Here is a 72,089-nt window from a genome sequence, read left to right as displayed (position 1 = left end):
CTCTCAACTCGTTTAACATGACTTAACTACCCATGCAAACCCTAGGCCCATTTTTGACCCCAATCGACTCAAACCTTAAAAATTTTCTTCCCAACTTGAACCACGACTCAACTAGACCCCAATCCTAAGACCCTCCTGGACCACAACAAACTAACAACCAACCTACACACTGTCCATGCGCAGTCCTAGCCCTTTTTCTCTCAAATTGTGCACCCTAGGTGGAGAACAAGCCAATAGCCAAGCCCTCCATGGTTCCCTCAACTCCATACCATGCCCCCTCTCCTTCCTTCCCTTAACCTATGACCTCATGGAAAAAAAACCCTAGCCATGGGTTCAGTCACTTCCCTCTCTGTCCAGACCCCTCCAGCATACATAAAACACTTCTAGGACCACTAGACATCGTCCCCTTATTCCTTAATGGCAGCCTTGTCTTTAGCAATCTACAACAAATCTCAAACTTTGATAAAAACATCAAAACATTGTAAAAATACATCAAACGCTTATAAAACTTTAACATAATCATTTTGCATGCATAATTACATAAAACATACATAATATGGATTGAATGGTGAAAAAGAAAGATTTTTAAAAAAAATATCCATTTGCGTTTAAAATGCTCAAATTTCAAATACTGGTGAGAGGAGTCAGAGTGCACGATCGAGGGACGACTTAGTTTCACTTTGTTGGTCTCCGGTTGGCCGGCTAGAAGGGGGGTTGAATAGCCCTGCACAAATTACAAAAGAAACCCTTCTCGGACAATTAACTTAAATAATGAACACTTACGAAAAATAATTAAATGAATAGAAAAGAAAGATACTCCAGAATTTTTACTTGGTTATAACCGGAGAGGTTGTTAATCCAAGGAAATAAATCACACTACTTTCTCCTTCAGGCAGAGAAACCTCTTTACAGCAATTTACGCACAAAAATGAAGAAGCTAAACAAAGTGGAAAGTGTATACAAGTGTTGCTCAGTAATTCTTGTTGTTGTTTAGCTTCTTGACCAAAATTATATTTACAGCCTTAGTCGGGGCGCCTGAAAGGGTTCCAGACGCCTGGAACGGAATAAAACTTTATCTCCTTTGTAACGGTCAACATCCATGTCGACCGTGGATAAAAAGAGGTTCCAGGCATCCGGAATCGCTCTGGACGCTCAGACTGGTGTCGGTCCAAGCGCCCAGACCCTTAAAGTCAACAAGGTTGACTTTTTTCGGTCTGGGCTCTCTGCTCCGATGCTGCTCTCCTCGATACTGTAACGACCCGCCTTCTACTAACTAGGCTGTGAGGCCGATCATTACATTAGGCTAACTAATTCATGTGCGGAAAGCTGATCTGATGAAAATTTTTCTGAACTAATGAATATGCTTCTGTTAATCGCTAAACTATCTGAACTTAATGTTTAAACTACCCCTTGAATTGTTGTGGCCATTCTAGAAGGGGTGTTCTAGGTCTTGGCTATCACCTGGAGCTGAACTAAAGTGTTTTCAGCTAGTACTAGGCCTCTGATCGATCCACGGATCGATCCAGCGTGCTACTGTGCACGGAGACTAATTTGGATCGATCGGTTGATCGATCTAGGTTGGGCAATCGATCTAGTGATCGATTCAGGACCCTACTGTACGCGGAAACTAGCGTCTGGATCGATCGACTGATCGATCCAGACTGGCCAATCGATCCAGTGATCGATTCAAGAGCTCTCTGTTCTCGGGAGCGATTTCCCGATCGATCGAACGATCGATTCCCAAACTCTCTGTTCGCGACAGAATACGACTGGATCAATCGACTGATCGATCCAGAAGTTTACTGTTCACGGAACCAGACTCCCCAATCGATCCGCTGATCGATTGAAGTTTCTGATTTCGCAGCAAAGCTCTGATTTCAGCACTGTTTCGTGCCTAAATCACATATATAAGTTCTAAAATGGCTGGGAAACATTCTAACAACAAATATTTAGTATTCTAAGCATAGCCTAATGCATAGTTCACTAGTTCATGGCATTTAAACATACTAAAATGCGAAAACTAAACATAACAAGGTTCTAATAGTTAGACTTGCTAAATCCCTAAGATCTTCATTCCAAACTCCTTTTCCACACACACATCTTCGTTGCATTGTCCTCCAGCCTCCGCTAATCCATCTTTCCTTTACCTTTATCTACAGTATAAGGAAAAGAGTATCTGTAAGCTTGAGAGCTCAGTAAGAAACCATCTACCTCACTAAAACATGCATACGATGCAATTTATGTTTTTAAAGCATGCTATTTGAAATATATGCTGAACAGGTAAAAGCATAGCATGGCATACAAACAAACTAGTCATGGCAACAAGTGTTAACATAAGCTATCATATGGTATCAATAGAAAACTGAACTGATACAAACAAACTGAACTGAGCTAATTCTAAGCTAATGCTAAAGCTATACTGAATTCACATAACTATTTGTGAAGTTTTGAAAACTATTTTCATAAATAGATTAAAATAATAATCATGTTGTTGTTTGGGCCCGGCAACTGTACTTGCTATGTGCGCATCCCTAACTAGACCCGGGTTTGCAAGTCCCGAATTTAGTAGGGTTTACTAGGTTATCTAAACCTAAGGACAACTGTGGGAGCCCAACCCAATGGACATCTAGTCCAGTACAGTGCCACTGCTAAAATAAAATACTGGTTATAGCTAAATTTTCTTATCTTGTTATTTCTAGGTTATCTGAACCTAGAGCTAGGTTATCTGAACCTAGAGGCGACTGTGGGAGCCCACCCATTGGACCGTAGTCCCATATAAGATGTAGTAAAACTGCATATACTAAATAAATACTTCTATCGCATTTAGCTAACTATTAAAATGCCTAAGTCGCATTTTAATGGTGCTGAACATACTATCGGGCACTTGGCGTGCGCTGTTGCACACCCTATGTGCCACAAATCCATATACTACTAAACTAAAGCATGCAATCACACGAGAACTACTTATACTGCAGGTGAGGGGTTTCTTACATCCTGCGCTAGATTTCCTTACGATCTGATTGCTAGTTTTCCGGTGGAGACGATTCCCTCGACAATCCTCTTGCGTCTACGTGCTCTTCTCACGGAGAGGAACGCCCTCGTGCTAGAATTATCGCCGGAAGGTGTTCTTGGAGCCTTTGGAACGGAACCCTAGGTTCCTTGTGGTTGGCGCTGAGAGATGAGGGAGAAGGGAGGTTCGGTGGGATTAGGGTGAGGAGAAGAGGTAAGTCACGATAAAAATAAAACTCCTCACTTAATTCCCTATTTATATTAAGTGATAAATTCGGTCCAACTAAAATATAAATATAACTGATTCCCTTTCTTTTCAGCACGGCCCTGCTGGGTTCACTTGGTTACTAAAGCTATCTATAAGACATAGGCCCTCCTAGGTCTCGGGTTCAATTCCTGCGTAGGCTATTTTCTCTTCTATTTGTTTTTGCTACTTTCGCTACTCTAAAAATTTCATAAAAATATTCTAAAATTCCAAGAAATTCATAGAATATTTCTAAAATAATTTTGAGAATTTTTCGGGAGTTACAGGTACGGGTCTTCTGCTCCGGCTTCGCTCGCTTGGGTGATTTCGGCCAACCGAAATAAGGCTCACCCGAACCTAATTTCGGCCTTCTCCTCGAGCAGGCTCCCGCTCCAGCTTCTCATCCCTCGAATGTCGTGCATGTTCTTCTCGTCCACCGATGTACTCTTCCGCAGCTCTTCCCTCCCTTGGATGCACCGAGCCCGTTGGCTTCCTTCCCGTGTCATCCTTCTCGCTAGCCGTGTCTTCCGCTCGACTTCTTATGCTCCTAAGCTCCTGCACACTTAGACACAGGGATCAAAAACCAACAGGACCTAACTTAACTTGTTTGATCACATCAAAACAACTTTGGGGTTCCAACAATCTCCCCCGTTTTGATGTGAGCAACCTAAGTTAAGATAGGGTAAACATACATAAAGTTAAAACAATAAAGTGTAAAAATAAAAAATAATAATAATTTGAAAATCTATCTCCCCCTAAACTTAATCTTTTCCTTCTCCTCCTTTGATCACACGAAAATTGGGTACCAAGAAAAATCTAAGGGTAATAATATTTGAAAACTTTGAAAAAAATTGAAAATTATTTTGATATAAAAAAAATTTTGCAATAATTTTAGAAACTTAAAGTTTTGTAAGAAAAATTTTCTAAGTAAAAAAAAATCAAGAAAAAAAAATTCTAAGTTAAAAAAAAAAACTCTAAGTTAGACAACTTTGCAAAAAAAAAAATTTGAGAAATTTCCAAGTAAAAAAAATGTTTAAAAAACTTTTTAAAGCATGATCTAATTTTGATTTAATATTTTATCAGTTAGTCAATTAAATATTTTATTTCAATATTTGGCTTCCTGGCTGTGGCGAAGCACTAGGCCTTCTTGGTTATTGAATCATCAACCACAAAGCCTCAAAAAGAAATCAAATATTCAATGCACTTTCTAAAAGCCCTAAGTCTAATTAACTTTAATTTAGACAAGTTTTTGGAACCCAATATAGGTTCCTTCCAACTGAGTTAATTAGAAATTTCTTTCGTATATATTTCTTGAAAATTTTTCTAATTTATCCCTTGTGGTAATAAAAATACCAATTTAAACTATTAAATTTCCTACTACTTGTATTATATGAGCATACATGATTTTTCAAGTTCATTATTTCTTTTTACAAAATCTCATTTTCTAACTTTATTTTGTCAAATTCCTCTAATGGGTAAGATTTTGCTAGAATTAATTTTAAATTTTTAATTTCTTTTTCAAGTTTGCAACAATCTTGGGTTAATTATAATTTTACAAACTTAAACAACTTGTCAGGTGGGAGAGATCGTACCTGACTTACCTTGTCGATCTCACTGTCTGTAGCTCCCCCAGAACTGCTGTTGTCTTCCGATGTTGCTCCCCCTTCATCGATGCTCTCGATGCTCATTTCGGAAGAGCTTTCTTCATATTCCTCTTAATGACTTGCCATCAATGCAAGCCCAGAGAATGCCTCAACTTCCGATTCGGGCGACGTTTCATCCCACGTCGCCTTTAAAATCTTGTACTTGTTCGTTTGGACAGACTTCTTTACTTTGTCCTTATCCTTGTTCCTTAGCTTAGGCCAATTGTCCTTAACATGTCCTTCTTCGTTGCAGTGGTAACATCTGATCGTTCTTTTATTTCTACCCTGTGAATGATTAGTTTTTCTAGATTTAATTAATTTCTTAAATCGCCTTACCATCATTGTCGTTTCTTCGTCCTCAAGGATTCCGAGTCTTGTTCATCCAACCTTGCCTTAAAGGCAATATTGTGCATTGACTCCTTCGTATCTGCACATCTTGACTCATGGACTTCAAAAGTCGAAAATAATTCTTCTAAGGTAACAATTTCTAGATCCTTAGAGATATAGAAGGCATCTACTAGTGATGCCCATTTTGTATTCCTAGGGAATGCATTAAGAGCGTACTTTAGCGAATCTCGGTTGCTTACCATTTATCCGAGATTCGAAAGTCCGGTGATGAGCTCCTTAATCCTCGAGTAAAGGTGTGCAATCATTTCGCCTTCTTCAAATTGGAGGTTGTTGATCTGGTTACGAAGTAAATCCCATCTCGTAAGTTTCGCCTCCGAGGTTCCTTCATGAAGTTCCAGGAATTTTTCCCAGAGCTCCTTGGAGGACCCGTAAGCTCCGATCCGGTTGACTTCTTGTGACTGGAGGACGCTTAGCAGATGAAACTCTGCTTTGCCGTTTGCCACGAAGTCAACTTGTTCCTTCTTCGTCCATTGATATTTTTACTTGCCTTCAGGTGCTTCAAAACTGAATTCCATTATTAATAATAAATCAAAGTCTATTTTGAAAAATACCTCCATTTTCTTCTTCTAGCTGGTGAATTCCCCCTCGAACTTTGGTGGGAAGATGCTTGATTCAGCCATTTCGTGTGCTTCGTTTAACGGTTAGTCCTTCTGAAGCATCCTGGCTCTGATATCACTTATTGGTCCCCGGTTGGACAGCTAGAAAGGGGTTGAATAGCCCTACATAAATTAAAAAAGAAACCCTTCTCGGACAATTAACTTAAATAACGAGCATTTGCAAAAAATAATTAAATGAACAAAAAAGAAAGAGACTCCAGAATTTTTACTTGGTTACAACCGGGGAGGTTGTTAATCCAAGGAAATGAATCGCACTATTTTCTTCTTCAGGCGGAGAAGCCTCTTTACAACAATTTACGTACAAAAATGAAGAAGCTAAACAAAGTGAAAAGCATATACAAGTGTTACCTAGTAATTCTTGTTGTTGTTTAGCTTCTAGACCAAGACTGTATTTATAGCCTTGGTCGAAATGCCTAGAAGGGTTCCAGACACCTGGAAGGGGATAAAACTTTATCTCCTTCGCAACGGTCAACATCCACGTCGACCGTGGATAAAAGAGGTTCCGGGCACCCGGAATCGCTCCGGGCGCTTGGGCGCCCGGACTCTGCTCCAGTGCTACTCGCCTCAGTCTGGGTCTTCTGCTCTGGCTTCGCTTGCTTAGGTGATTTCGGCCAACCGAAATAAGGCTCACCCGAACCCAATTTCGGCCTTCTCCTCGAGCAGGCTTTCACTCTGGCTTCTCATCCCTCGAACGCCGCACACGTTCTTCTTGTCCACTAGTGTACTCTTCCACAGCTCTTCCGTCCCTTGGATGCACCGAGCTCATCGGCTCCCTTCCCGTGCTATCCTTCTCACTACCTACATTTTCTGCTCAACTTCCTATGCTCCTAAGCTGTAAAATACCGGAAGTAGGCGAATATTAATAAGGGAATTTTTCGGAATTTTTGGAAATTTTTCGGGAATTTTTCGGAGCTCGTACGGACGAGTTGACGGGGATAAAAACAGGGTCCGGAAAAGCCTGTTTAGGCTACCCCATTTAAGCGAGGAAAAGATTATATTTATATATATTTTCCTTTTATTTCCTTTATTTCTTTTTATTCACTTGTGTCGCCGAATTCCCTCATCTCATCCTCGCCGAGACCCCCGCGCGCCCCTCTTCTCTCTCCCGACGCCGCCCGATTCTCCTCCGAGCCCTAACCGCCGGGCCGGCGGTTTCTTCCTCGCCGCCCTTCCTTTTCTTCTCCACAGCAGCGACGTCGAGCACAGCCCAACGCCGACCACTGCGTGCCACAGCCGAGCCCTCTTCGCCGGGAGATCGGGTGTCAAGCCATGCCCTAGTTCCGGTCAACGCCTCCTCACCGGCAACTGAGTCCCTTTCACTTTCGGCTGCTACTTTTGCTGCCCTAGCCGAGGCCTTCTCACTTCTGTGTTGCCACCGCCCGAAGCCAGGCCGGCCGGCCAACGGCCAACGCCACTGCTTCTCCTACGAGGCTTCTTCCAGATTCAACGAGGGACGAACCTTTGAGACACCTCTCCTCTTCGGTATCAAGAGGAAGAGTTTTGTGTTCACCAAAACAGTACTTGGATCTAGTTCATTCTGGAGAAATTTCAGATTAGGGTAAGTTGTTTGAATTATGGGTGTGATCCTTGAGGAATTGGGTCTGATATTAATTTTGGTCGTGTTAATTGTGATTTAGGTTTATCTGTTTGGGATATTGGCAATTTAACTTTGCTCCGACTGTTGATTTACAGAAGCAACGTTTCCAATCAGATTTGGACAAGTTGTAGAGGTAATTTTTGTATATGTACTATATTTCATTTTTTGTTGTGGACTGGTTAGGGTGCCCTAATTCTACATAATCGTGATATGTGGTTTGAGTGAATTTGGGTTTTTATCATTTGTTGATGATTGATAGATAGGTTAATAACTAATGTTAACCTAGGTATACGTGTTGAATTAAGGAATGGATAAGATTATTAAATAGGTTTGGAGATTTTTATTTAGCTATATAGTTAAATACCTTATCTGTTTGATATCACAGGACTTTGACTCAAGACGGTGTCTCGACGAGGGATCTATTTTGGATACGACCTTTCTATTTTATCGGAGGCGGGTACTTTTGACTTTTTGTCTTTGATATGCTTAGTAATGGAATTAACATGTTGCATTAATTGTGTTTCTTATCTGTTTCGGTTAATCACTACCCAAATCTTGGTACGTGCTTGATTGATTGATTGATTTGCATCTCATGTATATTTTACCTATTTATACATGCTTATAGGGGGTAGTGATATACCATGCTTGACCATGTTCAGGACCTAAGTTTTTATACCTTCTGTGTACCTTTGATTCAATATGATTCGTTGACCTAGGGTGCACTTTTCTATATATATGGATTAGGTCAGGATGTTTATATGGTTATTGCCATGCATCATTTGCATGATTGCATGCTGTGCGATAGTCCGCTCCATTATTGCTGAGCACATCGCCAGTTACATGGATCTGCACACACCGCCACTCATGGGTTAGTGGTCGATTCAGGTAGAGTGTGTTGCAGCAGGGACTCGCTGGTCCGCTCATGGGTAGTGTGACACAACGTGTTATCCTACAGGATTCCTCCCGTCATCGTGTACCGGGAGTTGAGCATTGTGCTCCCCATCTATGATTTGGGGTAGGAGGATAGGTGTACTCCGACAGCATCCCGTCCACTCGGTCACTCATCGGGAGTAGTGACGACAGAGTGTGCGGTTGTCACCCTACCCACTCGGCCTCACTTTTGTATGAGATGATCGACCGGCGTCGGGGTGAGACGCATCATTGGCATCATATGCATGATGCATTTATTGCTTGTGTTTGTGGTTGCTGCATTTATATGCCGCATATTGTTTGGATACCTATGTTTGACATGCATACAGTGATTCCTATACCACTCGGACTGCTTGACCTTATACTCGGGACCTGGTTAGTACAACATTCTCCTGTTTACTTCGGATGCATTTTATCTTTCTTATCGTGAGACCGCATGATTAGTGCTAGGTGTTGTTTCTTTACTTTGCATATCAATTGTACCTGCCGAGTGTTGGACTCACCCCGCTCCATTGTTGTTATTTTCAGGTTGATGCTGTGGAGGGAGTTCCATCGCTAGTCCCCACCGCACGTAGTGCTACCTCCTGGGTTTTGAGTTGTTGTTTCATTCTAGCTTTTCGCCATCGGACTTTGTGTTAGTTTTGTTTTGGACTTACATATGGATATTGTATGGAATCTTTCCGTTGGATGGACTTTTAGTATGATTTGGATTTACTCTACTACATACCTGGACGGCTAAGAGGTAAGAAAAATCGGATTTGGGCTTTACGAGTGTAGTTGAGTAGGGTTGATTTTAGTCGAGTATTACTATGTTGTTTATTTTATTAATTGCGGGTGTGAAATGAGGTCAATACATATATAAACTGCGTGGAGATTGATTTTATTTATCGTTGTTATTCCAGCCGGGTCGAGGTATTTGTGAGATGTAGAAAGTTTCGATTGTCCACCGACAGGAGATGTCAAATTTTCTGACAGGACTCCTCCGGGCGTGACAATTTAGTGGTATCGAGCACGCTTTACGATCTTTTGTTTCAGATTTTGATTTTCGGATTTATCCGATACAATTTATTTGGTATCGGAGCGGTTATGATACCGCTTTGGGTGTTCTCGAGATTTATCGGATACCTGTTGTTATTCGGGATATTTGGGTTAGCCAGTTTGCGAAACGGGCATTTTCGATTTCGATATGGTTATGTTTCGATTTCCGTTTTGATTTATTTGGATTTCCGCGATATGTATGTTCGGAATTTTGAGGTCAAATTGGGACCTGGACAGCGAACATCTCCGACAGCAAATACGTATGTTGTTATTTTATGGTTGTTATATTGGTATTGATATCGTAATTTAATTTAATGAGCGATCACTCGTATTGCTGCGAGACGTGGTGCTGGACGACCACGTACGAGGACCACAGGATCTCTGGATATGCCAGAGATGCCCACTGTTAGTGAGCGCAGACTCGGGATGCAGCGGGAACATCGGGCTCTCAAATCCCGATAGCTCCTGTAGAGATACCTACTTTGGCCACACCGACGGTATCCACGCCTACCCCTGCTTACTGCACCATCGGGGTACCATTGGTGTACCCGACATCCGCCTCCAACACAGCCTCACGACGATTCAAGGCCACCACCACTTGGATCTACAAAGTATCCTATACCGGGCACCCCAAAGGCCTCACAGAAAGCAATGCACACATCCTACTTTTTCCCACTGCACTCCATTGCCACCACTTTTGTTCCCTGTGCAAGACCACCGACGCTTATGCTCCGTATATACAGAGCATCGGAGTTCCTACTCCGGTTTATTCCGCAGTACCACCAGTATCGCCCAAGAGCTCGCCAGCCTCGCACCGGTCCCACGCTTCATCGATATTGCCGCACGAGCTAGGATTCCAGCCTGCCGAGTCGATGAAGACTCGCTTCACTCTTTTCCGCAGAGATCTCGATCCGAGTATGGCTCTGTCATGGATAGAGACTATGGAGCGACTTTCTTCTATATGGCTTGCTCCGAGTGGGAAGAGCTGGCCGCCTATCATTTACGGGATGAAGCTAATGCCCGGTGGGTTACTCAGCGTTCTAGTATTGGTGAGCGCAACGTCACATGGACCAGGTTTAGAGAGGCTTTTGAGAGCCGCTTTTCCACCGCCTTATCGATGGCTCGCCGATGTGATTTTATGAGTCCGAGGCATAATCGCCGATGATCGAGTATAATATCAATTCCTCCGGTTGGCTTTTGTCCAGAGTTAGTCATGAGGACGGAACTCGCATGATGCGCTTTATACAAGGATTGGATGGTTATCTGCATGTACACCTTGCCGGATTAGGGATTACATCTTACTCGATGCATTGAATCGAGCTTTGATGATAGAGTTAACTCGGCAGACAGCATCCGGACAGAAAAGAAAGCATACGGGTCGACATCGTAGGTGTCCAGCAGACACGAGCGATGTGACAACCTCGAGTAGTCGCAGACGGTCGTGGTACTGGGCGCCTGTAGGCCTCGTAAATCGTGGCGGTCTTCTTCGTGACGCCCCGATTTTCTCAGCAGAACCGGCAACCACCTTCCGGTGATACTCATTGTTTCAGATGTGGATCCAGAGATCACCTCACCCCAGCTTGCTCTCTGGGACAGTCAGTTTGCTTTTATTGCAAACTGCCGGGGCACCAGAGCCGAGATTGTCAGCTGAAGGCTCAGCACACGGCTTCCAGAGGGTCAGGTCAGAGGGGACAGTCTAGTCAGTCAGGGGCATATCGAGGAGGGCAGAAAGCCCAATCTTCACAGCGTCAGCAGGGAGCAGCTCCCTCCGCAGCAGCATTTGGCATGCTTGGACAGGAGTACTCCAGTGCTTCTGTAGCACCCCAGAGTTTTGCTCCAGGACCTTATTATCCGACTCAGGGGCAGTATCAGACTCAGTCCCAGCCAGCTGCACAGTATCAGTCACCATCCTCTCAGTCTTATCTGGCACATAGTCCAGCAGCGCCTCAGTGGCAGGCTTCTACCCAGCCGCAGCAGCCGCTGGCAGTGTTACCACCTCCTCCTCCGCCAGAGACTGGTCGTGTTCATGCGATTACCAGAGAGGATGCTCAGCGGGCCGACGGATCCGTTTTCCGCGGTACGATTTCTATTTATGCATTTACTGCTGATATTTTGATTGATACTGGTAGTTCACATTCTTTTATATCCCGTACCTTTATGCGGGAGATTGGTAGATTACCTACTGTTAGGTTACGGCGATTGACTGTCTCCCTACCGTCCGGTGATACTTTAGAAGTCACCCAGGAGATCAGAGGTTGCCCGTTAGACTTTGGCAACATGATACTTACGGTAGATCTTCTAGTATTGGAGATGATCGAGTTTGATGTCATACTTGGCATGGATTGGCTGTCAGTTTATCATGCTACCGTTGATTGCCAGACGAGGGTGGTCACCTTCCCGAACCAACCTCGTGGAGTTTCACCGCATCGAGACGACGCATCTCGATTATTTCGCGATGCACGTCGCACGCCCTCATGGCCGCCATGGTGTCGTTGATCGATTGAGGATGAGTAGTTCGCAGCCTCCGACGCTCTGCTGTCCGGAATACCGGATGTATTTCCGAGGAGTGCCAGTTTGCCTCCCGAAGGCCGGAGTTCGCTATTGAGTCGATTCCGGAACCGCGACATCGAAAGCTCCGTATCGTATGGCACCAAAAGAGTTGAACGAGCTGAAGGTTCAACCCAGGAGCTTTTAGACAGAGGATTCATTCGCCCTAGTGTTTCACCATGGGGTTCTCCAGTTCTATTTGTCAAGAAGAAAGATGGCACCATGAGGTTATGTATTGACTACAGGCAGCTGAATGCAATGACCGTCAGAAATAAATATCCATTACCACGGATTGAGGATTTGTTTGATCAGCTCAGAGGTACATCAGTGTATTCTAAGATTGATCTGCGATTCGGATATCATCATCTGAGGGTCAGAGACTCAGATATTCAGAAGATAGCTTTCCGTACCAGATACGGTCATTATGAGTTTTTGGTAATGCCATTTGGGCTTACCAATGCTCCAGCGGTGTTTATGGACTTGATGAACCGCATATTTCTGGAGTATCTGGATCAGTTTGTTATCATTTTCGTTGATGACATATTGGTCTACTCTCGTTCTGAGGAGGAGCATGCACAGCATCTTCGCACAGTCTTGGAGATTCTTCGACGACATCAGCTGTACGCAAAGTTCAGCAAGTGTGCATTCTAGCTATCCTCAGTCGGTTTTCTGGAACATATGGTCTCTAACAGAGGTATTTCAGTAGACCCTCAGAAGATCGAGGCTGTCACCAGTTGGGAGCAGCCGAAGTCAGTTCAGGAGATCCGCAGTTTTCTGGGATTGGCCGGATATTACCGACGTTTTGTCGAGGGCTTCTCGCGTATTGCTATGCCACTGACACGTCTTACCCGGAAAGGCATGAAGTTCGTATGGTCCGAGGATTGCAAGACCAGCTTCCAGGAGCTGAAGCAGAGATTAGTGTCGGCTCCAGTTTTGGTTTTACCTTCTGGAGATGATGGATTTGTACTTTACACCGACGCATCTCTACAGGGTTTGGGCGTTGTTCTGATGCAGCACGGCAGAGTAGTCTCTTATGCTTCTCGTCAGTTGAAGGAGCATGAGAAGAACTACCCAGTTCATGACTTGGAGTTAGCTGCCATCATCTTTGCTCTGAAGCTTTGGCGTCATCATTTATACGGTGTCACATTTGAGATTCTCACTGATCATAAGAGTCTCAAATATATTTTCACTCAGAAGGAGCTAAATCTCCGACAGAGGAGATGGATGGAGTTCCTGAAGGACTACGATTGTACCATTAGCTACCACCCAGGGAAAGCTAATGTGGTTGCAGATGCACTCAGCAGGAAGTCCAAAGGGACTTTGGCTTGCCACCGATTCAACGGACTTGATTCTGAGTTTCTGGAGTTAGATCTTGAGGACGGACAGAGCAAGGTATTCTTGTTACCATGGTTGCTCAGCCGATCGGGACAAGGATCCGAGAGGCACAGGCCGATGATCAAGATTTGTAGTCAGATAGCTTCCGGACAGCACACCGAGTTTACACGAGACGAGGAGGGTATCATATACTTCCGAGGCAGATTATGCGCACCTCGGTCTCATCCGGTCTTACAGGAGTTACTTCAGGCACACCGTTTTCGATTTGCGATCCATCCAGCGGAACCCGTATCGAGACTTGAGGCGTTCCTATTGGTGGAACGGCATGAAGAAAGACATCGCGGATTTCATAGCTAGGTGTCTTGTTTGTCAGCAGGTGAAGGCTGAGCACCAGAGACCTGCAGGGTTACTTCAGCGGATTCCTATTCCTGAGTGGAAGTGGGATCACATTACCATGGACTTTGTGGTAGGGTTGCCGAGGACACGACGAGGTCATGACGCGATTTGGGTAATCGTTGATCGATTAACCAAATCCGCGCACTTTTTAGCGATTCGGAGGACTGATCCCCTGGATCGATTAGCAGATTTGTATTGTCGAGAGATTATCAGACTACATGGTGTTCCGTTGAGTATCATTTCGGATAGAGATCCACGGTTTACGTCTCGTTTCTGGCAGAGTCTGCAGCAGGCCTTGGGCACACAGCTCCGTTTCAGTACAGCTTTCCATCCGCAGACATATGGATAGTCAGAGCGGACCATTCAGACTTTGGAGGACCTGCTGAGGTCGTGTGTTATGGATTTCGGAGGCAGTTGGGAGGACCATCTGTCGTTGGTAGAGTTTGCCTACAACAACAGCTTCCATTCGGCTATCCAGATGGCACCGTTTGAGGCGTTGTATGGTAGACCTTGTCGGACACCCGTCCTCTAGGATGAGGTTGGAGAGGCCCAACTGTTGGGACCTCATAGAGTTCAGCAGGATGCAGAGTTGGTCCGTACTATCAGACGGAGGATGTCAGAGGCGCACGACCGTCAGAAGAGCTATGCTGATCGAAGACGCAAACCACTAGAGTTCTCTGTTGGCGACCATGTATTTCTACGAGTTTCACCCACGAAAGGGGTGAAGAGATTTGGCCTCAGAGGTAAGCTAGCTCCGAGGTATATTGGTCCTTTCGAGATCTTGGAGAGGATCGGAGTAGTAGCTTACCGATTGGCACTACCACCGTCCCTGTCAGGCGTCCATGATGTATTTCACGTATCTATGCTGAGAAGATACGTACCTGACCCGACACATGTGCTGGCAGATATTCCAGTTCCAATTCAGCCTGACATTACGTATGAGGAGGTTCCGGTACGGATTCTCGACCGGAAAGAGCATCAATTGCGGAACAAGACTATCTGGCTGGTTAAAGTCGGATGGCAGCATCACACAGACGAGGAGGCTACTTGGGAGCTCGAGGACACTATCCGAGCTCGATATCCCCATCTTTTCACTTGAGGTATGTGATTTATTTACCGTTCAGCATTTATACTCTATAACTGTTGTTAGTACTTGCTGATGGTAGATAATGAAATTTGGGGACCAAATTTTTATTAGAGGGGGAGAATGTAAAATACCGGAAGTAGGCGAATATTAATAAGGGAATTTTCCGGAATTTTTGGAAATTTTTCGGGAATTTTTCGGAGCTCGTACGGACGAGTTGACGGGGATAAAAACGGGGTCCGGAAAAGCCTGTTTAGGCTACCCAATTTAAGCGAGGAAAAGATTATATTTATATATATTTTCCTTTTATTTCCTTTATTTCTTTTTATTCACTTGTGTCGCCGAATTCCCTCATCTCATCCTCGCCGAGACCCCCGCGCGCCCCTCTTCTCTCTCCCGACGCCGCCCGATTCTCCTCCGAGCCCTAACCGCCGGGCCGGCGGTTTCTTCCTCGCTGCCCTTCCTTTTCTTCTCCACAGCAGCGACGTCGAGCACAGCCCAACGCCGACCACTGCGTGCCACAGCCGAGCCCTCTTCGCCGGGAGATCGGGTGTCAAGCCATGCCCTAGTTCCGGTCAACGCCTCCTCACCGGCAACTGAGTCCCTTTCACTTTCGGCTGCTACTTTTGCTGCCCTAGCCGACGCCTTCTCACTTCTGTGTTGCCACCGCCCGAAGCCAGGCCGGCCGGCCAACGGCCAACGCCACTGCTTCTCCTACGAGGCTTCTTCCAGATTCAACGAGGGACGAACCTTTGAGACACCTCTCCTCTTCGGTATCAAGAGGAAGAGTTTTGTGTTCACCAAAACAGTACTTGGATCTGGTTCATTCTGGAGAAATTTCAGATTAGGGTAAGTTGTTTGAATTATGGGTGTGATCCTTGAGGAATTGGGTCTGATATTAATTTTGGTCGTGTTAATTGTGATTTAGGTTTATCTGTTTGGGATATTGGCAATTTAACTTTGCTCCGACTGTTGATTTACAGAAGCAACGTTTCCAATCAGATTTGGACAAGTTGTAGAGGTAATTTTTGTATATGTACTATATTTCATTTTTTGTTGTGGACTGGTTAGGGTGCCCTAATTCTACATAATCGTGATATGTGGTTTGAGTGAATTTGGGTTTTTATCATTTGTTGATGATTGATAGATAGGTTAATAACTAATGTTAACCTAGGTATACGTGTTGAATTAAGGAATGGATAAGATTATTAAATAGGTTTGGAGATTTTTATTTAGCTATATAGCTAAATACCTTATCTGTTTGATATCACAGGACTTTGACTCGAGACGGTGTCTCGACGAGGGATCTATTTTGGATACGACCTTTCTATTTTATCGGAGGCGGGTACTTTTGACTTTTTATCTTTGATATGCTTAATAATGGAATTAACATGTTGCATTAATTGTGTTTCTTATCTGTTTCGGTTAATCACTACCCAAATCTTGGTACGTGCTTGATTGATTGATTGATTTGCATCTCATGTATATTTTACCTATTTATACATGCTTATAGGGGGTAGTGATATACCATGCTTGACCATGTTCAGGACCTAAGTTTTTATATCTTCTGTGTACCTTTGATTCAATATGATTCGTTGACCTAGGGTGCACTTTTCTATATATATGGATTAGGTCAGGATGTTTATATGGTTATTGCCATGCATCATTTGCATGCTGAGCGATTGACAACTCCATTATTGTTGAGCTCATTGCCAGTTACATGGATCTGCACACACAACCACTCATGCGTTAGTGGTATATCAGGCAGGGTGTGTGGCAGTTTGCTCTATCAGTGCTCCGCTGGTCCACTCATGGGTAACATGACGTAGCGTGGTAGCACGACAGGGGTCCCTCCTCTGGATTGTCTCAAGGAGATGAGAGCATTGAGCTCCCCCACTTATGATTTGGGGTAGAAGGATAGGTGTACTCCGACAGCATCCTATCCACTCGGTCACTTATCAGGAGTAGTGATGGTAGAGTGCACAGTTGTCATAGCCCTACCCACTCGGTCTCACCATCGTGTGTGAGATGGCTGACTGGCGTCATGGATGACCATGTCATTTGCATCATATGTATGATGCATTTATTGCTTGTGTTTGTGGTTGCTGCATTTATATGCTGCATATTGTTTGGATACCTATGTTTGACATGCATACAGGATTCCTATACCACTCGGACTGTTTGACCTTATACTCAGGACCTGGTTAGTACAACATTCTCCTGTTTACTTCAGATGCATTTTTATCTTTCTTATCAGGAGACTGTACGCATGATTAGTGCTAGGTGTTGTTTCTTTACTTTGCATATCAATTGTACCTGCTGAGTGTTGGACTCACCCCGCCTCCATTGTTGTTATTTTCAGGTTGATGCTGTCAGGAGGGAGTTCCAGTCGCTAGTCCCCACTGCACGTAGTGCTACTCCGCTGCTGGTTTTTGAGTTGTTGTTTCATTCTAGCTTTTCGCTATCAGACTTTGTGTTAGTTTTGTTTTGGACTTACATATGGATATTGTATGGAATCTTTCCGTTGGATGGACTTTTAGTATGATTTGGATTTACTCTACTACATGCCTGCCTGGACGGCAGAAGAGGTAAGAAAAATCGGATTTGGGCTTTACGAGTGTAGTTGAGTAGGGTTGATTTCGAGTCAGAGTATTACTATGTTGTTTATTTTTATTAACTGCGTGGTTGTGACAGCCAGAGGCTGAATACATATATAAACTGCGTGGAGATTGATTTTATTTACTGTTGTTATTCCAGCCGCCTGTGGCTGAGGTATTTGTGAGATGTAGAAAAGTTTCAGATTGTCCACCGTACAGGGGAGATGCTGCCGAAATTTTCTCGGATAGGGACTCCTCTAGGGCGTGACATAAGCTCCTGCACACTTAGACATAGGGATCAAAAACCAACAGGACCTAACTTAACTTATTTGATCACATCAAAACAACCTTAGGGTTCCAACACACTTTTCCTCTTCTAAAAATCACATTTTTCTCACTTATTTGCTGCTATATTCCACGACTGTAGGCTCTTTAGGAACCCTAGGTATGATGGTGAGATTTTCAAAAATAATACCAAAAGGAGACTAGAGTTTTGGGTATTTGAACTTAGGGTTAATTAAGCCTACTAATCTTAGTTAATTAGACTCAATTAAAGTCAAATACAACCTGCATAAAATGTTAATAATATTAAAGTTTTCAAAACTATTTGACTAGTCTACGAGAAGTCACTTAATTTGTCGAAAATTGGTTCTTAAAATAAAATAAGCATTGATTCGTAATTAAATAGAAAACCTATACATTTTTAGAAAATTTCATACCTAAATAAACATATTTTTGAGCATTAAAATAAATATTTATTTAAATTAGTTAAGCACATTTAAATTTTTCATGCATATGGTTTACGTAGACTTCTTTTTAAAAAAAAATGTTGGCGGCGGTACATTTGTTAGCTAGAGCCCTAGAGCCAATCATTTGATGATTGTATTTTGGACTTGTTGTATCATATTCTATATAAATAAAGGCATTTGGTTTTTGGTTATTATACTTACTTGTATTGGTGCCAAATAAACTAAGTATAATAACGTCCTTGAGTAGACGGTTCTCACTTATATCAATCGGTTAGTTGAACCGATAGTGAGATGATATAGGGAACACTACTCTTAATCATTCCTAGTCGAGTATTAACATTCAGGGACAATGTTAATGCAATAAGACTAGCATGTAGGTTAACTCGATGACTTGATCTCACAAGTCATGGATATGGAGATATCAAGTTGACACATGGGTATGCATTGGAGAATGTATACTGAATGACCCGCCATGAGAAAGTATCATGGATCGTTATATGAGTGTCATATACTTTCTCATGTGACTATTAGTATGACTATTGGTCCTTAGACCTGAAGTCACCATGGTTCCCTACATAAGGAGTTATGTACTTTGGTTTCGTCAAACGTCACCCGTAACTGGGTGGACTATAAAGGCGATTACTGGGTATATAACGAATTATGCAGAGGAATGTGAGTGATGTAGATGGGATCTATCCCTCCCATATGACGGGAGTGACATCGGTATTCTTGATAGAGTTAGACCACGAAGTGCATGGCCATGCCCAAATGAGTCAACATGAGATGTTGAGCTCATTTGATCGAGTGAGTCTACTTGGAGTTCAAGATTTAGATTGATTAGAGGATGACATGGTCTATGCCTCACATTGATCAATCTAGATGTCTAGGATAGAAGGACAATGTCACATATTGTGAGGAGTCACAATTAGTAGTCACAAGGTGATGTTGGATCTCAACATTCTTGTAACTTGGGTAGCAATGATTTATTGCTAGATGCCGCTCATTGCTTATGTTTCTAAAGGAGTTTAGAAACATTGGCAACGTTACAAGAACCTATTGGGTCACACACAAAGAACAAGTGGATGGAGATTGAGTTCATATGATGAACCAATTGGATTAGGTTCATATGATGCACCAAAGATTGGATTTGGATTAATTCAAATTAGAATATTGAGTTAGACTCAATTAGATTCAATTGTTGAATGAGTCTAATTTAAATTTGATTCATTGAGTCAATTTATATTAATGAATTGAGATTCATTAAATTAAAATTGACTTGAACCAAATGTTGGTTTTAACTCAATAAGGAAGAGAATTGGTCAATTTTGACTTGACCAAATGGAAGTTGAAACATCAAGTTTGACTTGATGTATTGCCACATCATGAAGGTTGACTCATCCTACATGGCATGACTAACCTTGCCACATCATCTCCACCTCATCATGGTGTGCCACCTCATCATGGTGTGCCACCTCATGGAGGTTACACACCATTCCATTTAATGTGGCCGGCCACATTAATGAGGGGAGTTACATGTGTGTGGCCGGCCACACTAATGTGTGTGGAGGTTTTCATTTTGTGAAATTCAAGTGGTGTTGAATGCATCTTCTTCCTTAGCTCTCTTCCTCCTCCTTCTCCTCTTCTTGGCCGAGAGTTTCAAGCAAGGTGAAGAGGAATATGTTGAGTTCCAAGAGAAAGGGTGAAGTGAAGGTCACAAAGGAGGGTACCTAGAGGAGTATGTGAGATTTCTTTTTCTTTCTCTCCTTTCTCCCCTTTTAAATCCTAGCCGAGAGCCCTAGAAAGTGCTAACACACTTGTGGTGCTCTTCTTCTCCATCCTTGAGTGTTAGAGAACACTTCTTGTTCGTGTGGATATCACTAGAGAGTTGTCTACGTTGACAACTTCAAGATCCGGCGTACCTTGGACTTGCGGGATTTGCGAGGGCACGCTTCAAAGGTATAAAATATTTTTCCCTTTGTAGATCTACTGTAGATCAAAGTTTAAAACTCATACTCGTATTTTCGAAAGTTTTTCTTCGCACAAGATCCAGTGGTATGGGTGATTCGGGGTTTCCGCGACGCGAAAAGCGATTTTCGCGGCCCGAAAAACCCAACAACATTGATACTTGGTACAAGGTTGTTGTAGAAGGTGAGGAAGATCTAATGGGAGAAATCTCGTGGAGCTTTATGCATCTGATGGACTAGAGGCCTAATCTAATGTAGAATCTAGGGTTGAATGAAAGATGGACTTAGAGGCAAGGAGGATTAGATGGCATGGAACAAGCTTGGGGAGCTTGGTGTATTTGATAGACTCTATGGTGAGAAAGACTCTGGTGAGGCGAATTGTAGAGGTTGAAGACCTATATATAGGTATGAAAGCATGAGATATCACATAAAAAATTTAATCATAGAGGGTTGTTTTTTGAGGCAACATCATTGGGGATGATATCTTTATTTAGGTAGGGATACATTACCTAGTTGCCTGGTTTAAAGAATTTGATTGGAGCACTATTTGTTCCTAGTTGTAGTATACTACTTAGCTTGGTCCTTCAGTTTTATGTTTACTTATAAAGAGGTATGATGAGCAAAGGAAAAAAACCATCAATCGGATTAAGTCGACTTAAAGGTGAACCTATCCAATTAGAGTAGTTCAATTGACAAGTGAGTCGAGTAAATGCAGGGGTTTAATGAAAAAAATGGCTATGTTCAATCAACACTTGACTAGAGGTTCAATCAAGTTATATTGAGTCTTAACTAGTCAATTGGATAGGTTTGTCAATCAACAACCAATATAGACATTAGTTGTTCAATAGCTGTATATATTTGTATCCATTGATTGGGGGTTATTCACCCCTCCTTTAGCCTCACTATAAACAATAAGGGTATCAAATATCAGATACTCCCGAAGGGCTAACTACTAAAGAGTATATTCTTACATTCAAGCAATGCTGATGCAAGAGGGATATAGCATTATACGACCATCATTTTCTAACAAGGCAAACTTTTTCTATTAGAAAGGTAAGATGGAATAATATTTGATGACATAAAAAATTGGTTCATCATGAAGGAAGGATTCGAGATGCCTATGGATAAATTCGAAGAAATACCAAGTCTAACAAGTGGACTAATGAGATGAAAAAGAATGCAAAAGCTTCAATGATTCTAATCTGGACTATCGTCGGAGCAACTTAATAAGGTTGGTATTTTCAAGAGCACAAAGGAGTTCTAGAAGAAGTTCATAGAGCTTCAAGAAAGTGCATATGGCTCTTGTATTGCAAAATATGATTTACTAATGAACTAGATGTGGAATTTTGCAATGAGAGAAGGTAAATCCATAAGCCAAATGCATGGGGCATTTAAGGAGACTCTCAATGGCTTACACGCAATAGGAGAAAGAACCAAGAATCAAGACCTTCTAAGGTGTGCATTAACAACCTTCCCTCAAACATCACTTTAGTCATCCATGGTGAATGTATACAAAGTAGCTTGGGACCTCTCAATTGTTAGGTTAGATATGTTGGTACTCCAAAATAATTTTGATGTGATCAAACAAGTTAAATTAGATCCTGTTGTGTTTAACCCTATGTCTAAGTGTGCAGGAACTTAGGAGCACAGGACGTTAAGCAAAAGACACAGCTAGCGAGAAGGACGACACGGGAGAGAGCCGACGGATTCGGTGCGTGATGTGCGTAGATTATATATACTTGTTTAGCATGTTTTGACGCACATTACTATATTTTACGCATGTTTTATCTATGAATTTCCATACTCCTTGCTTGCTTTTAGCATATTTACTCTTCTTTATTCGGAGATCTGCTCTTGTGTATTTTTCTTCTACAGGAGTCAAATTTGGAGAAGAAATGAACAAACGGAGGAAAACGACACCAGTCATGAGTGCCACACGGCCATGCCAAAGGAAAATGGCCTTGGCCGTGTGGAGCTGACAAGGTCGTGTAGCTTCAGCAAAGGAGGAGAACGACATGGCCGTGTGAGAGACACACGACCATGTAACTTTTGAAGCCAACCAGAACAGGCCAAGCATGACATGGCCGTGTGTGCCACACGACCGTGTGACACTTCCAGAGACAGAGACTGGCTAGGCCGTGTGGATCTACACAGTCATGCAAGCTAGCCAAGACAAGGCATGGCACGGCCGTGTGAGAGTCACATGGTCATGTGGCCCTGGCCGAGAAGGAAGTAGGCAAGGTCATGTGAGATTCACATGGCCGTGCCACGAGTCGTGTGGCGCCCAAACACCCTCTTCTATATAAAGGGGCCTTCTCCTCTTTGAAAGGGGGAGGCTCTCCCTTTGGGGAGATCCAATTCTTGAGGCTTTCCTCCACATCTTGCCAGTGATCAAGAGACGTTTCCATCCAAGATTCAACTCCGGTAGCAAGGATTGGTTCTGAAGATCACTCGTCGTTTTTAGATAAGCATTTTTTTTCTATCATCTTGATTTGGATCGAAATATTTACGATCTTCTTGTCTTCGATTCTTTTCTTTTGTATCATGGAGTAAATCTCCTTGTTCTAGGATGGAGGGAGTATTTGTGATGTGAACTGATGTAAGATTTCAAGGATTTGTCATCTTCTTGTTTCAATGACATTGTTATGTTTTGTATCAATTCAATATTGAGTGGATTGTTGTGTTTTGAATCTAATTACCATTCTTGATTGATTGTTTGTGTTTCTTGTGGAATTTTGTAGAGTAATTCTCTAGATTATATGACCAAGGGGCGTCGTGACAGGGTTGCCCCGTTAACGGACATTTAAGGGATCATCTTGAAGGGTGAAGCAAGAACCTACAAAGAAGTGGGATAGATAGATGAACTGAATTCTATATCTTGATGTAAATTGATTAGCGAAGCATTTCTATGTTGTATGATCGAGGGGTGTCGTGATAGGGCTACCCCGCTAACGGACTTCATAGGAGTCATAACTATTTGATTGCTTTAGGTGTAGATAAGAGTCCCTTGACCGGTGTTTTCTGCAGGAAATAACCGGTGATTTCTTACAAATACATTACAATTGAGGATAAGGATTGGTAGATCGTATTACATTGATGAGTATCACAAAGAAACCAAAACTCCTAGAACCTTCATTAAACCTAGTTTTCTGCATTTACCTTTTATTTTTATTTTCTAATTGGTACTTAGATCATATAATTCTTTGATCGATTATTTAGCTAATTTGCTTTGAGACATCTTTAGTGGTTATAACCAGTCCCTGTGGATTCGATATTCTTTTATTACTGACAATGTAACCGTACACTTACGGTGACGTAACAGTACGTCTAACAGACGAGGTGCTGCGGAAGAGTATGTGAGCGGACGAGAAGGAGGCGCGCGACGTTTCCGAGGGACAAGAAGCTGGAGCGGAAACTTACTCGAGAAGGCTGGAAGTTGGGTTCGGGTGAGCCCTATTCCAGATGGTTAAATCACCCAAGCGAGCGAAGCCGGAGTGGAAGACCGGGACCGAAGCAAGCGAAGCCAAAGCTGGAGGCCCGGAGAGAAAGTCAACAAAAGGTTGGAATTCACCTTCGGGGTGCTAGGAACTATTCCGGGCGCCCGGAGCCGTCCAAAGCGCCCGAAACCATTCCGGGAGCCCGTAGCAGTCCAGGGCGCTCGGAACCATTCTGGGCGCCCGGAACCTAAGTTTTATCACTTTCGACGTGACCTTTGATCGGCGCATCGAGGATAAGATTTTATCCCATTCTAGGCGCCTGGAACACTTCCAGGCACCCCGAGTAGGGCTATATAAGCAGTCATGTTCCCAGAAGCTCAGTACAATGAGAAATACAAAGAAACAACACTTGTATGCTCTTAGTTTTTTGTTTAGCTTCTTTTCTATGCGTTCATTGCTGTAAGAGGTTTTTCCGCCTAGAGGAAATTTTTTAGTGCACTTTTTCACCTTGGATTAACAACATCCCCAGTTGTAACCAAGTAATTCGCGATGCCTCTTTCTTTTCAGTTTCTTTATTATTCTTTTATGCAAGTGTTTATTTTATTTAAGTTATAAGCTGAGAATGGTTTTTTGTCTTGATTTATGCAGGGGCTATTCACCCCCCTTCTAGCCACCCGCCAAAGGTCCTAATAAGTAGTATCGGAGCAAGGACGCTTCAGGAGGACTAACCGTCGAATGAAGCACACGAGATGACCGGACCGAGCATCTACCCACCAAAGTTCGAGTGGCAGTTCGCGAGCTAGAAAAATAAGGTGGAGGTATTCTTTAAAATATTTTTGAATTGTTTTTAATAATGAAATTTAGTTTTGTAGCACCTAAAGGTAAGGTAGAATAGTAGTGGACGAAGAAGGAGTAGGTCGACTTCGTGGCAAACGGTAAAGTAGAGTTCTATCTACTGAGTGCCCTACCGTCACAAGAAGTCAACCGAATCGATGCCTACAACTCAGCAAAGGAGCTTTGGGAGAAGTTTCTTGAGCTACACGAAGGGATGTTCGAATCTAAGCTCGCTAGATGAGATTTGCTAAGGAATCAACTGAGTAACATAAAATTGGAAGCAGAAGAAACCATCGCACATCTTCACTCAAGAATGAAGGAACTAATCACCAGACTCACGAATCTCAGAGAAAAGATAAGCAACCGAGATTCATTAAGGTACGCGCTTAATGCATTTCCTAGATCTACTGAGTGGGCATCATTAGTAGATGCTTAGTATATATCTGAAGATTTAGAATCTGTAACCTTAGAAGAAATATTTTTAACATTTGAAGTCTATGAAACGAGATGCGCCTATTCGAAGAAGGAGCCAAAGCACAACGTAGCTTTTAAGGCAAGGGTGAACGAACAAGATTCAGAATCCTCTCTCAATGACAACGAAATGGCATTAATGGTAAAACAATTTAAAAAATTATTTAAAACTAGAAAATCTAACCATCTGCAGGGTAGAAAGAAAAGAACAATCAGATGCTACCACTGCAATGAAGAAGGACATGTTAAAGACAATTGTCCTAAGTTAAAAATCAAGGAAAAGGACAAAGGAAAGAATAAGAAGCTTGTCCAATCTAACAAGTACAAGACACTAAAGACAATGTGGGACGAAACATCATCCGAATCAGAAGTTGAAGCTATTGCCGGACTTGCGTTAATGGCAAGTCATCAAGACGACGAAAACGAAGCAAGCTCGTCTGAAATGAGCATCGAGAGCATCGATGAAGGGGGGGCAACATCGGAAGAAAGCAGCAGTTCAGGGGGAGCTACGGATAATGAGATCGACAAGGTAAGTCAGGTATAATCTCTTCCTCCCAATAAGTTATTTAAATTTGTTAAATTATTATCTAAAGACTTTTGTAAACTAGAAAAAGAAAATAAAAAATTAAAGTTAATTCTAGCCAAATCTTGTCTATTAGAATATTTTGAAAATTTTAAATTAGAAAATGATAAATTGAAAATATAAGTAGAAGACTTAAAAAATCGTTCATGCTTAAATGTTAAAAATCAAAATATTAGAAAATATAATAATTTAAACTACTATTTTAATTATCACAAGGGACAAATTAGGAAAATTTCTCAGAAATATATTCCTAAAAGATTATTAATTAACCCAGCTGGCTGGAACCTATATTGTGTTCCAAAGTCTTGTCTAAATTGAACTTTAATTAGACTTAGGGCTTTTAGCGAGAAAATTAAATGTTTGATTTCCTTAAGAGTCTTTCTCTAGAAAGTGGTTGTTACTCCAATAACCAAGAAGGCATAGTGCATCGCCACAGCTTGGAAGCCAATTAATGAAATAAAATATTTAATTGACTAACTGATAAAGCATTTAATTGTAATTAAATAATACTTTAAATATTTACTCAAACATTTTTTCGATGTTTTTAACTTAGAAATTTTATTTAACTTAAAGTTTTTTAAAATTATTTGTCTATCAAAGTTTTTTTTTTTGGAAGTATCAGATTTACTTTACCAAAATTATTTCTCCAAAATTACTCAAATATTTTTTTTTTTGCAAATTTGTTTAGTATTTGCAAAACTTAAAGTTTCTAAAATTATTTACGTTGCAAATTTTTTTCAATATTTTTCAAAACTTTCAAAAACTTGATAAGTTTTTTATTGGAAAAATAGAGTTTTTTTATATAACTAAAAAAAATTATTTTTGAAACCTTAGATTATTTTTTGGTACCCCGTTTTTTATGTGATCAAAGGAGGAGAAGGGAAGATTAAGTCTAGGGGGAGGTAGCTTCTTAATTATTTTTTTTTTCATTTTTTGCACTTTAATTGCATGCAATTTATTGCTTTACCTTATGTTGGTTTACCCTAACTTGATTTGGGTTGCTCACATCAAAAAGGGAGAGATTGTTGGTATCCCAACGTAGTTTTGATGTGATCAAATAAGTTAAGTTAGGTCCTATTGTGTTTAACTCTGTGTCCAAGTGTGCAGGAACTTAGAAGCACAGTACGTCGAGCAAAAGACGCAGCTAGCGAGAAGGATGGCACGGGAGAGAGCCGACTGGCTCGGTACATCTGAGGGACAAGGTGCTGCAGAAGAGTACGCGGGCGGACGAGAAGGAAACACGCGATGTTTCCAAGGGACAAGAAGCCGGAGCGGAAGCTTACTCGAGAAGGCCGGAAGTTGGGTTTGGGTGAGTCCTATTCCAGATGACCGAAATCACCCAAGCGAGTAGAGCTAGAGCGGAAGACCCGGACCGAAGCAAGAGGAGCCGAAGCGGGAGGCCCGAAGAGAAAGTCAACAAAAGGTTGACTTTCACCTTTGGGGCGCCCGGAACCCAAGTTTTATCACTTTCGACATGGCCTTTGACTGACGCATTGGGGATAAGATTTTATCGCATTCCAAGCGCTTGGAACGTTTCCAGGCGCCCCGAGCAGGGCTATATAAACAGCCCTGCTCCCAGAAGCTCACCACAACGAGAAATACAAATAAACAACACTTGTGCGCTCTTAGTTTTTTGTTTAGCTTCTTTTCTATGTGTTTATTGCTGTAAGAGGCTTCTTCGCCCAAAGAAGATTTTTTAGTACGTTTTTTCGCCTTGGATTAACAATCTCTCCGGTTGTAACTAAGTAATTCGTTGTGCCTCTTTCTTTTTAGTTTCTTTATTATTCTTTTATGCAAGTGTTTATTTTATTTAAGTTATAAGTCTGAGAAAGGTTTTTGTCTTGATTTGTGCAGGAGCTATTCCCCCCCCCCCCCCCCCCACCCCCCTCCTCCTCCTCCTCCTCCTCCTCCCTCTAGCCGGCCGCCAAGGGTCCTAACAAGATAAATTATTTTGTGAATTAGAATTGTATGAGCAAGCTAACTTTGAGTTAGAAGAGAAGGGTGTAGCCTTGGTTATAGGAAAGAAGAAGAAGAAAAAGAAGAAAGGGAATGCATCTCCATCAAAATAGGAGCATGAGCCCAAGAGCGAGGTTGGAGACTCCGCAAGTGAGATGGCTCGCTTTGTAAAGAAGATGATGAGGAGAAGCAAGCAACTTAACAATAGGGATGTTAAGAAGATGTTTCAGGACCCAAAGAAGTCATCAAAGAATAAAGGCATAACTAAATCAAAATCTAGTGTGATATGCTTTGAATGCAATTGGAAGGGGCACCATAAAAGTGAGTGTTTAGAGTTAAACAAGCAAAGGGAGAAGCTAAAAGAAGGAAGGTTCTTAAAGCAACATGGGATAACTTATCATCCGAATCCTCAAAGGATGAAGGGCAAAGCAAGATGAATCACATTGCCTTCATGACATTAGATGATGAAGTAGAGAACTCCCGTGGAGAAAAGCTAGAGCTCAAGTAGCTGTGGTGGATTCTTATCAAGTGATAATGAGGTATACTCTCCCAAAATGGAATAATTATATGATAAAATTGCATGTTTAACAATTCATGGTGTAATGCTAAGGATATAGCAAAAGTCCCTTCAAAAGGAGCTTAAGGCTCTGAGAGAAGATACTATTTCAACTTCCACTTGCAAGGGTTGACAGCAAGACTCTCCATAAGTTGAGAAACTTAAGGAAGAGAATGAATCCCTAAAATTGCAAGTAGAGAAATTGAAGAGGTGTCTATAGAAAAATTCATGTCGGAATCCATATATTTAGATATGATATTTGGACACCAACACTCTGTCTATAATAAGGTGGCTTTATGATACAAACCTAAATAAAAAGAAACATCTTTTGTATCATTAACTTGTAGAAATGATTTTGTATTGTTTTGAACTTTACTAATGTATTTGGTGACAACCAAATTATTACGGTGATCTAGAAAATGTGAGGGGCCTGTATAGTTTTTTATAATATTGTATTCAATAATTTAAGAATCCCTACTAAAATTTATTTTAAAAAACAATTCAAATAAAAGGAAATGAATTCCCTCCTCCGAAGGAGAGTCAACCTTGGAGTGTTATAGTTGCTGACCAAACATCCAAAGTTTTATATATGACTGAATCAAGATGCGTTAAGCAAGATCTTGAATGGTTTGGTTTTGATCCTAGTTAGTTGTTTAATTAAATAGATTATTTAGGCTACCTTTAAGATAAAATTTGTTTGATTGGTTTAAACATTGATTGTTCGATGTTGATCCAATGGTTTCCTTCAAATCATCAATTACATTAGTGTGATAGCCAAGGCAAAGCGACAACTATTAGGTGCTACAATTCAAGTGCCAATGCTTGCTGATGGAGGTGATGACTTGATAGTCAAGGGTTGAAAATCCTGAGAATCTATAATATACTTCATTTAGCATGATGAGTTTTCTATTAGTAGGCCAATCTCCTACTCTTTGAGTTCTCATTAAGTCCTTCGTCGATTGGTTTGCCTCCCTTTATTTTTTTTCTTTGTCAAAAGTGTACACACTCAACCATCACAGCCACACTCTAGTTTACAGCATCCGCGAAACCTCATGCAACTAAAATTGAAACATGAGAAGTACATGACCAAAGACCACATGTGCGTTGTAAGATCATGGTTGTAATGCAAGAAGGATGCTTACTTGAAGTTTTAAACTGTAGTGCATATCGTTCTCCGATAATCATCAATCCTTGACACTCATCCCACCAGCATTGTGATGGAAACATTGGTGTGAAGTGAAAATACATGGCAAAAGAAAAAAAGGTGAGCTTTGCTTGATTTCAGGTAGACAATGTGTCAACTTTTGGATCTCCAAGCCACTCTGTGAAGATTCATATTAAGTTTAAGGTTAGCAGAGGCATTAATCTCCCAACCTATAAGACAAACTAAAGAATCCACAGAAATCAGCTAGGAGTACCAAGCTGAGTTTAACAGTACACAATCGATACAAAGTGATCACCATCTTTAATTACTACATTCAGTGTCACCTCATCTCCTCAAATGTTGGGTATTCATTGTTCTTTGAACTACACAATCTTGTTAGTACTTCTCAATCCCAAACACAATATTACAATTTGCCACACATCATTAAACTAAAGCTCAAAAAATGACGACGATGAAGATGCAAAGCACACAACACTAACCCTTTGGTGTCTGTTTGCTTCTCTTCTTCATTTTCTTCCTTACCATCATTGTATCTAAACAAACTGTTTCAGCTGTTTCATACCTGTGATATCTAGCTAATAATTTGCAAATGCATGTACCAGGCACACTGCCACTTTTTTCTTTGTTTCTGTACAATGTATAGAAAAGAAACACGGCATGAGAACCCTTTTGTTACGATATAGAGTGTTTTGTGTTCCTTGAAGATCCAGTAGTTTTGTCTTCACCACGTTTGACAAAGGTCGGCGTACTTTGTGAGCTCCTAGATGTTTCAGATTTTTTACCAGTCTCGCGTTGCCCTTTATCTATCCACAACTTGTCAAATATCCTTGTGGATCTAGTTTTAACTATCTTTTTTCCTTCACCGTTTTGGTACTCATCGGCCTTTATGCTCAAGTTCTCCATTTGATGCTTTAGAATGTTATGGTGATCCACAATTCTCCCCTCGCAATCTCCATCCATGGTTGCTTGACACATTGAAATGTCATCAGTTGTGGTTGGCATGACCCCTGATATCTTCAAATGTTCAAAGAAGAGCACCTGGACAACAATGCGGAGAGGCAGTTGCTCGTTTTGTGCTGCATGGATGCTGGCTTCGGATGAGAATTTCTTGACGTCCATCAAAGCACAGATCATTTTCTTTTCCTCTTTCGTCAAGTCTGGATGATCCTGAAAAATAGGCAATATCACAAATTTCTCAAGTGATTTCCATAACATCAATAAAAAGTATTGAATCTTGACAATCTCCCACAATGCACAAGTTCAACTTGAATCACACTCGATATATATTTGAACAGTTGATTCTTAAAATAAAAAAGGAAATTGAAGTATATTTTTCAATTTTTTCCCCCAAACATCTACAAATTAACAGAAAACACACCTTCAAATAGATATCGATGGCCGTGTATAATCCATCATGACTAGGTCTAGCTTCTTCGGGAACTGACTTAGCGATATCAATGAAGCTAGAAATGTACAGATTTGGATCATGGGCTATTTCGGCAAGATAACCATCAACTAGCCTTCCTAAGGCCAGTAAAACTTTGTTCCGGGAAGCAATTTCAACAAACGCATTGTCACTCTTATCAAAGCTTATGTCATTTTCAGTATTCACTTGCATCAGAGATTTACTCACTAGGCATTGTACCAGATTCACATCGTATATCGTATTACCATCAGACTTTGCTGGAACAAGTAGATCCTTTACGGAAGCTTTGTGCAGCTGCATGCTAATCCGATCAATCAATTCTTCCTTCATTGGACCGTTGCCTCCAACCAAAATGACAACTTTCAATAATTTCAGAAGGAACCTGCACAATGACCCCCCACATTTATCTGAAGGCAGCAGAGAGATGATGGTCTCCACCAGAATCCTGTTTTTTCTCATATAATCATCAGCAACCAAGGCATCATAAGAATCTGGCAACCATCGAAATGTGTAGAACTTTAGTGCCTCTCCTATAATCTTCGACGACATCCTCCCCTTGGATTTCACAGCGATCATCACTCGCTTGTAAAGCTCAACATCCAACTCACATATATCTTCAATCCACCAATCAGGTGGAATTTCATGTGTCCCTTGTTCAATCTCAACTAAGCTATCAGATGCAGTCCACTTCCGGTTGCAGGTATAAGACCAACTAACATTACTTGGGTCTGTAGATGTCTTAGAAGCAATGCATTTGATACATCTTTCAACCAAGTTCAGTTCCTCAGACCATGGTAATAAAAGCTTTGTGGTCTGTAGAGCAATAATAGAATCTTTCCAACTCTGTAAGATGCTCGTGTTGAGGAAAACCTCAATCTTGTATATCAGGTTTCCTTTATCAACATCCTCAGTCATCTCAAGGTACTCGGCTGCACATCTAGCAGCAGCAACATTGTGGGCACTGAGAGTCACAACCATGCCATAGCAAAATTTAGCACATACTTCAAAGGCTTTTGATCCTCCCGGAAAATCATGCAAGAATATTTCATCTTTGTTGTTGTCACAGGCCTGAGTCATTAACCCTAGTAGTCGTCTACTCTTCGATAATAGAGGAAACTGCATTGAGAAATTTGAAATATGCAATCATAAGAACAAATGAACAGGATAACTTAACAGCCAGATTGAGATCCAAAAAGATGTCACAGTGAAGTTACTGCTACTGCTCCAGAACCACTTCTAACATTAACATGCAATCTAAACTCAATATCTAGAAGAATGTTATCTTGAAGAAAACAACCCAAATAGAGTATGATTGCAAATAGCTTTTTAGGCCGGTAAACGCATATCCTATAGAAAATTCTTATGTATGTTTAAACAAGCAGTTGGACATCCTTATTTCAGTGTAATTTGTGGATTCAAGGATAGAGCTCTACCTTGTGTAAATGGAATCTCACTTCATCCACATGCACAAAGACATCTGCTGGTAGCTCAGACACGAAAAATCTGCATGGGTTGATCATCAATAGCTAACCTTAAACAATCTTATATTCGAAATACATAAAAAAATACAAGTAGGTAATCAGTAACTCTTCAAGCTTATGGCAACCAACTTTTGGAAGTACAAGCACAAGCAACCATTGACTTCAGCTCAGTTGATTAAATAACTGTCTCCCTCTTTGCTTCCTCCATTTTTTGTTATCACTGTTGTTAAACTCACATTAGCGCAACGGTAAAGTTGTTGCCGTGTGACCTAGAGTTCATGAGTTCGAATCTACTCTTGCAAAGCAGAGAAGACCGCATACAATAGACTCTTCTCCAGAACTCCGGGAGTGAGCTTCATGCACCAAACTGCCCTTTCTTTACTCTTACGTCAAGGCTCCCCTTTCTTTACTAGTGTCAGACTACCGGCCAAATGATGAAATAACTACTGTTTGAAACGTACCAAAGAGGAAAAGTAAAGGTCATCTAATTTCTAATGGAGATAGTCCTTGCTAAGCTGAAAGGAAGGCCTGAAAACACCAGACCAGCAACCTAAACAGGCGTGCAGTGGTCCAACTATTACAGGAAGGAAGTCTCATTCAGATAGGGAAATGACAAACTGTAAGCATGGGAGTCTTCGGCACCTTGCATCGAAGAGTGGGACGATGTTGCAATAATGCAATGCCTCTATTTCAATCATTCAAAAGCATATCCTCCACCCTGGAATCGAAGTCAAAGAAAGGGGTATCTACTCATCATACTCCTAATCCAAGAAATCCTCTTGTTCACCTTCTTCGATTTTAGCAAGCACCAGTTTTTATCATCACCAACAAGAAGACCAAACAATTTGCACCCAAAAAACTTGACACTCACGCAAAGACAAAGCGAAAGAAGAAGAAATCACAGGATGCATCGCAAGAGAGGATTTTGAGAGGATGAGAAATCAAGAAACAAGGGAAAGGGTAAACCTGATGTTACGGCCGTCCGATTGGAAGGCGTCCGGCTTCGATCCCAGCTTCATATACTTCATCTCTCTTATACGAGCAGAAACACCCTCTCTCCTCTCTCTCTCGCGCGCGCGCTCTCTCTCTCTCTCTCTCTCGCGGAGAGAGTGTGGGGGCTGAGACGAGGAGAAAACGGCGCGTCGAGCAATGGCGATACGTTAGAGTATTAATTTAGCTGCGTCTTTTGCTTCTTTCTATTGGCTCTTCTTTCTCCCCCTTCACTTTCTTTTGGCAGGCACGCACTCACTCTCTCTTCGCTGGTGGTGCTGTATTATTCTTTATACAAATACAACTGCAGCCGCCCTTGCTTCCTCTTTGCCGCCCCCGCTTGCTTTATCACTTCGAGCTGACCTTCCATTCCAAAAGGCAAGAACAAGGCTTCGGCCGCTGCGCCGCCGCCTCCGGACCAGTTTAAGCGTCGCTTTCGGTGCTGTGGTTCCGCACTCCTAACAAAGCATCGTGAACGATCTCTCACTCTCTCTTTCTCTCTCTCTCTCTCCAACTTTCTCTGCCACAATAGATATTTATATATAATAAAAAGAGAAGAGAGATGGCGTAAAGCAGCAGTGAGGACCAAGGATTAAGGTGTTGATCATGACGATGGTTGAGATGGGAAACTATGACTTCTTACTCGCTGGCTGCGGCAGGCAGATGAATAATCAATCAAACAAAACAGTCTTGGCATGCCAATCATGCATTGAATGCTTGCTGAATTCTCTTTGCCATAAAAATCTCGCCAGGCCTGATTCTGCGTCGATTTGGACATTGGATGCTTTCTGAAGCTTAGTCTTCAGACAAATGACCGGTCAAAGCTTAATGGCGGATGGTGAGTTGAGCTGGAGGAAGCCAATCCAACCGAAGCTTTTATGTAAATGGCAAGATCAAAACTTTATTTTATTTTATCTTTTGGAGTTTCTTAGAATTCGTTTTGTCGGATCTTGCAAGATATTTATAGATTTGGTTGAGAATTTACAAATATTCAATTTGCCGTATCTATCTTGATGATGCCAGATCTTTTATTTTTTATTCTCTTCTTGGTAAACAAACCCCCAAAAAAATATAATCAATATCAGATTCTGAAATATATTGAATGGATAAATTCACTTCTTTTTTTTTAATGTCTTTCGTTTTTTTTTAAATTATTATTTGACTTAATCTTTATTAAAATGTTGATTGGCAGGCAATAGTTTTGTACAGTGAACAAAAATATACTGCAAGCAAATTTATAAATCAATTTATGTTGAATTTTTTTATCATAAATAAGTATTTAAAATTTTAAGCTCTTTTGTATTACTGATAAACTCAAAATAATATATTTTTATATTTATTTTTAGGCTGCAAGTTAATTTTCAAACTATTTTGAATCATTAGAAACTTTATAAGGTTTATTTATAAATCAACTTGTGCAATAATTTTTTTATAAAAAATCATAATTTATTCTCTCAAGTTAAGTAGTGTTAACTAATTTAAGAATTAATTTTTATTATTAAAATTGGCACATAAACCTTTAAATCACCTCGCCATGAATTTTTTAATTAAAATCAGTTTCTCGTAAAGGAATTTATTTATTAAATTAATTTTTTTTAGAGGAATGTAGAACAACCTAGTAATGACATTTTCAGAAAAGTAAGTAAACTATATATCTAGGAAAAATAAAATTTTCTAAATTTTCAGTATCACATTCTAAGTTTAATTTTGGGCAAAAATTAAAAGGCCACTTTTAATTATCGTGTTCATCAGAGATTTTATTTTTTTAAAAAAATATCAAAAATAGCAGCTTACTATATTTAAGACCGTAAATCAAGTAATCCAAATCAAGTTTTATGTTGTTTAAATTTATTTGATAAGATAATTGAATCATGACTTGATTTACTTTTTTTATCGACTTAAATTTGATTTGTTTGAATGTTATCAAGCTCTCAATTAGAATTTATTTGATTTTTTTAAACTATTAAATTTTAAGCTCATTTGGTTGGTTAGTAAGTTTGATATTACAAACTTATTTATTAATTTTGAGAGTTTCTTTGTCTATGTACAAGTTTGATAAAAGGTTTGTTAATGAACATGATTTACAAACTTTATTTGTGGATATTATTCATAAATATTATTTATGAATAACTTATTGGTTTTATTCATAAACATTAACGATTTTAACATATGTATTAAAATTTATTAATTTAGTTTAATTAGTTCTTCAATGAAGCAACTTTTAATTAGTTATTTAAACTTATTCATTTAATTGATCTTATATATACTGAGAAAATATAAATAAATTTTTACTGAGCAGAATAATAAATTTATCTACTAACATTTGGTTCCTTAATTATATTTATCATCCCAAAAATAACTTTATTCCAACATTGTCCTAACAACTACAAAGGAGCTGCTAGATGAATAGTAGTTATGTTGTAGTTATTATAATATATTAAATTAAATTATTTTTCTTTTTAATTTAATTACTTATAACTCAATTAAAATTATTTAAATATAGAGGTATAATCGAGCCGAGCCGAGTCGAGTCGAACTCTTGAATGTTTGAGCTTGGCTCGTTTATAATCGAGACGAGCTCAAGCTTTATTTAACGAATATATTCATGGCTCACGAGCTTATTCGAGCTTTTATCCAGTCTAAACGAGCTTAATAAGTATAAATTATAAATTATAAATTTAAATATTCATTAAAAATTAAATTATATATTTAGAAAAAATTATAATATTCTTATTAAAATTTATAATTTTATTCTAATAAATAAATTTAATATATTTGTCTATATTTTTCATAAGTAGAATGTAAAATCTATAAATTTAATATCAAAATTATTATTTTTTTTAAATTTAAAAGTTGATTCATGAACTTAACGGACGTGTTCACGAGCTAACGAGCCGAGTATTGTAAAGTTTGAGCTTGGTTTATTTATCTTAACGAGCCTCATTAAATGAGCTTTTATCGAATCGAGCTTCAAATAACTCACGAGCGGCTTGGTTCATTTACATCCATATTTAAACATGGTAAAAAAATTACTAAAATTATTGTAGCCATTGCTATAAAAGTGTAGTGGCTATTAATAGCTGTTATGATAATTTTAAATGATTTTTTTACCATATTTAAGTGATTGTAATTAAGTTTTAAAAATTTTAAACAGGTTAGTAAAAAAATTATATAAAATGTTCTATATATAATATTTTTTATTAATTTAAATTGATTTATTTTAATAGTCATAGTAACTATAGAATAGTTGTTATAACCATGCGGAAATAAGAAATTTTTTAGATGAAAAAAATAATAAGACTCTATTTAATATATATTTTTTAAATATATATATATATATATCCTTTTAACTATTCTGATAATTAACTGCACCCTTTTAATTTTTCCCCCTTTTATTTTTACACTCTCACAAAAAAACACCTTATTTGTAAATAATCTAAAGTTAGGCATTGTCACCTTCCTCAGAATGCCTTCGTAGTGTTTTTGACTCAAAACAAACCAGACCAAATAATTTCAAATCACAAAACTAAGAAAATGTTTAAACTCCTTAGTCACACTGTTAGAGATATAATCTGATTTTTAGAATTTGATATTTGAAGTTGTCCAATGTATTAAAGGTTTTTTTAACTCAAACTGTTGGTAGTATCAAACTCGAGATTATGGTTAACTAGACAGTTAGAAATTTAATAGGGAATTGATAATAGTAAAATTCAAGTGGCTCACGATTGATCGAACATTTGACAGCTAGAAGTCTAATAATGTTGGACGTTGAGGAGATGAAGGGGTGGCCCTTCGTCTTCCTCATTTGATAAATCTTAAGTTAAGGAGACGAATGGGTGCCCTTTCTCTTTCGTCTTCCTCAAACCTCATATAAAAGAGCATTCAAGTGCATCAATGAAGAACAACGGTTGGGAAAGAGGAATTTAGTTTATGGAATTTCTGAGAAGGTTCCAAGGCGATGATCTTCTCAGCGATAGTGAGCTTCACAACAACAACATCTTATCCGAGTTCTCTAAAAGATCAATCTTTATTGTTTCATACAATAGAGTAACAAGTCTTTATTATTTAGTACAATAAAATAACAATGGTATCAAAGCCAATGACCACATCCTAGGTGGCTAGTGACTTGCTTCAGGCTAGCGAACACGAGAAATCATCGTGGTTTCGACACATCACGGGCGTCGGCGACCATGTCAAGCCATTGTCGACCGACATCTGACGTCGAAAAGTGCTTGATGGTTGGCAATCGGCCAGCAAGGCCGTCAAATTGTGTTTGTCACGATGGATAGGTTGCGATAGAGAAGAAGAACAGTATTTGTTCTGTTGGTCTCGGTGTGGCTGGCTAGTGTTCAACACTTTCTCGTTCTTTTGACTTTGATTAGTAAGCATAATTAATTAACTAAAATAATTAGCATAAAAGAAATAAAAACTTATAAAATAAATGCGTAAGAAGACCATAATTTACTTAGTTACAACATAGATGGTTGTTAATCCAAGACAAATGAAAGCATTAGAAAGATTTCCTTCGTTGAAGGCGAAAAAACCTCTTACACGCTTTGATAGCTTAGACAGTTTCTAGGAAATTAATGAATACAGAATTTGTTACCTATTTCCTAACTCCATAGGTCTTTTTATAGCACCTGCAAAACTCTATCCGAGTTGGATGGCGCTTTCAATTGGGTTCAATGCATAAGGCATATCAGCTTCTTAGCTAATCTTCTTCATGATGCTCCGGTCAACCGAAGTTGAGTTCACTCAAATCCAACTCCGACCTTCTCCTCGAGCAGACTTTCTTCCTGACTTCTCATCCCTCAAACGTCGTGCACGTCCTTCTCGCCCACCGATGTACTCTTCTGCAGCACCTCGTCCCTCGGATGCACCAAGCTCGTCAGCTCCTTTCCCGTGACATCCTTCTCACTAGCTGCGTCTTCCGCTCGACTTCTTGTGTTCCTAAGCTCCTGCACACTTAGACACAAGGATCAAACACAACATGACTTAACTTAATTAAGTTGGTCACACTAAAACTACCATAAAGTACTTACAATCTTCCCTATTTTTATGTGATCAACCCAAATTAAGTTAGGGAAAAAACAAACATAGTAAAGTAAATTTAAGCATTAAAAATGCAAATAAAACAATTAATGTACAAAATGTTACCTCTCCATATACTTAATATATAAATCTCCCCCTTTGATTATATTAAAAATATGAGTAAATATTCTAAGGGATACACAGATAGTGACTAACAAAAAAAATATGAAAATTGTTTTTCAAAAAATTGAATTTTTGTTATTTAAAAACAAGTTTTAGAAGAAATAATTTTAAAATTATTTTTAAATGCCAAAAAACTTTGAAAATTTTTGTAACTATTAAATATACTTATTTTAAATAGTAATAAAATTTTCACGAATTAATAAAATTAATCTAAGTAGTAATAAATTATTATATATAGAGAGATTTATTTTGAAAAGAAATTAAACAAAAAATAGATTTTGAGCTCAAAAATTCTTACAACTTTTTCTCAGTAGGTAAAACTAAAATTATATCTTTAGGAAAATTAATTTTTTGAAGATTGAATTTTTTAAGAATTTTTAATATTAAAAATTAATAGTTTGGTAAAAAATTCATAGAAAATTAAATAATAGTAACAAATTTTCAAACAAATTTCTTATAATAGAGAACATGATGTTTTATCACAAAAAAAAAATTTACAAAAATAACTCTGTAAAATAATTTTAATTTCACAAATACGATTTTTGTTTAAAAATTATAAAAAATAATACAATAGTCAAAGAATTTTAAAATTTTTCCTGTAGATAATTAATGAAATTTTTTTCTTGGAAAAATCATGATCTAATTAATTTTGAACTAAAATAATATGAAATAATTTATTTAAAAAAGTTAGACAAATTAAAAAAAATAAATAAAACATGCATAAAGATTTAATCTAGGCATGATTTTAGAACCCAATATAAGTTTCTATCTACTGGATTAATCAAAAATTTTCTTGAAATATACTTTTTTATTACTCTTCTTATTTGACCCTAATGGAATCTATAATGTCAATTTAGTTCTTGATAATTTCTAAAATTTGAAGTAGTAAAATTTGAACATGTAGAATTTTTCAAAATTTCTGTTTGTTCTTTCAATTTTTCATTTTCATCATTTGGTTTATCATACATTTCTAAAGGGCATGCATTAGCTAAGATTACTTTCAATTCTAAAATTTCCTTTTTCAAATTAGTATTTTTAGACTTAAGCTTATAAAACAATCTAGTCATAGATTTAATACCTTAATATAATTTATCAAGAGGTAGTAGACATACCTCATTTACTAGATCCGCTCTGAAGCTTGTCTCTTCCTCCTCGCTGTAGGTTTCTTCTTAGGAGCCTCCCTCTTTATTTGTGCTCTCCTCCTAGTGATTCGCCATCAGTGCAAGTCCAGCGTACTCCTCTAAATCAGATTTTGATGATGACTCGTTCCAAATCGCCTTCAGGATTTTGAGTTTTGTTGTGCTCAGTCCTTTCTTGTTGTCCTTCTTATTCAATCTTGGGCAATCATCCTTGATGTGCCTTCTTCATTACAGTAATAACATCTCACTTTTCTTTTTTTTTTCTTGGCCCTCACTTCATTGAATTTATTAGATCTAAAAAATTTCTTAAATTTTCTTACCATAAATGTCATTTCATCATCGTCAAGGGAAGTGTCGGCATTTGATTCGTCCTTTTTAGCTTTTAGAGTAATGTTGTTTGATTTTTCTATGTCCTGAGTATCTACACAATGAGAGTCATGAAGTTCAAAAGTAGAGAATAAACTTTCAAGCGTACTTACCTTGAGGGCCTTAGAGATGTAGTAAGCATCTACTAAGGCTAACCACTCTGGAGTTTTAGAAAAAGTGTTAAGTGCGTACCTTAAAGAGTCATAATTTGTTACCTTTTCTTCGAAGTTGTTGAACTGGGTGATCAGATCTTTAATCTTAGCATGGAGTTGAGCTACCTTCTCTCCCTTGTTTATCTAGAGATTCGTTAGTTGACTTCGGAGGATGTTCCATCTCACTAATTTTGCTTCCAAAGTGCCCTCATGAAGTTCTAGAAATTTCTCCCAGAGCTCTTTTGAGGAGTTGTAGCTTTTGATCCGACTGACCTCCTAGGGTGGAAGGACGCTAAGAAGATGGAATTTCACTTTGCCATTAGCCATGAAGTCGACTTGTTCCTTCTTTGTCCACATGTACTCTTTGTTGACTCCTTGTTGATCCTTAGGTGCTACAAAACCGTATTTTATAATTAACAAAATTTCAAAATCAGTCTTGAAGAATACCTCCATGTATTTTTTCACGTTGTGAAGTCTCCCTCAAATTTTGGTGGATAGATACTGGATTCGACCATCGTCTTTATGCTTCAGTCGGCGGTTAGTCCTTCTGAAGTGATTGGGCTCTGATACGACTTGTTGGTCCTGGTGCGGTCGGCCAGAGGGGTGAATAGCCTGAAATCAAATTCAACCCTTTCTCGTTCTTTTGACTTTGCTTTGTAAGCACAATTAATTAACCAAAATAATTAACATAAAATAAATAACAACTTATAAAAGAAATGGGTAAGAAGACCAAAATTACTTAGTTACAATTTACATAGTTGTTAATCCAAGATAGATGAAAGCACTAGAAAGATCTCCTTCATTGAAGGTGGAGAAGCCTTTTACACTCTTTAATAGCTTAAAAAGTTGCTAGAAAATGAATATATAAGTTGTTGTCTATGTTCTAACTCTAGGGGTCTTTTTATAGCCCCTGAAAAATTTTATCCGAAGCTGGAAGGCACCTTCAATTGGGTTCAAGGTGCCTTTAATTAGAAAAATTTTATCACTTAGGATAAAGCTTTATCTTCGGCCAATGGTCATCTAAAGGCGCCTTCAACAAGCTGGAAAGTACCTTCCAAGCCATTGAAGGTGTCTTCCCTAAGGTAGATTAGTTCCTTAGCTGATCTTCTTCGCGATGCTCCGGTCAACAGGAGTTGAGCTCACCCGAACCTAACTCTGACCTTCTCCTCGAGCAGACTTCCTTCCCGGCTTCTCGTCCCTCAAACGTCACGCACATCCTTCTCATCCACCGGTGTACTCTTCCACAACACCTTGTCCCTCGAATACATTAAGTCCGTCGATTTCTTTCACATGTCATCCTTCTCACTAACTACATCTTCCGCTCAACTTTTATGTTCCTAAGCTCCTGCACATTTAGACACAAGGATCAAATACAACAGGACTTAACTTGACTTGGTTAATCAAACTAAAACTACCACAGGGTACTTACATGTTCACTGTTCCTTCATCAAAAAATTTTGAGAAAAAGTTTAATTTTAAAAAATCAAAAAGAACAAAAAAAATGAGAAAACGTGAGACGTTTTCTCATATGAAGAGAGAGAAGACTTCTATTATTGGAGGAAGCGTTTGGAGACTTGATTCCAAATGAATTGGGACCATTGTACCATGTTGAAAGTTCCTTTTGTTGGATCGAGCAGCAAAGGGATCAATCAGAGGCTATAAGAAGGTAATTAGAATTGCATTAAATTTATTACCTTTTAATATTATGTCACATGTAGGTGAGTATAAGTGTGCTCATGAGCTATGAAACAAAGTGATTGCCTTCATGAAGATCATGCACAAGCACATGAAGTGGAGGAGCTCAAGGAGAATGGCTCATTGGTCAAAGAGAAGGAGAAGAATCAATCAGATGTTGATATGTGTTCAACATCCGATAAGGAGGAGGAAGTAGAATCAGCCACATCTACGAAGGAGGAAAAAGTGGAATCGTCCACGTCTTTGAAAGAGGAAGAAGAATCCAAGACGGATGAAGAAGAAGTCTTGAAAGTTCAACCCTCAACCTCATCAGCGGGAAGAAACACATCAAGTGCTTTGAGTGTGGGAAAATAGGGCACTACAAGAGTAGGTGTCCTTCACTCAAGAAGGTAAAAGAGATAAACCCTAAATCAGCTAAAATTCATTTAGAATCTAATGTGGATTATAGGATGGATGGTGCCAAGAAGAAGAAGTGACACATCATTTGCTTCACATGTGTTGAAAGGGGGCATTACCACACAAAATGCCTAAGGAAGGGAGCGCTCATGAAGATAGAGCAATTGAAGCAATGGAGGAGAATGAAGCCATGTGGATGCTTGTGTCAAGGGAGAGCTCCAATGGTAGGTAAGAAGGTAATCCCTAAGTTGATCTTTAATTCTAATATTAATTCAAGTTTTAGGGACATGCATGCTAGAAATAATAATGTAGGCTAATTACCCATGCATAATTATGGATTTAGGTATAACGATAAGAATAAGGTTAACATGGTTGATAATCCTAAAAAATTGAAGTTAAATGTTAGACCTAAAAATATAAAACCTATCTCGATTAAGGGAAAGGAGGTAGGAAATGATCAAGTCATTAATCCCAATAAGGGGAAACACATGCCTAGGAAGGGTAGGTCTATGAGTGTCTAAGCTGGACATGTTGATTCTAGGGTTAAGAACCTAGAAGTGGAGAATCAAGTTTTAAGGGAAAAGCTTGATAGGTTAGAGAAATCCCTTGAGAAATTTAATGTTGGATCTAAGAAATTAAGTATGATGTTGGGTAGTCAAAGATCTAATGATGATAGATCTGAGTTGGGATACCAGTCTTCATCAAATAGGGTAAGGGGAAGTTACGCCTGGAGCACTTTGGCGGGTATGTCATAGAAGCATTCCTTAAGACCAAAAGAAGGTCACATGCGATGATTGCAAGTGCAAATGTCAAGGGAAATCCTCCAAGGCTAGAGAAAAGTCATATGCTAGGGTGGCATCTGACTATAGCAAAGAGAGATCAAGAAATGGAAAGGGAAAGTCATTTAAGGACAATGAGAGATCAATCAAAGACAAGGGAAAGTCTAAAGTTGAGAAGAAGAAGAAGAAGAAGGTCAAATGGGTTGACCAATCATCACCCGAGGTGCCCTGTTGTGGTCTCGTATTTTTAAATGAGTCACCTAAGGAGGTGGGTAAGGTTAAGAGCTTTAGGGGGAGCTCAAAGAGTTAAATTGAGACCCATAGTCAATAGATCTCAAGTGAACCTTGCTTGGGATTCTAGAAGGGTCATGAAGTATGCCAAGTAGTTTGGATACGGAATTGAGTCTCAAATCCAAGGAATTGACACAATTGAAATAAGTTGTCATGCAAGAAATATGAAATGGGATTCATATTGCATGAAAATTAGTTTTAAATGTATAGATGTCATATAAACTAATTCTAGGGAGGTATTATAGTTTAGTATGGGCAGATACATCAAAAGGAAGTCAAAACTAGAACTTTAGGTCAAATTCAATTGAACTATTTAGATAGTTTTAGATTTTATGTAAATCTTGATATCTGTGATAAATATATTTTTAAATATATTTTTTTCAAGTAGATAATGGTAAAATAGACCTCTCCATAAATTTTAAAATTTTTTGGAGATTTGTAAAACTTCTGGTGTATTTATGAAATTAGGTTCAAAAATATATTTTGGGCTAAAATTTAATCCAATCGATTGCTACAGTTACCAGTCAACTGGTAATACTGTTCATCAAACACAGAATATTTTTATGAGATTTTTTTGATAAGATCAGTCGACTGATACAGTCTAATATTATTTTCAATACTAGGAAATGATTAAAAAGGGTGGTATATACATGTATGCAATTTTATGTGGAATTAAAACATGATGATTAATAGTCATTAGAGGTTAAAAGAGTCTAATAATTGGGATATTATTAAAGCTTTTTTTTATGTATGCTAAAGGAAGAGAAGTTTATGTTTAAGTGGGATATCTAAATACTTTTACAAGAAATCCTAGCTCAAGGGGAAGCTTAGCTGAAGGGGGAGTCTAGGATTAGGTTCCATGATATATGCATGAGTAGATTGTATATTTAGTTACATGTTATAGTTTCCTAACATAAGCGGGTTGCCAAACATCAAAAAGAAAAAGATTATTGGAGCAATCAGTGTGACCCTAAGTTTTGATGTTTGGGCAAAGGTTTAAGTTAGGCTATTTGTTGTATTTGATATGCGTTTGTGAGTGTGCAGGATGCTTGTACAATAAGGCAAAGTCCAAGTGTGATCTTTGCAAAGGCAAAGTCCAAATGTGGAGGCTTGGCGGTGTAAGTCCAAGTATGTAGTCTTGGCCAAAAGAAGTTCTTGAAGGCAAGGCGTAAATAATGGGGAAGAATCCGAGCGACGCAAGGCTGATGGAGGAGGCTAGAAGGAAAAGTCAAGGTTGTGTGGGTGAGGATAAGTGCATGAGAGATTGTAATCGGGGTAAAACCCTAAATTTAAGGTTTACCAATTGACTGGTGACTTTACTAGTCGACTAGTGGAAGTGAACAGAATATTTATGTTCTCTCAACTAAAGTGGACTAGTTGACTGGTCCTAGCACCAGTCAATTGGTATCGAGCTGTCAAGGGTGTAATGATCGATTTTCCACAGAGGTCAGTTGACCGATGACTTTACCAGTCGATTGATAATGGAAGAACAACTTGGATATTTTCCTCTAAGCTCTATATAATGGAGCTTGGGATGACTGGCTTGGGTGAAAACAATTAGAGGTGGTTAACCCCTAATTAGAGTCTATAAGCTCTCATGATCTAAGTACGCATGGTTGAGTTTGTGGTGAAGTTTCTACACCGAAAAGGAGTCATTCACTAGTCAGAGTTTGTCGGGGATTGATCCACCGAAGGATCGCTCAAATCGTTCACCTTACGAACAAGCCGTGGAGTAAGAGCCCTAATCTCCAAACCACATTAAATCAGCGTATTAGGTTTGCTCTCTTATTTTAGTTTAGCTTTGTATTTGCATTTTCGCTGTGAGCCAATGAGTGTAGGAAAGCAAATGAATGATTTGGGGTGGGTCATTTATTCACTCCCCTCATGATGGGCATCAAAGTCCTAACACCGGTTTTGTTACTGGTTTGTCGATTTTGTAATAACATTATTATTTTCAATTCCAAATGCCTAAGATGATATACACGATGACCCATCGTGACGGAATGAGCTACGGAAGGAGATTGAGTATGATCCATTTTATAGAGTCAGAGGACACATTGGACGGCTCGATCGACTATTCTGGAAGCTTGAGCAGGAAGAGTTTTCCGTCCTAGACAATTACAGAATTTGGGCTTTGTTTCGTTCACTACTGGGGAATCCAAAGGTGGTAGCACACCATATATGGGAGCGCTTTGAAGGGTGTATCTCATATGTAGAATTGTGTGTGGAACTACTTCACCATGAGCTCCCTTAAGAAGATCCTGAAAAGTCTAAAGAGGATCTAAACGAGTTTGAGGAGGATCCCGAAGAGTCTAAGGATGATCTAAAGGAGGATTCTAATATAGACCAATTAGAGAATCCCGAAATCGATTTGTTTGAGATTGCCTGAGATGAACCTAGAAAGATAGAACTTGTGTTGATTACTACTGCTCTAGTGTCTTTCCTAGTGGGGGTAATAAGATCCTATCAAATACAATCACTAGTGTTAGTCCTAGCGAGAGTGATATTGGCTTATCTAGCAAAGTAGAGTTCAATTGTTATTATTGTCACTATGTATGGACAGTATTAAGCTCATATTAATAAATCATGTAATAAAAATTGTTGTTATGTACAAACAGTGCTATTTTAATGAAAAGTTATGTTATGTGTTAACGAACTTGAAAAAAGAATGTTATATGTTAATAGTCTTAACATAATGATTAGTTCATTTTATGATATGTTCATTGCATGATTAGTTCATTTGATTGGATGTATGTAATATAATTAATCAATGTTGATTATATTGGATCATAAGAATGATAAGTGGAAACATAGTTACGACTTGATTTTGTAAATCAATTCTAATTTATATTGAGTCAATCATTAATTACATGCATATGAATTACACTGAAATAATAAATTATGTGTTTATTTATTGTAGATTATGGTAACTAGGAACATTATAGATGAACTCAATAAGGGAGAGAAACTATATGAGGATACTATAAAATATGACACCTCAAGATATAATATGTTCTTAAGGAACAAAAAGTTCTAGAGGTCATAAATCAGATTATGGATGAACCTACTGATGGTTCTACAACACAACATAGATGTAATCTTGATGTTTATAAGGCATGAAAGAAAAAAGGGCTCCATTGCTAAGGGTATATTGATTAGTTCAATGGTAGATGACCTAGTATTTGAATATGAGTTATTACCATCGGCTCATGCTATTTGGGTAGCCCTTAGAGAAAGTACAGTGGAGTAAGTCTGAGTAAGCTTTATCAGCTGACAATTAAGTTTGACAGCTATTAAAAGCTCTCGAATGTTACTATGGCCCAACATCTGAGACAAATAGCAAATATGATTCGGGACTTAAAGGTTGTTGGTCATGAGTTGACCGATGAACAATAGGTTCAAACAGTAATCCATTCCCTTCCTGATTCTTGGAAAATGATGAAATATAACCTTACACACATTGAAAGTTGTTAGAATGTATACTAAAAGCCTAGCTTTTTGTATGAACATTTATATTTTGAAATAAGAATCACTTTGGTCAAATGTTGCATTTTATATTTATATGTTAATATAGTTGTCCATTTAATTTATATTGTAGATAACATGGTGTGTGGTGCCACACAGAATATCATGTTATCAGTTCCTTATAAATTATAAATAGTAGCTCACGACCGAAATGGATAGGGACAAACCATTGGAACGGTTGTAGTGTAATTTGGTATTAGTCTATCTTGACTATAAAATTACACTAATACACTATGTGTGTATTGAGTAGGACCATTTGAGGTTGTTCGATTTATACTAACTGCATAAAAGAACAGAACCTCTGTTATTATGGATGTGTGTTCTCTTAATCCCAATATAATAACAAGCGCGTACACTTAGTATTTATTTCTTTGACTTATCAATGGGTGAGATTTATTCGTTAAATCAATAGGCCCGATGAGTTGGGAGATAGTGTTATTTATACGGTGTATTGTTGATTATAAAAGGAAATAGTGTCATATTTATTTTGGTTGATGATGTCCCCTTGAGGAGCTCATAAAGTTTATCATGTAAACCCTGGAGGTGGACTTAGTCCGACATGATAATAAAGTTGAGTGGTACTACTCTTGGAGTCAGATGTTAATTAAGTGAGTTGTTAGTAACTCATTTAATTAACTGACATACGATATCTTAAACACAGGGAGATTAATGCACTCATGATAAGTAGGAGCCCATATTATAATATGGGATTAGTGCTGTAGTTCAATAATAACTCTTTAGTGGTATGAGTTATTATTGATGAACTTGAGTTGGGTGTTCGGGTCGAACACAGGAAACTCAAGTCCATCAAGAGGCCAAAACCAATTCCTCCTCTCGGTCCATGTTGTAGCCTCTACATAGCCTCGCATTCACTCGTTTGATTTTGTTTCCTACCTAAGAAAGGGGTCGGCCAAGCCTTGCTTGGTGCCCAAGCAAGGGGCCGGCCAAACCAAAAGAAAAGAAAAGGAAAAGAAAAGAAAAGGAAGAAAAAAAGAGGTGTAAAAGGGAGATTTTTTCTCAACAGAATTAGAGATTTTTCTAAAAAGAATTATGTTAATTCTTTCTTATAAATTTTCTAAAAAGAATTATATTAATTCTTTCCTAAGAAATTTTTCTAAAAAGAGTTATGTTAATTCTTTTCTAGAGATTTTTTCTAAATAAAAATTCTGTAAATATTTCTTCTCTTTTATCTGGTGTCAAAGGTTATAAAAAGGGAGGAGGTCATGCCACCATAACCTAATCTCTCTTGAGTTGTTTCCCTTGCTTGTGGCTGGCACCTCATCTCTTCTTTTCTCTCTTTTCTTTTCCCCTAGAGCCAGCGCCCACCTCCTCTCTTCCTCCTAGGGTCGGCGCTCCACCTTCTCATCTCTTCCTCCCTTTCCTCCCTCTAGGGCCAGGGCATATCTCCTTTGGTGACCGGAGCTTGGAGGAGAAGAAGAAGAAGAGAAGAACCACCCTAGGTGGTAGGTGGTTTGGAGGAGAAGAAGGAGGAGGAGGCACCCCTTTTCTTTGCATATTTTGGTTTGGTGGTAGGTGGCTTGGAAACAAAAGAAGATTCGGGTGGTTTGTCTTGGTAGATCGTCACCCACACGACGTCCAAGAAGAGGAGAGGAATACAGCAGAAAATCAAGAGGTCTTTATCTACAAAGAAAGGTACAACTTGTTCTTTATTCCACAGTGCAATTAGTTTATTTTTCTTTGTATGGATCCTGAAATACCAACACAAGAGGCTACGATCTTGTGCTTCGATCAAGGTGTGTTTTGATCAATCAAGAATTTGTTTGATTGATTAAACACATGTATGATCAAGCATATGGTTTGCTAGGAATAGTTCCGTCCTTGTACAAATTTTTGTATAGGGGGTTTATATAGAATGAAATTCCGAGCGCCAACAAAAGTATCAAGACTTTTGCTGATGTCTCACGCCATGTACAACTTGAGGCGGAGAGGATTGAATCCGTAGGGATTTCTGGACAAGCTTTTATAGCTGAAGTTTCTGCATCCAAGAATAAGAAAGATGGTTTAAGAAAGGAACGGAAAAGGGAAAAGAAGCTGGTGCTGCTGTTGGGCAAGTCCCAATCAAGAAGAAAGAAGATAAGTATGGACAAAAACCTAAAAGAAAGATGACTTGCTATAACTGTGGCAAGAAAGGACACTTTGCTTGGGAATGTGTTGAGCAGAAAAAGATACATCCATGTTTATTTCCTTTTCATGAGTATTATATTGCTAGTTCAGTGTTGTTAGTTGATTCTTATCCTTTGTGAATTATAGATTCAGTAGCAACAAATCATGTATCCTGTGATTGAGCTATATATATGGAGTACCGTCAGATACCAGCTGACAACAAATACATATATGTGGAAAACAATGCAAAGATTGAAGTCAAAGGAATTAACATTTGCAAACTCAATATACGTGGTGGGCATACATTGTTTCTACATGATGTCATGTATACTCCTGAGATTCGACGGAATTTGATTTTCATTACTAGTCTTCTTGATTTAGGTTATTGTGTAAACTTTTATAATTATTGTGTGGAACTTCGGATTAACTCTGTGTTAATTAGGTATGGTTATGTAACAAATGGTTTCATGATTCTTGATATAAAACCAAATAATAATTATGGAAATGAGAGTTGGTTTTCAAATATTACTCTTATTAGTGATGCTGATATTAATGATGAAGTTTGGCATGCTAGACTAGGATATATAGGACAAGAACGAATGAATAGATTAGCTAAAGAGGGTCTGTTAGGCATTCATACTAAAATTAATTTGTCTATATGTAAGCATTGTCTTGTTGGAAAAATAACTAGCAAACCATTTGGTAAGGCTATTAAGGTTGAATCACTATTACAATTAATTCATTTGGATATTTATGGTCTAATGAATGTGAATGTTAGAAATGAGAGTTCTTATTTTATTACATTATGAAATAACTATAGACTTAAGAAGTCTCTATATAGGTTAAAGCAAACGTCAAGCCAATGGAATATAAGATTTAATGAACTCATTTTGTCTTATGGTTTCAAAATGATTAATGAGGACCATTGTTTTACCTAAGAAAGGAAAAAAAAAGGAAAGATTGTCATCTTATTATTATATGTTGATGTTATGCTAATAGATGGAAGTGACATAAAGTGTGTGTTGGAACCCCAAGGTTATTTTTGGTTTGATCAACCAAGTTAGGTTATTTTTGGTCTTGTTATATTTTGATCCCTGTGTCTAAGTGTGCAGGAGCTTAGGAGCACAGGAAGTCGAGCGGAAGACGCAGCTAGCGAGAAGGACGACACGGGAGAGAGCCGACAGGCTCGGTACATCCAAGGGACGAGACGTTGTGGAAGAGTACACCAGTGGAAAAGAAGAACGTACGCGACGTTTGAGGGATAAGAAACCAGGGAGGAAGGTTTCTCGAGGAAAAGGCTGAAATTGGGTTCGGGTGAGCCTTATTTCGATTGGTCGAAATCACCCAAGCAGAAGAGCGAGAGGAAGAAGAAAGGGAGCTAAAGTCTTCTGCTGGAAGGCGTCTTCATTGTTCATGGAGGGCGCCTTCAACCAAGCATGGAAGGCGACTTCCAAGACTATGGAAGGCGCCTTCGACCAGGCAATCTAGCCGTTGGCAGAAAGGATAAAGTTTTATCCTGTGCCACGCTAGAGGTGTCTTCCAGCCCTATGGAAGGTGCCTTCAGCCTAAGGATAAGTTTTTCCAAGGGCTATAAAAGGACCTCTGGACCTAGGAAAAAAACAACTTCTGTATTGATTTCTTAGCAATAGTCTGAGCTATTAACGAGTATAAGAGGCTTCTCCGCCTTCATCGAAGGAGATTCTTAAGAGCTTTCATTTGGCTTAGATTAACAATCACCTAGGTTGTAACCAAGTAAATTCTGGTGCCTCTTCCTTTAGTTTTTTTATTGATTTATTTTATTTGCTATTGCTGCTAACCTGAGTTGAAAAGTTCGAGAATGTATTGGTTTAAGTGTTTCAAGTGACTCAACCCTCTCCAGCTGACCGACCCGGACCAACAAGTGGTATCAGAGCCCAACCGTCTCAGAAGGACTAACTGCCGACTGAAGCATAAAGATCAAGACGATGGTCGAAGCTAACATCTACCCACCAACGTTCGAGGGGGAGTTCGCATTTTGGAAGCGACGAATGGAGATATTTTTAAAATAGATTTTAATATTTTATTAATAATGGAATATGGTTATGAAGTACCAAAGAACACAAACTGAGAAGAAATTGAAAAACATCTTTGGACCAAAAAGCAGTGCGACGACTTTACGTTAAACGGTAAGGCTGAATATCATTTAATAAGCATACTACTGGTGGAATATCTTGACAAAATCGACAACTACCAAAGTGCGAAAGAACTTTGGGAAAAGTTCTTAAAACTCTACGAAGAACTAATTGAAGCTGAAACTAACTCCTCGATGCACACCAAGTCGTCGTCAGAAGAATCTGAGACTAGAGAAATTACCGAGACAACCCTTATAGCCTAATTCTTTCCTGAGGATGCAGAAAGTTCATCCCAGATGAGCATCGATGTAGGGAGAGAGTCTTTGGAAGAAAGCAGCAGTTCAGGGGGAGCTACGGACAATGAGATCGACAAGGTAAGTCAGGTACGATCTCTTCCAACTAATGAGTTATTTAAATTTATGAAATTCTTATCAAAAAATTGTTGCAAGTTAGAAAAAGAAAACATAAATTTGAAAATACAATTATCCAAAGCATGCCCAGTAGATTTATATGATAATTTAAAAATAGAAAATGACAAATTGAAAACAGAGATAGAATATTTGAAAAATCATGTATACTCATATAATATAAGTAGGAGAAAATTTAATGGTCTAAATTGGTATTTTTATTACCATAAAGGACAAGTTAGAAAAATTTCTCAGAAATACATACCAAAGAAATTTTTAATTAACCCAGTTGGAAGGAACCTATATTGGGTTCCAAAGACTTGTCTTAATTAAAAGTTTAATTAGACTTGGGTCTTTCAGATAATACATTAAATATTTGATTTCATTATGAGGCTTTGTCTAGAAAGTGGTTGTTGCTCTAATAACCAAGAAGACCTAGTGCCTCGCCACAGCCGGGAAGCCAAGTATTGAAATAAAATGTTTAATTGATTAACTGATAGAACACTAAATTAAAATTAGATAATGCTTTAATTAGCTATTCAACTATTTTTTTGGAAATTTTTCAAAAATATTTTTGCTCGCAAATTGTTTAACTTAGAATTTGTTTTTTTTTTAACTTGCAAAACTTAGAAAAATTTCTCATTTTTTTTTCAAATCTGTTTAACTTAGAGTTTTTTTTCGGCTTTCCTTTACAAAAACTTGTAAAACTTTCAAAATATTTTAAGAGTTAAACTTTATTAATTTTGGAAAAGTACCCTTAGACATTTTAAGGAACCCCATTTTTTTATATAATCAAAGGGGGAGAAGGGAATATTAAGTCTAGGGGGAGGTAGCTTTAAATTTTTATTCTTTTGCACTAAGCTTTAAATTTTTTATTTTTTGCACTTTATTACAAAATTTATTGTTTTTACTTTATATTACTTTATGTTTTGTTTACCCTAACTTAACTTGGGTTGCTCACATCAAAAAGGGGGAGATTGTTGGAACCCCAAGGTTATTTTTGGTGTGATCAACCAAGTTAGGTTAGGTCATGTTATGTTCTAATCCCTGTGTCTAAGTGTCCAGGAGCTTAGGAGCACAGGAAGTTGAGCGAAAGACGCGACTAGCGAGAAGGATGGCACGGGAGAGAGCCGACGGGCTCGGTACATCCAAGGGACGAGATGCTGTGGAAGAGTACACTGATGGATGAGAAGAATGTACACGACGTTTGAGGGACGATAAACCAGGGAGGAAGGCTGCTCGAGGAAAAGGTCGAAATTGGATTCGAGTGAGCCTTATTTCAGTTGGTCGAAATCACCCAAGCAGAAGAGCAAGAGGAAGAAGAAAGGGAGCTAAAGTCTTCTGCTGGAAGGCGCCTTCACTGTTCATGGAGGGTGCCTTCAAGTCTTCATGGAAGGCACCTTCCATACGCATGGAAGGCGCCTTCAACCCAGCATGGAAGGCGCCTTCCAAGGCTATGGAAGGCTCCTTCGACCAGGCAATCTAGCCGTTGGCAGAAAGGATAAAGTTTTGTCTTGTGCCACGCTGGAGGCGCATTCCAACCCTATGGAAGGCGCCTTCAGCCTAAGGATAAGTTTTTCCAGGGACTATAAAAGGACCCCTGGACCTAAGAAAGAAACTACAACTTCTGTACTAATTTCCTAGTAATAGTCTGAGCTATTAACGAGTATAAGAGGCTTCTCCGCCTTGACCAAAGGAGATTCTTAAGAGCTTTCATTTGGCTTGGATTAACAACCACCTAGGTTGTAACCAAGTAAATTATGGTGCCTCTTCCTTTTATTTTTTTTATTATTTTATTTTATTTACTATTGCTGCTAACCTGAGTTGAAAAGTTTGAGAAGGTATTGATTTAAGTGTTTCAGGTGACTCAACCCTCTCCAGCCGGCCAACCTGGACCAACAATGTGTGATAGAAGTTAAATCATAACTTTCATCACAATTTGGCATAATAGATATGGGAGAAGCTGAGTACATCTTAGGAGTAAAGATCATAAAAGATCGATCAAAAAGGGTTTTGGGTTTGTCTCAAGAGACTTATATCATTAAGATGCTACAATACTTCAATATGTCAGCTTGCAACATTGAACAAACACTTGTAGAAAAAGGTATTGTTCTGAGTAAAAGTATATATCCTAAGACTTCTGAAGAAATAGCTGAAATGAAGAAAAAAATCATATATCAATGTCATTGGTATTTAATATACACTATATTGTGTACTCGCCCTGATATAAGGTATACTGTTGGCTTAGTTAGTTTTTCCAGTCAAATCTAGGATCGAGACATTGAAAAGTGATGAAGATAATATTCAAATATCTCACAGGGGCAGTGGATTATTGTCTCTATTTCCAAAGATCAAATGTGAGTCTAAGGACCTACATAGATGCAAATTGGGCGAGAGACCTTAATGATAGAAAATCAACATCTGGCTATATTTTCTTGCTAAAATGGTGGTGTCATCTCATGGAACAACAAGAAACATGCTTATGTAGCACTGTCGATAATGGAAGCTCAATATACGGCTTATGCAGCGACTGTGCAAGAAGCTGTCTGGTTGAGAATATTCCTAAAGCATCTGAAAATTACTGAGGACAGTGGGAGTCTTGTTACAGTGTACTGTAACAATCAAGCTGATATAGCTTTTTCTAAGGATCCCAAATATCACAGCAAATGTAAGTATATAGAAATTAAGTATAATTTTGTAAGAAATATTGTGGACAAGGAAAAGATAATTCTTGAGTATAGTGTTATGCTTGTAAATCCTTTTACTAGGTTATTGACTAAAGAGTCATTTTAAGGACATATGAAGTCTTTGGGACTTCAAAGAATGTAACATATTGTAAAGATAATTAGATATATGAAAATGTCATGATATATTCAATATATATGTCTTTGTTACATTTGAATAAAGTCTCAAAAGCATGTTGGCAAATTGAGATTGGTCCATTCACATGGATAATCATTTCTATTTGTTAAGTATAAATAAAGGTAAGACCGTTATTTATGGGATAGTTTATGTAGTTATGAATAGAGACATACTCATAAGTTAAGGTCACCTCGATAATTGTGTCAAGATGAGATCATTTATATAATGATCAGAGTAAATAGACCCACCATTTACTGAATATGCTAGACCATATTAGAATTCATATGTTAAATTTAAGATTAGACAATAGATATGTTTAGATCAAAATTTGTACGATGTTCAATTTTAGAAAAAAAATATGCACTCTTTTTGGTAAAGAGAAAAATATCATAGCATATGATTCATACTACATGTGCTATAACGACAATAAGGGTAGTAAGAGAATGGATCTTTGATTCTCTACTATGTGAGACCTTTGAGATTACAAGTTAATCTCAATCTTACCCTCAATGACTATTTAACTGTCTACTTGAAGTTCTAATCAATGTCTGCTACTTTAGCAAGTTTCTTATTGGCTATGGGTGATTCGATCTATGGAGCATAACTAGGAATGCGACTGATTAGAATGAATAGATTCTAACTAAAAAGGAAGATTAAGATGAATTTACATCTTTAGCATTTATTCACTGGTACCAGTTACATTCTCTGTTAAGTACATAAAATGTAATTGTGAATAATTGTATTGATTGGAGATATTGAACATGCTCTCGACATAATAGTCATTATGAGGGAATAGAAATATTTATAATGATGTACATGATTTAATCTTGGGTAAAAGTAAGATATTGATGTCTTAAATTCATTCTATATAGTAGCTAAGTTAAGTGTAACAACTTTCTTAGTACTAATTGCTCATTATGCTTGCTATTGCATGAATCATTTTTCCTGACATATAAATTGAATGTTCTTCATAGTCTTTGTGACTAGATGCCCTTTTTAAGGATTGACTTAGACGAGTGGGAGATGTTGGACATTGAGGAGATGAAGGGACGCCCCTTCCCCTTTGTCTTCCTTATTTAATGCATCAGTTAAGGAGATGAAGGGGCTCCCCTTCCCTTTCTTCTTCCTCAAGCCTCCTAGAAAGAGTGTCCAAGTGCATCAGTGAAGAACAACAGTTGGGAAAGAGGGATTTGGTTTATGAAATTTTTGAGAAGGTTCCAAGGCAGTGATCTTCTTGGTGACAGTGAGCTTTATAGCAGCAGTGTCTTATCCGAATTCTCCTCCAAAAGATCACTATAAGTCTTTATTGTTTCGTACAATAGAGTAACAAGTCTTTATTGTTTAGTACAATAGAATAACAAGCAGATAGTTGGCAAGGGTAAGGTCTAAGTGGATCACGGTTGACTAAACACATAACAATAATGGAAGTCCTAACAGGTCATGAAGGATTGAATGTTAAGTATGTGAGTGAAGTTCTGATAAGTCATGAAAGATTGAATGTTAAGCATGAAAATGAAAATCCAAATAGGTTAAGAGACAACTAGATGCTTGACAATGAAGTTCTTACAAGACAAGGTTAATAAGATGTTAGGCAAAGAAATTTCTAATAGATTGAAATCAACCATATACTAGGCAGGTGAGTATTCAGCCTCGGTATGGTTGGAACTTAGGTATCACTCGACTAATATAGGAGTACCAATCAATTGATAAATATGAAACTACAAATTTGGGATTTGAATATATTTGTGATATAGGCAGTCGGTTGCTATAGGATTACTAATTAACTGATGTCACAGTCAATTAGTGAACTCTTGATTGGTTCAGTTGTGAATGATAACTTAAGGTCTTAGAGTCGATTATGAAAATCGAATGATAACTAGCATATTGAGAATACAATCAAAATCCCATATTGAAAATACATGGAAAATATCATAGGTTTATAAGATGAAGATATCTCTATTGGTATGAGGCATTTTGGGTAAAATCCAAAAATAAATTCATGAAGGCTTAGGTCCAAAGTGGACAATATCATACTATTGTGGAGATATCTGAAATCTTTTGGTCCTAACAATTGGTATCAGAGCAAGGTCGCTCTTCACCGGACTAACCGCTAGAAGAAGCACGAGCCAGAGCCATGATCTAGATCGAACTATGTAGGTGAAACCTTGAACGAAATAGGGAAGGTCCTAAGTAGGTAAATATTGACCCGATACTTGAGGTGAGGTCCTTAGCAGGTCAAGAGTGACTCGATACTCGAGGGGAGTCCCTCAGCAAGTCAAGATTGACCTGATGCTTGAGGGGAGGCCCTGAATAGGTCAAGAGTGACCTAATACTTGAGGGGAGGCCCTGAGCAGGTCAAGAGTAACCCGATACTTGAGGGGAGGCTCAAACTATGAGAATAATGATGGTCCTTTGTTTGAGGGGAAGATTGTTGGGAATACAATTAAAGTCTCACATAAAAAATACATGGAAAAGATCATGGGTTTATAAGATGAAGATATCTCTATTGGTATGAGACCTTTTGGGTACAACCCAAAAATAAATCCATGGGCTTAGGCCAAAAGTGAACAATATCATGTCATTGTGAAGATATCTGAAATCTTTTGGATCCTAACAAGCAGTTAACTGGTTAAGTGCAGAGTAATCGACTGATGACCTTAATGTTGAGCTAGAAGGAGTCATTGAATAGATAATGCCGGAGCAATATTCGAATTCCAATAGAATAGCCGACTGCAGAGGCGCAAGTAGTCGATTGATGGTAAGTAGTCAACTAGGAAGGTTCAAGTAGTTGATTAATAGGTGGATTGTAGTCATGATTGAAAACCCTATAAAAGAGAGTTTCATGGATATCTTGATAGATTGGTTCTTGGAAGGTTCATGGGAGAATGCTGCTACGTTCTAGATCTTCATAGAGCAATCTAAAGCAATTACAAAGTGTGCAAAGCATAGATTAATATGGTAAAGTTGTTTCATTTACTTTGTATCTATTTTTTATTATATCTTTGGATTATTGTTTGTATTGCTTGTAAGAATAGGTTTTGTAAGTGATTTCTTCACCTCCAAAAGGTGTCTAATAAAGAGATAAATAGTAGTACTATTGCTAGAACTTTAAATTATGGAATAAGAATGGGATATTTTGAATCATGTAAAATCTAGGTATTGTGTATTTGTACCTTATTTTGTGCTTGTTTCATTTATATTTTTTCTATGCTAACAACTTATAGACGAGCACATAATGAACAATGTAAATCAATATTCACGTTCCCTCTAGTTATTGTCAGCATAGCGATGCCGGCAAGAGAGGGGGTGAATTGCCTATATAACAAAAATTAACTTTTCCCGATCTTCCAACTTGGATTAGTAGCACAATTATAACAAAAGAAATTGAACAACTAAAAATAAAAAAAGCTAAGAAATTATTTGGTTACAACTTAGGTAGTTGTTAATCCAAGGTAAATGAAAGTACTAAAAAAATCTCCTTCGTTGAAGGTGGAGAAGTCTCTTACACTTTTTGAATGCTCAGAAATAAGTTAGGAAATGAATATAGGAGTTGTTAATTATTTCCTAGGTCCAGGAATCTTTTTATGGCCCCTGGAAAACTCTATCTGTAGCTTGAAGGTGCCTCCAATGAGGTCAAAGGAGCTTTTTATCGAATAAGTTTTATCCGCTGCAGATAAAACTGTATCTGCGGCTAACGGCTATCGGAAGGTGCCTTCAAAGGCTGAAAGGCGCCTTCATACTATTCATGAAAGGTGCCCACAGGGTAACTCAACTCAACATTTATCTCTTCATGTAGTTCTTCGCGTAGGTGATTCTCCGGCTAACCGGAGTTAAGCTCACCCGAACCCAACTCTGACATTCTCCTCGAGCAGCCTTCCTCCCCAGCTTCTCGTCCCTCGAACCACCACGCGCATCCTTCTCATCCATCGGTGTACTCTTCCACAGTATCTCCTCCTTCGGATGCACCGAGCCCGTCGACTCCCTTTCTATGTCATCCTTCTCACTAGCTGCATCTTCCCCTTTGATCACATCAAAACTATCTAGAGATACTAACAATTTCTTTCTTTTTGATATGCATCAACTTAAGTTCAAGTTAGGGTTAAAAATGCAATAATATAGTAAACCAATGAATTAAACAAGTTAATTACAAAAAATAAATACAAGGATAAAAATTATAGGAATTAAGTGAGTTAATAAAAATTGCAAACTTCATAAAAAATAAAAGAATGTCCTTACTCCCCCTTAACTTACATATTTCTTTCCCTTTGATCACATAAAAAAAAAAGAAAAAATAACATAAACCTATTTCTAGGGGTACATAATAAGAATTTTCAGTGATCCAATATTTTTCAGAAATAATAATTAATCTTTTGTTTTGAAAGAATTAATTTGGAAGCTAGTTTTTTAAGATATGGAAAACACATAGTTTTCTAAGTTTTCAAATTTCTATTTACTATGAAATAAGATTTTCACAAAGTAATTAGTAATAATTCAGATAATATTCAAAAAAATTTTAAAAAAAATTGTAAGGATAGAGAATATCATACTTCATCACAGAAGAATAAAAAATTTTAAAAATAAATCTGAAATTATTGTTAATTTTTAATATACCGTTTTCATTAATAAATTCATAGAAAATAATTTAACGGTAAACAAATTTCAAATATTTTTCTTTTAACAGATAATATTATATTTTATCCTAGAAAAATAAGATTTTTAAGTCTGCAAAAATAATTTTAAATTTTAAAGTATACTTTTCGTTAATTAAAAAAATTGCTCAACAGTCAAAAAAATTTTTAAAAAAATTCTGTTTATAGATTCAATCATCAAATAGTATAGAAAAAATTTTCATTTGAAATACAAACAGAAAAATATTTTCCAATTGAGACAATTTCTATTAAAAAAAATAAAATTTAATCAAAAAAGATTTTGGAACCCAATATAGGTTCCTACTTACTATATTTATTAAAAATTTTGGAGGTACATAACTTTTAGGAATTTTCCTGATCTGCCCTTGGTGATTTCTAATATACAAGTTGATTCTACCATAATCTCTAAATTTTGATTTTTGACAACTATTCGAATTCAAACATGCATAGTCATTTTCTAATTTTTCTATTTGTGCTTTCAATTTATCATTTTCTATTCTTAGATTATCATATATTATTATGGGGCATGAATCAGCTAAGGTTAGTTTTATCTTACCATTTTCTCTTTCTAGTTTTACTAAATCCTTGGTGAATACCTTAATAAATTGAAATGACCTTTAAGGAGGTAAGGCGCGTACCTTACTTACCTCATATTCTGATGCTCTCCCTTTATCACAGCTTTCTTTTGAAGATCCTCCCCCTTCATCGATGCTCATCTCTGAACTGCTTTTATCTTCTTCTTGGTGGTCGGCCAGTAGGGATAGTCTGATGTAGGCCTCGATCTCAAACTCGAAGGATGCATATTCATTCCATGTTGCCTTTAAATTCTTGAGCTTCGATCTGGTTGGTCCTTTGCCCTTGTCTTTCTCCTTTTTCAATTTGGGGCAGTCGTCCTTAATGTGACCTTCTTCTTGGCAATTGTAGCATCTAATTTTCCTTTTGCTCCGAAAGTCCTTTTTCGTCTATGACTTGAATTTATTAGATTTATTAAATCTATTAAATTTCCTTACCAATAATGTTGCTTCATCTACTTTGATGGATGTTTCGGAGTCTGAATCTGGTCCGCCCTTCTGGGCTTGCAGTGCTAGGTTCTGACTTGGTTTCTTTCTTTATCTTGCTCACTGAGACTCATGTAATTCAAAAGTGGGAAAAAAGATTTTCTAATGTACTTACCTCGAGATATTTGGAGATATAGTAGGAGTCTGCTATAGATGTCCATTCCGGTGTTCTTGGGAACGCATTTAAATCATACCTTTGTGCATCCCGATTAGTTACTGTTTCTCTGAGGTGCATTAATCTGGTGATTAGCTCCTTGATTATTCCGTGTAGATGAGCAACCGATTTGCCTTCTACCATCCGGAGGTTGCTGATTTGGTTTCGGAGTAGGTCCCGTCTCACGATGTTCCTTCGTGTAACTCCAGGAACTTCTCCCAAAGATCCTTTGCTAATTTATAAGTGTCGATTCTGCTGACTTCCTGTGGAGGTAGCATGCTCAGCAGATGGAATTCAGCTCGTCTATTAGCTACGAAGTCCGCTTGTTCTTTCTTTGTCCATGAATACTCCTCTTTCTCAACTCCTTGTTAGTTTATGGGGGCTACAAAATCATATTTCATAATTAAGAGAATTTCAAAATCCATTTTAAAAAATACCTCCATCCGACGTTTCCATTACGGGAAGTCTCCCTCGAACTTCAGTGAATAAATGCTCGGTCCAGCCATCGTCTTTGTACTTCAGTCGGCGGTTAATCCTTCTAAGGTGGTTGGACTCTGATACCAATTGTTAGCGCAGTTGTGCTGACAAGAGGGGATGAATTGCCAATATAACAAAAATTAACCTTTCCCGATCTTCCAACTTGGATTGGTAGCACAATTATAACAAAAGAAATTGAACAACTAAAAATAAAAGAGGCTAAGAAATTACTTTATTATAACCTAGGTGGTTGTTAATCCAAAGCAAATGAAAATACTAAAATTCATTAAAAGTGAAGAAGCCTCTTATACTCTTTGAACGCTTAGAAATAAGCTAGGAAATGAATAATTATTTCCTAGGTCCAAAGGTCATTTTATGACCCCTAGAAAACTCTATCGGCAGCTTGAATGCGCCTCCAATGAGGTCCAAGGCGCCTTTCATCGGATAAGTTTTATCTGTTACGGATAAAACTCTATCCGTAGCTAACGGCTATCGGAAGGCACCTTTGTACTATTCATCAAGGCACCTTCCATGGAAGGCGCCTTCTACAAAGCAACTCAGCTCAATGCTTATCTCTTTGTGTAATTCTTCGCGTAGGTGATTCTCCGGCTAATCGAAGTTGAGCTCAACCGAATCCAACTCCAACCTTCTCCTCGAGCAGCGTTTCTCCCCGGCTTCTCATCCCTCGGACCGTCGCGCGCGTCCTTCTCGTCTGCCAATATACTCTTCCACAGCATCTCGTCTTTCGGATGTACCGAGCCATCGACTCCCTTTCCGTGCCATCCTTCTCGCTAGCTGCGTCTTCCATTCGACTTCTTATGTTCCTAAGCTCCTGTACATTTAAACATAGGGATCAAACACAATAAGATCTAACTGAACTTAGTTAACCATATCAAAACTATTCCGAGACACCAACAGTTATTACAATGATTTAATAAAAGCATCTTCAACCAAATAGGTGCATTCTCTCATCTTATCCATTTTACATACCCAGAGCACAAGCATTATCAACTTTACTGGATTTGTGAAAGTAAATTTATTGAAAGTGCAAATCATTTTGATGGATGCGGGAATATTAATATTGGGATGAAAACCCATCAATGGGTTCATAAAGCTCCTAGGAATCCAATCATATCCTTACTTCAATCACTTGACCTTCTTAGGTTCAGTATGCTAATTCGACTCAAACCACATTACTAGTCCAAAATAACTTAGGTAAAAAAAATGAAAAAGAAGATTGATCTCACTCCTAGGAACCCAATTTGATCCTTATTTGTTAGAAATAAAAATTTTTGGGAGTTTTAAAGAAAATCTTAAAGTCTTTATTAAAGTATTTTAGAACCACACAATGAAAGTGAAGGCTAACTATAGAGTAGAATAGAAATTGAGGCAACCTTCATCACATGCCTATGCCCGTACGAATAAACGTAATTGATTGAGAGAGCAACATGAAGAAGGACGAAGACTAAAAGCTTAAATTATACTAGGAACAAACCCGAGTGTTGCGGTAATATGCGTATGTTTTGGAGGCATTACACAAAGTGTGAAGTCGAAATCTCAAGAGGATAAAAAAAATAGAAGGAAAGAGTGTCTTGATGCTTGTTAACATAAAAAAGACAAGGAGTTCATGCCAACAATCGTTAACAATTCCTAGCTAGTCAAAAGAGGTGCATGTGAAGCTGCAGATCTGCTGAATAAAATATGGTTCTCATGTGCTAGCTCAAGGCAACCTGCACATCTCAAAATGGCATTTGCCCACCTTCTCTTTCAGCTGCAAAGCTAGCTATATTTTGTAAAACAATGTCTCATTTACAATCATGGCTACTGATTGAAGGAATCAATGCCTCATCATCTCTGCCTTCATAACAATAACAATACGTACTGACCTCTCTTCAATATGATTTAATTTGCATAGTGGTGCAATAAGATATCTCATCACCTAGGTTTTGAAAAAGGACTTGTTCTATCAACATGGATAGCAAAGGAAATATATATATATAAACAATCACATTTTAACACTAATAATTTAGTTAATAAATAATTTTCAGATGTATAGATATTGTTACATATATGTTGCAAGTATAAGTGCCCTATGAGTATCTACTTAATTAAGCGAGTATGTATGAATCTTAATTTTTAGATATTATACAAGTATTCAGTGGGTTAGATAATTAATTAACACAAACACCTCTACCTTAGATTGGTTTGGAGTCAAGTAGTCCCTAAACGATTCTAACCAACAAAATGGACTCATGATTAATGACTTGGGATTGCGTCACACATTCAAGTCAAGTAATGGAGGGTCATTTTTATTTATTTATTTATTTTTATAATTCATGTATCAAAGTTTCGTCTGACCAATCCTGAAGGTAGATGGTCGTCCTCTTGATTCATCTATCGGATAAATTAAAAGCACAACTTATGCACACTTAGAGATTAACCTCTAAAATTCATCTCTATTAGAATTTGAACTTTGATCCTCTTATTTATCCTTCTAAATGTTTTACTACTACATTATACCCGTAAGTGGGTGAAGTGGAGGACCATTTAATTTTCATGCATACGCATAGGTGGTGATGAGCCATCCTTTGGTGCCTTGGGTCATGAGAGAACCATCATCCTTTTGGAGTGTATAGTACTGTGTCAAGGAAATGGACAATCCTAATTTGGTCCATCTATGGAACCAACTTTATAGATTTGCTCTTAGAAGAAGGGAAAAGCATGGCTTGATGAGCTTGCTCTTCTTCTGAATTATTGGGTTTCTTGTTTTCCTCAGAGATTAGAAATGAAATTGTTGCTTTCAACCGATAGCAATGGCCAATTTGATCACTTATTCTTTGGGGGATTTCCGAGTTAATGATCTATGCTCCTTTCAAACTAGGAACACACTGTGGTCCACCATGTCTATAGAGATTGTGAGATTCTCGCAATTAGATGATCGGTCACGTCAATTAAGCCTCTCCCTTTCATCTCTAACTTGGATGAGGTCTTCTCTGTGTGCTCTACTTTAACCATATTTATCTTCGGACTCGCATTGTCAATCATGTGTCTTATGTGACTATTAGCTCCTTTTCACATGGGCAAATTTGATCTTCCACACCAAAACAAGCTGAGCTTGGTAAATTTGAGAAGGCGGAGTTGTGACATGAAAACAACATGGAAAGATCTTGAGACAATGTCAACATCAGAAGATTTAGAGGTCATACAAGGTTCACCCTCATCTCTGCATTTCATGTACAGGAAACCTCATCGACAACTTTGCAAGATGCAATCCAGGCATTCAGTTAAGTGCTCACTGGAGGATAGATCACAAGTTTTGATGATATGAATTTTTTATTCGAGAGGATTTCTATTTTGAAGTCTTTCAATTCAAGTGTTTAGGCTTCGCCTGATTAAGTGTGGTCCTTTGCATGTGCACAGAACTTTTAGCACGGAACTTTGAGACGAGCATTCATGAGAAACTAGTTCAACATAAAGCAAAGCTGAATATCAATATTCTCCATTGCCAAATCTATAATTTATTCAAAAGCCTTTTGTTTCCAGCATGATGCTAGAATTTAATATACACGTAACAAAATAATTAGGGGGGGGAGAGAGGGGGGGTTGGGGGGGTTGAAGGATGCGCATGGGCGCAGCTAAAGCACAATATTTGGTAGAAGAGCCTCTCGTCTCTTCAAACGGCTAATTACAAGGGCATTAGTCTTCTGTACTTGAAATACCAAAGGAACAAACAGAAAACAATCACGCCGCTCACGCCAGTGATCACAAGGGTCCACTGGAATGCAGATGGTACGTCAAATAAAGCGATCTCGAAGTTCATACCGAATATCCCAGCAACAACACCAAAAATGGCGACAATGAATGTGGCAGTAGTTAGTACAAGCTCAAACTGGATCAGCTGATTCCGCACATTGTCCTAAAGATGAGGCAAAGATGTCAAGTATGCAATAAGATATTGTGAATGTGTCAGATCAATAATGATACAACAACAACAATCAAGTTTTATCCTACTAAATGGGATCGGCTATATGAATCATTTTACGTCATTGAGCTTTATCCCCTACTATATCATTATTTATACTTAAATAAATTTTATTTTATTATTATTAACCAAGTTTTTTTGATCCTCTTCCTCGTTTGATGTGAGTATTTTTCATAGTTTCACATCACCAAACTATAGTATTTATGGGTTGTTTAAGTACATGTCAAAACTATTGACGGAACATTACATGATCAATAATGATGACGAAGAAAAAAAGTATTCAAGGAACAAAAGTAATGACGGAACATTACATGATCAAAACTAGGGTAACGAATTGAGCCTATTCGCGAACTTTTTGAGCCAGCTCAAAAAATATTTGATTTGTATCGAAACTATCGAATTCCAGCCGAATTTGAACATGGATAATTTTTTTGAGTCGAATTCAAACCCCTTAATATTTTGATTGATTGTTCATGAGCCGCTTCATAGCCGAAACTCGATTATTTTCACACAATTTTTATCTAAATATGCTCAAATTAAGGTCCGAATAACTCGAACGGAACTCAAATTTAAATCATTTCGAACTATAGTTCCATTCTACTCGAATCAAGGTTCGGACAATTTAAACCGAACTTGAATTTTATTTCTAAATGAGCTCGAGCCAAAATTATTTGTATTTTCGACGTTCGAATCGAATTCGAATATCTCATATCTTTTTCAAGATCGAACTCAAATATCAATATTTTCATACTATTCAACTCGATTCAGTTCGTTTGCACCTTTAATCAAAATGCATCTTCCCATAAGCTACATTTCATGACCTATTTACTAACTTTTACGTACATATTCCTCATATTTATATTGTTAATGGCTCTCACATCCTTATTTGTGATACTTCTTTTCAAACTTCTATCTTTTATTGATAAATCCGCTATATTCCACAATGTATCCACAAGGTCTAGTTTGTTCACATATAAAACCCTACTATGTTTTTTTTATCTATTTTGTGACTTTTTTTCTTATTCATTATATCTTTTGCAATATATGCAAGAAAGCGATGGAATAAGCATCATGATTCCGAAAGTGTTTATATCTTGTGAATTGGTGTACAGCAACTCAACACCTATGCACAAGGTTTAAAGTATCATTCTATGAAAGAATTTTGATCATTGGCCAGAGTAATACAATTCTAAAGTTGGGTTGGACTCGCATATCTAGAATTGTAACAAGCATAGGGTAAAAGATATGCATATACAAAATCCACATCTAAATAAACTGATAAATGTGTTACACTAATATTAGTTTCTACTATAACTGGATTTAGATATTTGGTTACCATAATTAGGGTTGTAAATGAACCAAGCGTTCGTGAACAAACTTGGTGTTCGGCTTGATAAGAGCTTGTTTATGTTCGTTCAATATAAATAAGATTAATTAAATAAATAAGCTCGAACAGCTCGTTAAGCTAAACAAACAAGCTTAAACACATATGTGTTCAGCTCGTTAACGTTCGTGAACAACGCTCGTGAACAACGTTCGTGAACAACGCTCGTGAACAATGTTCGTGAACAACATTCGTGAACAACGTTCATGAACAATGTTCATGAACCATATTCATTAATAAAACTCTTTTTAATATGCTAAATAAATAAATAAATAAACAAACAAATTTAAATTATCAAGCTCAATAACCAATCAAACAATTAAAAGTTTCAAACAATCAAACAAGCTTGAATTGAAAACTTGATAACATCTAAACGAACCAAGCTCGAACCAAGCTTGAATTGAGAGCTTCGAGCTTGATAACATCTAAACGAATCAAGCTCGAATCAAACTCAAGTCAAGCTTGAATTGAGAGCTTGATAACATCTAAACGAACCAAGCTCAAGCTCATAAAAAATAAACCAAGCCAAGCTTAAACACTCATTTCAAAAGCTTGATTCATTTTAATCTCGGCTCGGCTCGGCTTGGTTACGTTATCAAACAAGCTTGAACACCCCAAAGCTCGGCTCGGCTTGTTTACAGCCCTAACCATAATAGAGGATTATTCTTACATGACATACTTTGTCTCCTAAGAAGATCTCCTATAATTCCCAAGTCTTTTATCATGAAATAGAAAAGCAATTTGGTGGTGATATTTTGGATTTTGATAATGCCATAAACATGGTATTTGGTTACATATATAATCATGTTACCGTACTCGTCCATTTATAGGAAACCCATGGGCACCAGCTGATGTGGCAAATTGACTCAACATCCAAAAAAAAAGATTTAGGGTTTAGAGTCTAGAGATGAGATTTTGCCCAAATCTGATTTCCAATTCTCACGTAAAGGAAGTGAGAATTTTTTTATAAAAAATTAACAACAGGTGCCCATGGGTTTCCTATAGATGGATGAGTACGGTAACAGGATTATATATATAACCAAATACTATATTTATGACGATATCAATGAGGCTAACTGAGATTATATATATATATATATATATATATATATATATATATATATATATATATATATATGTTGCCCGATCCCCGTGCCCGACTGAGTGGGTGGGGCGCCCGAAGTGTGGGTGAGTCGCGGACGGAGTCGCACGGGGGAGTTGGGCAGCATATATATATATATATATATATATAATCTTGATATGTTGTGCGCCTCCTGCGCGCAGCAGCGTCCACCACGTGGGTGCACACCCCTTTATTGTGAGTCATATTAGTTCTCATTGATCATTTTCTCTGTTTGTTCACTCTATACATATCATGTTAATCCCCAATTTAGTTTGATGTCTCTTCCTTACTAAAACTCAAGGATTATGGGTTACTATCCTCCCTCATTGCAGTTTTGTTTCAGTTGATTCTATCCTTTAAAGGACAATACATACTATTTTGTTCCTCCTATGATTCCCATCACTAAGCTCGCTGCCACTATCCTCATTTTCTTTACACCTTAGTAGGTGTATAATTGGCAAGCACCCTCCTTTTAAGGTATTTAGGATGTATGGACATCTAGTTCTATGGAAAAAAATAGATTCTTGATGCTTCGTTCCAGAACCAAAGAAAGATAAAGGGCTATTATGGTGCACACACAATAATATACGAATTTATAGCTAATTTTGGTCTTGTAAGAGTTTCGGATAAATTATACATATTATTTAATCATATATGCTCCATGGCAAACATTTTGAGCAGCATAAGATCAACAACTTGCTAAGTTCTTTACTAAACAACTAGCACATTTTCTACTTTTGAGTTTAAAGTTGTGTGGTAATATTAATGCTCTAGCAAGAGAGGAGTATTAAAATAACATGTAATAGGAATCCCATGTAAGCTATTTTCTTTTCTTTTCGTGCATTTCTAGACCCATAATGAGCACTATAATGCCTCTTATTTATTGCATAATTTTATTTCTTCCTCCACTTCTACTGGTTGTTGTATAAAGTTATGCAAGATATTCAAATACAAGTTAAAGGAAATGAGCACAACCTTGACAAAGGAGGAATTTGTGCCATATACCACTAAAAGGAATTTCAGAATATTGAAAAGATTCAGAATTGATTAACCCTTACAAATTGTTGCCAAGTATGCATTCGCTCTTTGGAGAAATTTCAATTCAATTATACAGAACCTGTGATCATGAATGTAATCTCCAAGTTGTTATGTTCATTATTGGCATTCCGGTCTTCAATGAGATAGCACAACCTATTGAAACTGATTGTTCACAGAGATGTTCTGATGGATAAGAAAATTCCACTTCTTTCACCGAGTATGAAGATCTATGTTGCTCTTACTCGAACATTCGACACAGATACAAGATTTAGGCGGCTGGCAGTGTCAATGGGAATATTGGTGCTCGACTCACAGTGTTAGTTTTAACCAACATGGGTAGGTGAGAATTAGATGAAATAAAATGAGGATCGTAATTGAAGATCCACAACTTGCAAAGTTGTTCACTAAACAATTAGTGTAGCATATCTATTCTCTAGCTTAAGGGATGTTAAAATAGCATAGAATAACAATACCACATGAATTGTTTTTGTTCCTTTTCATGTGTTTTGAAACTGTATAAGATGCACCCTTACACCTCTTATATATTGAGTGACATTGACTGATTGTATCAAGTTATATCCTTCACAAAGGAAGAATTTATGCCATAGGCCAATAGGGAGTAATTCTAAAATGTGAAAAGGCTTCTTTTTGTCATTATTTGTGATTGATTATTGATCAAATCTTACAAGTTATGACAAATATAATTAGCCGTGTTACCTTTGACTAAAATATATATATGTATTCATAAATAAATGAGCAATTATCATTTACTGTCTTAAATATCAAGAGGACAGAACATACCAGCTGAATGTTAATGAAATCCTCAGTGTCATCAATATACTCTTTTAACTGAAAATGCGCAAGAGACCAAATGCTCAGTTTCGCAAATTTATACCAAAGAGATCACTGTAGAATAACAGCTTACCGAAGTCAGTTTGTTCAGGGTGCTATCAATGACCACAAAATAAGCTTCCAATAACATTTCCAACTCCTCTATGTTCTCTGTGATGGTGCTGGAACTTTTCATACTGTCAAGTCTGCTCCTTGCAAGACTTAATGTCTTCTCAAGCTTTCGAGATCCAGGTGGTGAAGAAACAGGTGAAACTGGAGCAGAAGCAGATACAGCACCACCAGCTGAATTGAACCCATGTATTGATTGATCACCAAAATATGATGTTTCCATATGTATTTTCTTCTCTGTGAGATACATTTCGGCCATATCACCATCATCATCCATCAACTGTTCTATTTCATCTCTGACCTACATAAAGTTCAGTGTAAAGTCAGGAGTGGGATGATCCTATAGAATTAGCACGAAACTAGTAGCTTGTGGTATACCTTTTGAACTCTCCGAGTTAAGGCAACAAGCCTGCTCTTCAAGCGACGAACCCGTTCCAGGTTTAGGGTACTAATCTGAGATGTCAACTCATCCAACAATGGATAGGCCTCAATTTCTAATTCTGCAGCCTAAAAATTTGCAATTTTCATTCACACCATTAGTATTTATTTAATCACGAAAATGAAATATTATCTAATTACAACATTAAGCTATGTTTGTTTAGTTGAGCAAATTTATAATTTAGATGCTTACAAGCTACAAGAGCCTAAGAAACTGAAAGTAATTAGTAAAACAAAAAGGTACACCAACTGATTTTCCTATGACTGACTTTGAATAACTTAACATATACTTTATGGATTAAAATATATCACGTTATCATTTCTCTGAAAATCTGTAAAAGACTGATGGAAAAGGAGTGTCCAAAACACAAAATCAACAAGTTCATATGTGTTCATTTTATCACGAGGGATTCATCAAATCTAATGGTAGATGGAAGTTGAGAAGAATGAACCAACCATTTTCAGATATAGGTGCACTATAGAAGTTATGCGATTTGAAGTTAGATTGCATATAAGAGATTCAGGGTATCTGTAAAATATGAACATGGATTAGTAGACAGATTTTGGAGGCAGTTGCCAGTTAGTACTTCCTCCATATAGAGATTCAACATAGAGATACATAACCATTAGAAAATACAGAATCAAATGCTTCTTCTGAAAAGGGGTAAGTCATGGATATTACATGCTTCACTCTTTGTGAAGAATGTCAAATTGAGGATATCCATATTCATGCACAAACCAAGTTCTTGTTTGTTTAATAGTGTATTTCAAAAACAGGGTATAAAGACCATCCTTTCTGTTCTCTTGTGAATACTTAGTATATTTAGTGTTTTTGTTTTGTGAGATGGTACACATTATGTCATTTGCAAAAATGAGTATAGTTTGTATAGTATGCCGTCAATCCACGTGTGCAGCAGACCCACAGAAAACACCTTACCCACATTCACATCGGAATACAAATATGTTTCTTCTCCCAGCTGAACTACTTTTCTTACTGGCAGATGAGTCCCTTTTAGGTCTTGATCTGATGCCATTCTTTACTTAATCAATCAACTACTTGAATTTATTGCTTGCACGAAAAATATTATAAAAATACCACCAGAACTAAATGCTATATCAAAGAACCATATTTGTCCCCCATAAGGTGTCAATTTTGTTTCCAAACTCCAAATCAATGGTAACATAAAGAAAAACATAATTTGTATATAATATTAGTTGAACTAATTTTTTTTTAGCATCAAATATGTGAACTTTGTGAAAACAATCTCAATCCTAATTTTAGATTTTCATTTCTGCTACTTCCATGTCGTCTAACCAAGACGGAGAAAATGTAAAACAGAGAACAAAATTGAAGCCCTAAATTGGCTTATCGGAATCCTAACGCCATAGTCAGGATACAAGCAAGGGAATCGAATCATAAAAGAAGCAGAAAGAAAAGGGAAAGGACCTGAGTACCAGAGAAAGTACAGAACCTGCGCATCAAGAAAGGTGCAGGCGGCGTCGAGGGCGACCTCGAGGGCCCTGAACTCGAAGGGCAGATCATCAGGCGAAGGCGTCCCGCCGGAGAGTGCTTCGCCATTGCTGGCTGCGAGACGGCGCTGGAGTTCGACCACGTACTGGAGGACATAACTGTCTAGGGAATTGAGTAGGAGCACCTCGTCAGCGGTGATGATGCATCGGATCTGTTCAAGGTTTACCACGATGGCTTTCTCGCGGCCGAGGATTGTTGACGGGTAGACGAAGAGGGGGTCGAGGAGGCGGAGGTCGCGGGCGGGGAGGTCGCAGCGGCGCATCATGGTGAACTTGTCGACCTCGATGACCTGGGAGTTACCGGTGGCGGCGTCGACGCGGATCCAGGAGCGGAGGCTCTGTCCGCGCTTCTTGAGGCCGGAGAAATCGACGCCCTGGAAGAGAGGGCGGCGGCCGTGGGTGGGCTCGTGAGATCCGGAGGTGGAAGAGGGCTTCCGAGGGAGTAGCCGTTCGCGGAGCTCCGCCATTCGAGGGGAAGGAGAAGACGGAGAAGGCTTTGGATTTTTGTGGCGACGGTAGGGGATTTAATTAAATGCGAAACGTGACAGTGGCGTCAGCGACTGAGCGTCGCATCCCTATTCATGGGGAAATGTAGATGCACTCTCCGATCGTAACTTAAATTTACCTACAATCTCCTAAAAATTTTATTTCCACTCTCAATCAAAATAATTAAAATTAATTTATCTAATTATTCATTATATTTTTTAATAAAAAAATTAAAAAATAAATATAATTCCTCTTAACTTCAACCTATTAAATTAGAATTTAATATATTTTTTATAATACAATTTTTTTCTACCTCAATGGAATAAAAACACATATTAAATTCTCTTTCCAAAATAAATATTAATTAATGGATAAAAATTAAAATAATCGAATTTTCTAAGAGTTGAATACATGAATCCATTATTAATGGAGGATTGATCAAGTGATCAATTGCTTTCCGGAGGTTAACGATGAGTACAAGTCACAAATTAGGAATTTAAAATTTATAGTGATTAGTTACTTAAAAATTTATGTCTGATATAACAATAAAATTTAAATCTAAATTAGTGACTAAGTTTATTATCAATTTCATTGCTAATTAATGACTCATAATTAAATTGATCTCTAATTTAATGACGAATTTAAATTTCATCTCTAAATAGGTGCTAATCGGCAATTATTCTATATTTGAG

At 38.0% G+C, this 72,089-nt stretch overlaps 2 protein-coding genes across 3 annotated transcripts; both read right to left on the bottom strand.

Moving 5' to 3' along the window:
- Positions 1-29,437: 29,437 nt before the first annotated feature.
- Positions 29,438-33,954, bottom strand: LOC121976045 (BTB/POZ domain-containing protein NPY1-like). Of its 2 annotated transcripts, XM_042528031.1 has the most exons (4): positions 33,034-33,954; positions 32,020-32,089; positions 30,539-31,702; positions 29,438-30,327 (listed from the first exon to the last, which is right to left on the bottom strand). In XM_042528031.1, exons 1-4 carry the CDS (start codon positions 33,093-33,095, stop codon positions 29,833-29,835), a joined length of 1,791 nt encoding a protein of 596 aa, XP_042383965.1. In that variant the 5' UTR covers positions 33,096-33,954; the 3' UTR covers positions 29,438-29,832. The 2 variants fall into 2 exon arrangements, with proteins under 2 accessions (XP_042383965.1, XP_042383966.1); XM_042528032.1 differs by lacking the exon at positions 32,020-32,089.
- Positions 33,955-63,928: 29,974 nt separating this feature from the next.
- On the bottom strand, positions 63,929-71,470 carry LOC121976044 (magnesium transporter MRS2-10-like). Its single transcript, XM_042528030.1, has 5 exons — positions 70,854-71,470; positions 69,322-69,450; positions 68,909-69,244; positions 68,785-68,832; positions 63,929-64,372 (listed from the first exon to the last, which is right to left on the bottom strand). Exons 1-5 carry the CDS (start codon positions 71,376-71,378, stop codon positions 64,142-64,144), a joined length of 1,269 nt encoding a protein of 422 aa, XP_042383964.1. The 5' UTR covers positions 71,379-71,470; the 3' UTR covers positions 63,929-64,141.
- Positions 71,471-72,089: the final 619 nt, after the last annotated feature.

The sequence above is a fragment of the Zingiber officinale genome, chromosome 4B (genome assembly GCF_018446385.1).
Source record: "Zingiber officinale cultivar Zhangliang chromosome 4B, Zo_v1.1, whole genome shotgun sequence".
Taxonomy (NCBI): Eukaryota; Viridiplantae; Streptophyta; class Magnoliopsida; order Zingiberales; family Zingiberaceae; genus Zingiber; species Zingiber officinale.
This window is presented reverse-complemented; position numbering and strand designations above follow the sequence as displayed.

Coding starts and splice junctions, on each gene's coding strand:
- LOC121976044 (XM_042528030.1), bottom strand. CDS start 71,378: ATGGCGGAGCTCCGCGAACGGCTACTCCCTCGGAAGCCCTCTTCCACC. Junction 69,245..69,321: donor TAACTCGGAGAGTTCAAAAG/GTATACCACAAG, acceptor AACTTTATGTAG/GTCAGAGATGAAATAGAACA. Junction 64,373..68,784: donor ATTTCATTAACATTCAGCTG/GTATGTTCTGTC, acceptor CCTCATCTTTAG/GACAATGTGCGGAATCAGCT.
- LOC121976045 (XM_042528031.1), bottom strand. CDS start 33,095: ATGAAGTATATGAAGCTGGGATCGAAGCCGGACGCCTTCCAATCGGAC. Junction 31,703..32,019: donor TGAGATTCCATTTACACAAG/GTAGAGCTCTAT, acceptor TTCTCAATGCAG/TTTCCTCTATTATCGAAGAG. Junction 30,328..30,538: donor CCATCGATATCTATTTGAAG/GTGTGTTTTCTG, acceptor CCTATTTTTCAG/GATCATCCAGACTTGACGAA.